We start from the raw sequence: 54,447 nt of genomic DNA, 5'->3' as shown, positions 1-54,447 counted from the left end.
ATGCTCATGTGTCAACAAAATGTGAAAACTTTGCAAACAACTGTGTGTGTGTGTGTGTGTGTGTATGTGTGTGTGTGTGTATATATATATATATATATATATATATATATATATATATATATACTATATAGATATATATATATATATATATATACCACTGAAAGTACGTATTATACTGCTAAACAGTTAATTATTCTACATCCTGGATTACACCTGAATCACAACTGAATTGTATGCAGTGTATGTGCCTTGGTTCAGTTCCAACACAGCACCTTGGTTCCATTTCAACAGGTCCACCCGCCTCCTCCTGTACTGTGGTGGATCAACCATCGGTGGCTCACATCACCTGGCCTTTCTAAAACTAACACAGAGGAATATAATAAACTTTAATAAATAATCACCTGGTAACCTCAGAAATAGTGTGACTATAATTTATTTCGGTTAATAGATCTATATATATATATATCATATATACAATATATATATATATATATATATATATAATATATATATATATATAATGATATATTACAAATAATTACTATAATACTAATATTATGTAACTCCCTTAAGTTTACAAAAAGTGTAAAGAGCAGTTATGTTCACATAATATAACTATGATTTCCTAATATTAAATAGTAATTGTAATTATACAACTATTGCCGGTGTCCAGATGACTGTCAATAAAAAACTTGATCAGGATACCAGCCTCTTGTACAATATTAGAAGTTTGTTTTAAATTGAACCTTTTATAATTTAGACCTATCTGTTGTATTCTTTTTTAAAATAGTTTTAAAACAAAAACATATTTTAATCATTTTTATATTTTAATTAATTAATTTTTTAAATATACAACAACATTTTCTGACCAAAGAATTTCACGATTACAAAAAAGCTAAGCTTCTTCTCACATGCAACTACACCTGTAATGAACAAGCACTGTCTACATATGCTGTGAAAAGATATATGTATTGACACTTATATGACACTTTTTATCCAACATAAATCCAAAGACTCTGTATGCAGTAGGCTTTAGGACCCTGTGTATAAAAGGCAAATGTTTTTGGGGTGGTTACCAGAAGAGAAGCAAGTCAAACCACATTCTTCACTAAGTGGTTAAACTCGCTGCCTGAAAGATATCTCCACTCCACTGAGGAGCCTGGGATGAGATTTTCCTAAGCTTTCCCTCAGTTACACATGAGTGCTCTTTGTCAGGGAATGGGCAAAGCAGAGAGCCAGCCAGCCCAGCAGTAAAATGAGAAGAGGACATTGCTTTTGACAGGTAACGCTTCCTCTTTTAATCTCTTCATTTTCCGTTTCTCTCTCTCTGGAAAATAGATTTTTAGTCTGCTGCTTTCCATCATGTGCTGAGTGAGCAACATTTCAGGGGCAGGAAATCGGGTGCCTTTAGAATGTGAGTGAAGGGGGTGGCACCCTCCTACTACACTCCACCCCAGGACTCTGAGTGGTTTGTGGTGATGTAACTAAGCCTAGACCACCAAACTAATTCATTTTATGACCATATTTATCTAACCTTTTTCCTATTACACTCAGTCCAGAGCACTGACAGTTGAAATGTCTAATTGAAACTAAAGGGATTACTAAGCTTTCTACAATTCTACATTTTTTTTTTATTATTATTTCTCAAAAACTTGTTACAAAATAATTAGTACACAACTTTACTGTAGTTGGAAGGTGTGTTGCAAAGAGTAAACTACCTCCCTGATGTTTGCAGTGAGCATTTCAGGCAGGTGCTGGGTGCTTTCTCATAACTACTGGCACCAAATGCTCAAAATTGTCACAGTGTAGCAGCTCTGACTGGGAGTGCATGGCAGTATCTGTGCAGGGTGGGGCAAACAAGTTCATCCAGTCTCCCAACTTCCAGCTGCCTGCTGGAGGAAGCTAGAATCATTGAGAAGGGATGTTCAACTATTCATAAAAATTTGACATATTATTTTGATAGCACTTTATGTTAAGTAATGTTCAGTAATAACCTGTAATTATAATGAATCGTGATACATTTCTATTATTTATTGTATTACCATAACCCCACCCTCAGCCCTAATCTTAACCTATTAAATACAGAAAGCATTTTGAAATTACATTAAAAAAAATATTTCCCTTTGGGATTATTCTGAGAGGTCCTGGATTCTGAAGCCCCAGTACTGAGTTCCATTCCACTCAAATCATACTACAATACAAGCTCAAATCAAGGTAATAATAACTTGATATTAGAGAAACAGAACCCAGAACCATTCAGAATGACCATCATGCAACATTAAGGGATATTTAAAAAATAATAAATAACTTTGAAGCTATTTACTCTTTAAAGTTTGATTTTTTTGTTATGTAAATGTCTGGTATGGCAGCTGATATTTGTTCTTCAAAAAACACCTTAACTTCATTTGAAACGCTTGTTTTTTTGTGGTGCAAGCAGTTTATTGAAGTCTTTTCTCCTCTGGTTACAGTTCAATGCTGTTTGGAGGAGCGGTTTTGTTAGTTACCATTTTCATGTCACAAGCATTATTTGATATTGACAGTTGGACAACAGCTGGAAATTCCTTCAGCCGCGTCTCCACCTATAAACGGATATGCAAGGAGGATGCTAACCACTCACTGTGCAATACTGTTTACTGGGATTTTGATAAGGAGAAAGTGACAAGTAGAAATAGAGCAGATTCACATTTTTATGTCTTGTTAATCTTTTTTTTGTTTAAAAGCTGTTCACATAAAAAAAAAGATTCATGTACACATTAATGGTTAAAGTTCTAAATCTGTGCATGAATTTGTTTTAAAACAAGCTGATTATGCCATTGCAGTTAAAACATCATACAATATAGAATTCAAACAGGCTGATAAAACTAGTCATATTGTCCTGTATTTATGGCGATCAATATAAAAGCATGCCCAAGCAAATAATGGCCGTTGCCTTTCAACATGCCCAGAAAATAATTTTAATATTCACTGATTTTCAGAACTTAGAACATTTAACCATCATTCTCCAGTGTTTTTTAAAAAAGTAAAATACAAGCACATGTCATTATGACATTTTTAGCTATATCTAATTGTAATGAAACTGAAAGTGTTCCTTACATAAATACTCAACAGCGTAAATTCATTTTTCATGAGTTCTTGCTTACATTCAGTGTTTAATTTGTTCAGGGACTTTAGCGCTTCATCAATTTTCTAATTAAATGAATCTGAAGAAGTCTTGTTTTAGCAGTGACCTATTATTATTATAAAGCTCTTTATGGTGGTCTTTACTGTGAGAGGTGCTATAGAAATGTATTGTTGTTGAAAGAAGAATCTCAAAATACATGTGTAGGAGAAAGCCCACCCACCCATCTGGGATAGACAAGACAAATTCAGACTAGCAATGCATTTACACACATGAGACTAAGTTTGTGGCAGTATCTCTCAAACTAGGGATTTGATGTTTCTTTTCAACAAACCAGTTGACTTGATGTTTGCAGCTCTCATTCAGACATGTTGTTCAGTATATCTTTGAGTGTTGAAAGTTTTAAACTCTTGTTTAGGTGTTTATTTGCCAAGATGCTGTTCCAGAGGGTCTCTAGGGGGGTCGTCACCATAGCTTCTGGCTCCTGGACCAAAGTGACCTGCAAGTGCTGCTTCACTGACAAAGTTCGGCCGCTGCTGGTGATTGAGCTGAACAAGGAAGTTCGGCTAGAGACCAAACAATGGATCATATCCAAGATAGAGGCTCCTGCTAATAAACAAGGTAAGAGGACTTTGCTCTTGCAGGTGTGCATCTTTTCAATTACAACTTTCAACCAACAAAGGGAGGGGGAGTGATTTTAACCACAATATCCAGGTGGATTTAGTATATTAAAAGTGTTACAGAAACCCCTGCAGTGTTTACAAGACACTGTAGACCAGCTTTTGGATGTTGCTGTTTTGTATTTCTAGTAGACTTTAAAATTAACCATGTTGTGGTCTCTTGAGTCAAGTGATTCCTTTATTTCTATTTTGTTCACCCTGTCTTGGTTGTATGAGGGTACGTACTCTCCCTGGCAGCTGCATTTACCAATTGTGCTAAGAAACAGTCATTTGATACCTGGGAAGATGAAGTTGAGTATTCATCTGTAGCTTGGGGTTAGCTTGCATTAATAAAAACTGTTCAGCTGTTTAAAAGAGTGTCCTAAAGAGTTGTGAATAGGGCTATATATTATATTACAGTATATTAAATATATTTAACTGGCATTCAACCTACTTTTATATCCTCTCAGAGGATTACTGTTGTATCCTCTCAGATTAAAGACCATGAAACATGGTGTAACTTTCAAGAAGCTAATTGAATGGGTTTTATCTGAAAAGTTCCCTGGTGATGGATTTACCTAAGGGGGTTTACAGTCTCCTATTTCTTTCATTTTTAGTTTTGCGGAGAACAGCAGTTGTTATAGTGTTTAAAGTGTGTTTCCTCTAGGAGCTCAGCTACTGGCTCACCCTGGCGAGGATGACGATGGTGACATGATCCTTGTTGCTGCTCCTTCCTGCACACTCCTGAGGAATGCTGAGGCCCTGGGGCTTTCCAAACCCTATCATGACGGGACCATGCTGGCTTTCTCGTACCCGGACAGAGCCAGCTTCAAAAACGCAGGTACCAGAACATTGTATACAATTCACACTCAAGATCTGTGAAACAAGTATTTTTATATTGGAGGCATGCTGTAATTCTAGGGGCGATGTTCAGTTAGCTGCGCTAACCTTATTGGTTAATCAGTTTTATATAGGCCAAACTTACCTTTCTCTAAATGTTGTAATTGTAATTTATTTTCTGTTTTCCATTTTAGACAATATTGAAGAGCTACTGACTCTAGCAGAACAGCAATACATTGCTAAAAACGAGCTGGATGATTTAAAAGCTGGCATTAATGAGTCGATCCCTGGCTGTTCCAAAGACAAAGGGTGTCTGTACCCTGGAGAGCCGATATGTAAGTAAGAAAAAATAAAAAATTAAGTCTACTCTCAGAACTGTTTAAAGTCATTGTAGCTGACAAAATAATTCCAATAAATCTTAGCCATTATGAACTTCCATTAGCTCCATAGGTCACACATGTACAGTTTAAAAACAAACGTATGTTGTGCATAGCACAGCTGTATGCTTTATTTTTCTGTTCTCTCTGTTTCCATTTGCGCTTCCTGGGTCATTTCAATGCAGTGTATTCTGGGTCAAAGCATATTACTGGCTGGAAGTATGTCAATCTATAGGGAAAACAGCCGACTGGTTATTAACAGGAAAGAAACCAGCGAAGGCTGGGGACAATTTCACCCTTCTGGTGAACTGACTCAGGAAGTACAAAACAGTCTAAAAACATGGCTTGCAAACATATTTTTTTTTACCTAGTGTAATACATGTTTTGAAAAGAAAGTACACGTTTGCTGTAAAGTGTTCTTTTTTCAGAACTGCACTTTCAATCTGTATAATAAATGGATGTGAATGGCAGACATTTATGGAACTATTTTGTTAATTTCTTTAAAAAAAGATAAAGCTCAATTTGAAGTATGGTATTCTGCAGTAATAAAGGATACAGGATCAAGTGTAAAAAAAATAAATAAAAATAAACAATCCCGTCAGTTTCATGTGATTTGCACTTTCTTGTTGCTTTAGTTCAGAAGCTGGAGAAGAGCGGAATAGTGAAGACAATGTACCCACTGCATGACAAAGAGAGACTGAGCTCCTTCTCAAAACAGTGGTACTCCCAGTTTAGTTCTTTGGAACTGCCGTTAGGTAAGGATAAAGACTACCTCTAAAGCACTAATTCACAGTGTGGGCTGGAGGTGGTAATTGCTCAGGGTTCCTCTGTTAATTATTCTTTTCTATTAGTCTGCTGTCCCTCAGCAGTCGTCTGGGCCCCGTGATGTGTACTGTGGTGTGTAACTATTCTGAAAATGCGTGGAAAGCACAGCTACCAAATTATTTAAAAGTTTGCATTACTAGCAAATCAAATGAGACCTGCAACAGTACAGATAATTATCCATTATTTTTCACATTTAGATTTAATTTCTGTATACCATCTGTTGACCAATGGAAAATGGTCCCTTGATAGTTCTGTCAAGCAGCTACATTACTCAACCCTGTGATTAGGAATGTGTTTATTGAAGGTTAAAGGATGGATACAAGAAAACAACTAACAAAATGAATGTCTGCAAAGTTAATTAAGTGTTAATTAAGCTCAGCTGGAGTGTTCTCTGTGCTCACAGTAAAATCTAGCACTAGCAGGGGAAGAACAGTGTCTCATACGCACAATTCCAAACACAAACATTATATATGAGAAACTGACAAATGACTTGAAGTATTCTATCCAGAGATACCAAGATATTCAGTGAGCAAGTAGTCTGAGGGAAAAATGTAGGTACAGTATAACACAGTAGACGAGCACCAAATGACAAATAAGCAATCTGAGGTTAAAAGTAAAATATTTCGCAAGATTTACATTCAAGCAGGTTAAAATACAGTTTCCAGTAGTCACAATATTAAAATGACAGTAACAACATTATAACTATAGGACATCACTACAGCTCAGCACAATGCAACTATATTGCTAATCTGTCTTGTCAAAACTGTGTATAGCATAACATCAAATATACGTCTTGTTTTCACATTCAGTCATATATACAGTGTCCTTCTTGGTTAATTATATTCCTTTTCTTTCCCCACACAGATTACATCCACTCGTATTTCGGTGGGCCTGTGGCTTTCTATTTCAGTTTCCTGGGCTTCTACACTGTCTCACTGCTGCTCCCTGCTGTTCTGGGTGCTGTACTGTACTTCCTGTCCTGGCACTCTCTGAATGGTCATGTCCTGTTGGCCATCTTCAATGTGGTTTGGTCCACAGTGGTCCTGGAGCTGTGGAAGAGGCGGAGTGCAGAGCTGGCTTACGGTTGGGGGACCCTGCTGCTTAACAGCACCTTCGAAGAGCCACGACCCAACTACCGGGGCACTATGGGACACAACCCAGTAACGAAACGCTGGGAGCCTTACTTCCCCAGTGCTGAGCGGAAGAAGAGGATCTGGTTCGTGTCCGCCCCTGTGGTGTGTGCCTTCTTGTGGCTCACAGTGATGGGGATGGTGGCCTACTTCTACTTAGAGTGGTGTGTGAAGGATTATTACAGCCGGGAGCCCTCGTGGCTCGCTATGTCCCTGCTATACCTTCCCTCAGTGCTGCACATACTGTATGTGGACTTCATGAACAATGTCTACAAGACAGTGGCACACATGCTGACAGAGTGGGGTAAGCTGCCTACCCCTACTGAAATAATACAATGGCTCATAGTCCAAACGTTTGTCGTTGAATTTATTATATTTCTTTTAGTATTTCTAAATGTACAAGAATAGGAACTAAAACTAATTGGAAACCCATGTTATATATAATACTCACTGACATGCTGGCAATGGTAGGTGACAATTTCAACTGCTTACACAGTGTAGTCCTGGCGGCCCATGTTGGCTATACACCCTGTGCACATTTCTAATGACAGGGTTTCTCATCTTTGTTGTCTAATTCATTTCTCTTTCTTTTCCCAGAGAATCACAGGGTGGAGTCAGACTTCCAGAAACACTATACTCTCAAGGTTTTGGTGGTAGGTGTGAGTTTTTGTCCCTCGTCACTGTCACTGTCAATCTGCACTTGGTGAGGCCTGGAAATTACTCACTTTGTGCTGTCCTTATCATTGCAGTTTAGCTTCATCAACTGTTTTGCTGTCTTGTTTTATATCGCCTTCTACAAGCAAGACCTGGAGCTGCTCAGAAAGGTAGGGATATTTAAAAAACATTAAAAAATGGAAATTAATTATTTTTTTTTTAATATATACATTCTAATATATTTTGGTAAATAGATTGTGATATGTGCTACATTTGCAGTTTTTTTCTATCTTCTATGCTTTTCTATTTTTAAAATGAACTTTCCTGAAGATATCTATAACGTGTATACCCTAGGAAAGAGTTGACTTTGCTTCCATTTTAACAGACCCAAGAGGGACGGTTCTTAACATTATCATCGCGTTATCATAAAGAGATGGGCCCGTCATTTTGTGTCTATGTATCTTTGCAAGTGTTACAGAACCTCCTGCAGTGTTTAAAAGAAACACATGACTTTACCCTTGCTGTATCCCATGTTATCCATATCACAGCATTTATCAACTTATTCCCAATAGTTTTTATATATACTGAGCATCAAAAGAAACTGATCACTTATATTTGAGCATCAAAAGAAAAGTATCACTTTTGAGCATCAAAAGAAACGTTTCACTTATATTTGGATAAAATTCACTAGATGTGACCGAAAAATGACAAACTCTCTTTTAGAGCAGGTGTAGTGACTTTTTATTGTGCTGATTAACAATTGACTTCACAAAGATGCTGCAAAATGATCTGTAGATCTTGGACAGCTGTTGTGACTCTTGGTCTCCCAGTTTGTGGCCTGTCATTAACAGAGTGTGTCTGGTTATAGCGTCTCGCCAGGTTTGAAATTTCTGGCTGTGAGCACGCAAGACGGCGAGCCACAGTACGCTGCCGTAGTCCAGCGTCCAACATGCTGACTGCATGAAGGTGCTGCAGAGTCTCTTGACAGACGTGGCATATTGTTTTTTTCTGTGATTTTCTTTATTACTTTTATTCAAGCTTGCAATTTAACAGCTGAAATCACTCCATATCCAGTGTCCAATCAACTGTCTCACTAATTAGGTGATTAAGTGCATATGCTTCAGTCATAGTCACTCAAGCGTGTCATGGTCAAAAATGAATGATCAAGTGATTAAAAAGAAACCAAAAACATTTCATCAATGTCCATCGTTTATATATCTTATTTTTTTTCGAAAAGAAATGTGCTATAATAGTGATAAGTTTCTTTTAATGCTCGTGTGTGTATATATATATATATATATATATATATATATATATATATATATATATATATATATATATATATATAATCTTCTGTGATATATCTTCTGTGATCTTCTTATGATGTGTGAATATTTTCTTCACACATCATAAGAAAATAAACTAGAGAATTACTTTTTTTAACCTTTACAGGGGAGTGCTCGCAATTTTTTCTGCTAAACACTGCAGTGCATCCAGTTCATAATCCCTCCTGCAACAATTCTGGTGCTTTGATTGAAATGAGTGGCATATGTGTGGGAACAGAAAACCAGCATTGTTGCAGGAGGGTGTGTGATCTGGATACACTGCAGTGTTTATAAGGTTTACAGTCAAATGCTCCCGAGAAAATTTTTTGAACTGTTTTGCCCAGTTGATTTGTTATACCCATGATGAGTGACTAAAAATGTTGAGTCACTAAAATAACGTAACAATACGGACCACAGGGGACACAGAAAAGGTTGTAGGGGGTGATGTAACACTTTGTATGTAAAATAAGGACACGATTCACACAAGGGTACTGTGTGAGGCAAAGCACTATCATTTCAGGGTGCTATTTTAAAATATGTTTAATGAAGCCAACAAGCTATGAAAGTCAATGATGTTTGGCAGGTGACTGCAAATGTGTAGAACCCTCACCATGCAGACTACCCTGTGGTCACCCTTTCCTAGCCTATTAATGAGTGCCTGTGTTTCTCCCCCTCTGAAGAGGCTGGCATCCCTGTTGATTGTCAGTCAGATAATAAACCAGGTTACAGAGGCGCTGGTGCCGTACCTGCTGGAGAGATTTTTCCCGAGCGAGGGGACGAAGCAGAGAGAAGCTGACCCAAACATTGACAAGCTTCGAGCCCAGGGCTGCCAGCCGGAATACCCTGTGAGTCTGCGTTGCACTCCAGTATAGTCCAACACATGAAAAGGAATTATTGTGTATCAAGGATATAGCACTGAAATACATCTGGGGAGTAGGTTGATCTTAGATTGAACAGTTTTCACACAATCAGTTCAAGTAAATGATTTCCAAAAATAGTGTTGCCCAAGCTGATGAATATGTCTACCTTTTTGGATTTCACTGTAGTAAAAGGCCTGCCTGATTTAAATAAAAATATAGTTTACATATGTATGCATATTCCTCCTTCACCAAAAAATACAAGACTAAATAATATTATTCATGAGAAACATTCAAGCTTTTTTAACAGGGTCCTTAAGCTGCTGTTTGTTTCAGTTGGTACGGCTCACCACTGGTAAAATCTAATTTTTGCTCTGCTTTTAGGGGCTGTTTGCCGAGTACATCGAGCTCTTTGTGCAGTTTGGCTACCTCAGTCTCTTCTCCTGTGTGTACCCGCTCACAGCAGCGCTGCTCTTTCTCAACAACGTGACTGAGATTCGCACTGACGCTCTGAAACTCTGCAAGCTCTTCAGAAAGCCCTTTGTGGCTCCTGCTGCCAACATTGGGATCTGGCAGGTAGAGTAAGAAACAAGTGGCTAGCAGTCGTAGAAGGTACAGTGCAGGCAGGAATAGCACAAGGCAATCACAGGATTCAGTTATGCATTGAACAATTAAAAAATGGGAATTTGTGTATACAGTTCATGTATTAGATTAGTTTACCAGTCTGCTGTTTACAGTGGAATTAGAGAGCTATCTATATTGTTTCCTAGATCTGTATACTGGTGTTGGATGAGTTAAGATGCATTAGATCAAAGAATCACATTTATCCCTAACTATGAACTGGTAGTATATAAAGTAATACTAAAAGAAACTCACAATAATTTGTCAAAAGTTTCAACTAGAAGTCTTCCTCACTGTCTTCAATGTTCACTATACCCAATCACGTTTACTTGCATACCAGAACTTCTGACTTGTCTTCCCTCTGGTTTTGCTATGCTTTGGGTTACACCAGAAATGCTCCAGTTGCATCAGAAAAGTGAGGTTCAGAAACAATTCAGAATTTTACTGCACAACAATTCCATCTGTACTGTATATAATGCACCTTCACTCCCTCTCTCCTTAGACAGCGTTTGAAGCTCTGGGGTTTGTATCAGTGATCTCCAACTGCTGGCTCATCCTCATCTCTCCTCAGGTCAAAGGTTACTGCCAAGCGAGTGGGGTTAGCTTTCGAAATGCCCTACTCTGTACCATTGTTTTGGAGGTAAGAGCACTCAATGTAGGCTAGGGTCCAGTGCTAAAGATGGTTGTTGAATCGTGTCCTCAAGCTGTCTAATTATGTTGAAAAAAATGCACTAAATTATTTCTGCTAAACCTGAGTCACAATGAAATAACTTGTTGGACCTTTATCTACCAGTATAGGTCTCCCTAGATAAGTTTTTGCTTGTGGAGACTAAAAACATGGGAATTTACTAACAGTTAGGCAAAGTCATCTCAGCCTCTGACTGGCAGTTTATTTCATTGTGAAGTAAATTATAATTAGATATCATAAATAAGCCTGTATGACACTGAGGTACCTCCAAACTTAAGCTATCAGAGTAGATTCTTTTGATCTATTTTTTTCCCCTGTGTTTGCCAGTTAGTTCCCCCCTCATGGGTTTCCTCTGTGTTGCAGCATGTACTCATCATTCTGAAGGCTGTTATAGCATTTGTGATTCCAGACCTACCCAAGTGGGTGAGGATAAAAGTTGCTCAACTTGAATTTCAGAGTCACCAAGCTCTCAAAACAGGTAAATACACAAAGCACCACCTCTTAATCCTTCATATATATTACAACCCCCAGAGCCAGTTAAAATATCTATGAAATATCTGTGTTACACTTTGTAATCCTCACCATGTATTTGTTTTAATTTCAGTTGCCTAAAGCCGTTGGTACACTTACATAAGGAGTTGATATATCCTCAATCCTGGATTAATATAAAATGGCACTAGAGCCAGTTCACTCAATGGGAAGACAGCCACTCATCTTGCTCTTTATTTGGGAGGCAATGGCAAAAGACTAGCCCACGATTCCTAGTCTGAAAAACATGTGTGCTATCCTGGAACAAGAACTTTACAATCAAGACCATTCCTGAAGTGATCTGTTCAAATCTAAAACCCAACACTGCCTAATGATGTCTCTCCTCTTATCAGTGGAAGCCGAGATCCAGCACTTCCAGTGCTTGATGTGCATTCAGCTGCAATGTCTATATTCACTCTGAGAGATTTAATGAGTTCCATGACAGCTTTTATGATTTTTTTTTTTTTTTTAATATAGCAATGTGTTAAGAAGATACATACAGTAAGTAAAATAACCGCTATCCACATTTTTGCCACAGCATTTGTTTTATTCACTATATTTCAGCCGCCTGTGTAATGGCTTACTTCACAAGAGCTGATATTGTTATTAATATCATATTTATATTCTACTGTGTATAAATTATATTTGATATTTCTGAAGAACAGGAACATGGGCCATGATGCATCTTGGGACACATGCTGTTTAGTTTGGAAAATGGTGGGAAAACAGTTAAGCGGCCTGTATTCTTTAGGAGTACATTGATGGCAAGTGAAAAAGATGCAATTATATGAAAAGTATATTTTTTTATATTATGTATTTTATATATTAATACATCTGCTACAAAACAGTGGATAGTACAATTTCTACAAGAACTATCAAAGCCTCTCTTTCTTTATTTTGCCACTAAACTACTAAAATAGTCCTCCATATAAACAGACACTCAGACACAAACCTATTAGCTGTTTTTTGTTTATGCAATAGCGTGAAATTATTTTGAGGCAGCAACAGGAAATCTTATGAACGTGTAATAGTTTTTGTGTGCTCTTGTTAACATGGTCTGGGACCAGCTATTCATTTGGAGTGTGGTGTTAATTCTCATTTATATGAAGTACTGCAGCCAATCTTCCAGCAATTTCAGTTGCTGGTACAGTCCCCAGAACTCAACAGAACCGAGTACCAGGGATGTGCTGGAAAATGTAATTAGTCAGTGCCTGCAGGTACAGTACCACCGTTCCTGGGTCAATTTTACATACCCTGACAGGCACAAGGAAGGACATTCCATGGGCTGTCCTCAGCAGATTGTGTTATCTCCACCTCTGTATGTTGTATCTGTAGTCCTTTGAAAAGGGCCACACCCCAGTCTGATACTGAAAGGTATTCCTGATAGTGTTAGGACACCAACAAGGTACTGTGCTTTTCAAGAACAAAGACAAAGCAATTTATTGTATTAACTATTAAGTTTCCATGTACTCACAAGGCTGCTCCTACTGAATTTTGCTCCCAATGTTATGTAAAAAAAATAAATGCTTGTTAACTGGACTGGTGTGAAAATGAAATATATATTTATTTACAATTTTTTTTTTTTTTTTTTTTTTTTTTTTTTACAGTTTTATAGTTCATGGTTACACTATACAGCAATGGAATAAATAAACAAAAAAGTTACAGTGAAGCGGTATTAGTTAATTTAACAGTCAGCAAATACTTTATTTTGGGTGGGGTAGGAAGGGGTTGCATATGATAATGGTTAAAACATCAGAACAGCTCTTACTGCTTGGGCACTGGGTTCAAAAACCCACATTTATAACAAGTACTCTCTTATTTATTCAGACCAAGGGCCCGAATAGCACAGAACATAATGGAATGGAAGTGCATACTGTAGTTGCTGACAGAGATGCAGTTGCTTTCTATTGTTTCAAGTCACTCGTGGTATTTTTAGTTTTTTTTTTTTTACTTCCTTCCTTCCTTTATAACCCATAGAGATGATTTTTTTAAAACAAAAAAACACGTTTAATTTTATTTACCTCACTAAGCTTTAAGACTCCAGGTTTCGAATTATCCTTGGCCAGACTATTAATTCTAAGAACCTTAATTCTACACCTAATATGAAAGGAGGGGTCCATGCCAAATGTATAGCCATATTTTATCTAGCAGGTCCACCAGGCATAAGCACACTTTCTTTAACCTGTTTTAAGTTGTTAGGTATTTATTAAAATTGAATAAAACCTCTGAAATTTGTTAAATGCACAATGCAAAACAAAGGTCTCGTTTACACAATTACTGAGTACCAATCAATAACAATTTGTGTTTTGATAAAGCACCAAATAAAACTACTCATATTATATCTGTGATTATTTTTCTTTTTTTTTTTTTTTTTTATCCGTTTGATATAAAATGATTCTAATTTCACGTTCTGATATTCCCTTTGCTTGATTCCACTGTAAACAGTATTGCTGCAGTGAATTGTGGGATTACAGTCCTGGGCAAGATTTAACTTCCAGTTAAACACGGCAAACAAAAACATCTTCCAGTAAACACCGTGCAGATAATTCAATCAGATTGATTAACCCTTAAATCACTCAATGCAGACTATTTGCCACTGGTTGATGCGCTATTGTACAGAGGAGGGCAAATGAGGTAAAGGCAGCTTTTCTTTTTGTGAAATTAACACATTTTTATCAGGTGTTTCAGTTTCATTTAATATTTCAAAAATATGTTAAAGGGAATTAGAAAAATCCGACTATGTGCACATCCCTGATAAGAAGTGTGATGAACAACTGAACATATGCATAGAATTGATCACTATCACTAACATGCTTTACAGTGTTTTAGTGCATGTGAAAGAAATGAAAATACAAAATATAAAAAAACTGTAATAGATCAACTGGAATGACTTCAAAACACCTTGAAAACACATTTCTAAATACTGGAAAACTTGCAACCATTTTTAAACAGCCACTATCTTCCCAGTGGAATGAGTTTGTCGACAAGAGGCGGTAAAGAAAAAAAAAAACACTACAGGGAATAAAAGCCAAGGGCTAAATAAAACAACCTTCTAAAGCATGTTAAAACTATATGCCCAGTTGACCCTAATTATTATGGTACAGCTGATCAGTCTGAATGCTGATATATGCTGAAGAGAAGACATGTAATGATAAAATTATGATAAATCATTAGTTAAAGTAGTGCTGGGACAAATCTTATTCAAATATTTGAACAAACATTTCTTGACATGTATTCAAAAGGCAAAAATCTGTGTCTGCCAGAAATTACATAATTTATAGATTTATTTTCATTGTACAATGCCTTTTTTCCCAAGTTTATTCTATTTGAAGTGTTATTCAAATTATATTTGACAGTTCTATTTGCTTGTTCAGATTTAAAGAAAAGGCAGAATTAAGCCTCTGTAATGATGTTATGACTGTGTGAAAATGCATTTATGGCCTCTGTTTATGTTTTTTTAACGGAAATTACTATTGGCATCCATTGTTCTGTAGTTAATTCACAAGGGTAATATAAAACCTTCACTTATTGTTACTTGTGGGATATAATTAACTTTAATACAGTGTTACATATAATGGCTTTGATTACGTTTTGCAAATCAACACATCAATACTCAAATACTTGTCTGAATTTTGAACGGCTATCCAAACCTGAAAATACCATGTTCCTGCCAACACTGGTTAAAAGGATATATATATATATATAAAGATCACTGCTAAAATATGTTGTTCTGGTGTGTGGTATTGAAGAAACTACACAGGGATGAGGGCATGTATCCGAATTGTCTGCTTCAGGGTAAGTGTATCTTTCTGGACGCTCATTAAAACAATACACTCATTTGATTGAGGCTTTTTCTGGTTAAATATTTTTTAATAAATAAATATAAAAAGAAATGAATCTCAAAAAGATGGAGAATTTAGCTAGGCTTTCCAATCTACCGTCTCTCTCTCTCTCTCTCTCTCTCTCTCTCTCTCTCTCACACACGTATTTAAAGCCAAGCTACACTCATGCAACAAACAGGAGGGAGGGAGGGATACCTACAGAGTTGATCTTTTAAAGATTGCCAAGTTACACAGAATTTCACTTCTGGGATAAACAGAAAATGTACCAAGTCTTTTTTTTTTTCATTCTTACACCTTACATCAGCCCCCTGTGTAACTCTACAGCATATATTAGATATATTATACTTGCATATTCAACACTTATCTCACAATATGTGAAGACTACCAAACCCTTGCAGGTTTGAGGCCCAATTCACAAAGCTTTAAGGATGAACTTATAACTTAGGGGCTTAAAAGTAGTTTACAATTTTTGATTATAACTAATTATAATTTAAATTACAAAAGTAATGTATAACTAATACTTTAAAAAATGCCCTTTGCACTTGCCCTAAACTTTTCAAATAGGTCCCAACGATTAATTTTCTGTGTTACAGGTACAGTAATAGTACACAGCTTAAGTGTTATTTGCAACTAGGTGGTCCTATTACCTGTAAGTCAACTAACATATTATGGGAAATAAAAGGGCTTTAAAAGAAGGAATTTGATATTGTTGGAAAGGCCTGAGTGTAGCACAAACACAACTTCATAACCATTTAAAAAAACAGAAAATATTCCCCAACAGCAAAACTTACTGATTAAATTAAAACAGTCCTTATAAAAACTGTCTTCAAATAAAAGTACAATAAAGTTTTGTGAAACTGTCCAATCGGGCCCTATTTGGAAAATAAGCAGCTGGTATTCTTTTAGATGGAGGTATAAACATGAACAGAGGGCACATTCACAAAGCTTTAAAGAATGCTGTTTCAGAATAGTTTATGAATAAAATACATTTGGAAGTGTTCTAGGCTGCTGGGTTTCTACAGTCAAGAAAATTTGACATTCTAAAAAACAGCTCGAAACGGTTTTGAACTCATAGTAAATGCATTTATTTCGTAATATATATATTATATTATATATATACTATATATATATATATATATATATATATATATATATATATAAAACCTGCTGCACCTCAGTTTTATCCCCGGATGGAAACAGCTTAGGAACTGGAACAACAAAGCAGGTTAACAGCAGCTAGGGTTATTTATTGCAATTTTCACTGTGGACAATAGCTAGTGGACTGAAGCAGTGAAAGAGGTTTATTTAAGACCAGCTGAAAACCTGGAGAACTAATGGTTAAAACCACTGTGGGTGGAAGTACTGGTTTATTCTGGTTTAAAAAAATCTGCTCTTTAAGAGGGTGCTTTCTGCCACCCTCAAGAAGCGTAGATTGTGGTTACATATCTCAAATCAACCTTAAAAACGACTGTCAAGATCTTCATTAGATCATGCATCTATCAGAATCAGGGCTAAAATGGGAACAAGCTAATTGCGGTTTATGGATGTTTTTAGCCCCAGTTTCTCCCCTTCTGAGCTCAACTGCACTGAAACTCACTTAAAGGAGTAGGGCTACTGCCTGCTTGCAGAACACTGGTGTGGGGCATCTCAGCTTCTGCTCTTCTTCGTGACTGAAGAATCGATCCCTTAAAGCCAGACCTGGAAACAAACTTCATGCAGGACTAGGGCTCTGATGAAGAATCCCCTCGAGCAAGGCAGATCAGTCAAGCATTCCTAGCATGCAGAGTTAAACTCCCTGGATATTTCACATCAGTACATATCATTCAGCCAGCTGATGTTTGGAAAGATAAAGCAGGGTTTTCTATAAATAAAATGAGCCTTACTGATTGAAATAGTTCACAAGTAGTTATCCTGATTTGAAAACTAATATATAACAGTATGGATTAAAATACAGTAATCAGAAACAGCTGCATATCAGTTAAGTCTGTCCAGTTTCTATAATAAGATTAGAACATCCTAGTCAGTCTGGGAAAACGATTGACAGAAGTTACTTTTAAAATAAAATAAAATACAATTTTAAATAGTCTCACATGGAGATAATTCCCATTTATTCAGTCTACAGTATGTAATAAAATAAAATCTAGAGGTCCTGTTCAATACTTGGCCACCTCAAGTTGCCAGTTACAGAATCAACCTGACCCTGTCTATAGTACATGGCAGCAATTAAACTGTCCAAATGGCATCAGACTTTCCTTCGAACTGGGCTTGATTTTAAATGAAAGGGCTTTCTCACACAAAGGGAACTGTAGAAGCCGGTCCCTCAGATTCACATTCTTGTTTTTGGCCGGATCTATCCTGATCATCGGCTCTGGACCCATTTCGTAGCTGGTTGCAAGACATACGCCCCCCTGACTGGAAAAAGTGGACTCTTTACCTCCAGCGACCCTCCTGGGGCTCTCGAATAAAGAACTCTCACCACCTTCCCTGTCCTGGGGACCCCATCGCTCCCTGTCCAGGGGCTGAATAGAGATGTTGTCTTTGGTAAGTGAACTTACTTGGAGTTCAAGGGCAGCTGGACCTGTGTTGACGCAATGGTTCTTGAAGGTCTTCGGTGATCCAGATGGTGCTGAGGTTTTCTGCTCCACCTTGGGTGTGTTGTTGTTGTGCTCTTTCATGGGTTCTTCTCCACTCTCTGGGCTTGCCTCCTTGAGCTTTCCTTGGCAGCACTGCGCTCTACTCCTAATGCAATTAGATAGGGTTTTCTCGTTCTGTACTTCTACAACTGTCTGTGAATCGCTGCAGCTGCTTTTGTCAAGACTGCTGTGTCCCATACTTGGATACTTTTGGTTCTCTGGATTCTGTGAGCTCTGACTCTGAACTGTAGTATATTTTAAAGGGTCTTCCTCATTAACACTATAGTGTCCCTTTGGAACTCCGTGATTGTCTAAAACATCTTGGCTCTCTAAATTTTGTTCTTCCTGCATTCTCATTTCCTCCAAACCTTGATCGTTCTCAACTTTCTGATGTCGTCTAACAGGGTCTTCTAAAACTTTCTGGCATTCTGCTGACATGCTTTGCCTTTTTAAACCATTCTTGCCTTCTAGTTGCTCCGCAGTACTTTCATGGTCATCTACTTTTGTAGGAATTTCTGGAAAATGTTCTTCTTGAACATTCTGCTTTTCTAGGCTTTTATCGCCCATATGCTTGTGTCCTTCAATAACTGTCTGCCACTCTAGACATGTGTAATCATGAAGGCATGGCTTGCTTCCTAGATCCACATTAACTTCCAGACCTGTGCAACCTTTAATTTCCTGAAATTCTAAACCTTTTTTGCCTTCAAGAATATTATGGTGTCTTAGTGCTTGGCAGCTTTCTACATCCAGATCACTTTGAACACTTTTTATAAGATGTCTGTCTTGCTCCAGTTCTTCCAGGCCTTCAAGAACTGCCTTGCCTTCTAGACCCTGGTTTCCTGCCATATCACCTTGCTTCTCAAAAGTATCTCCTAGCCCTTCAACAGAACTTGTATTTTTACTGCATTCTTTAGAGCGAGGACAGAGTCCTAAGAGTTCTGCACAAACTAAGCGTTTTGCTCCTTCTATTTGCTCCTGATTGTTCAGAGCAGCACAACCCAAATTTTGATTACAGGCCTTGCAGTTCAAATCTGGCAATGCAATCGATGTTGCTTCCTCCTCCTCCTCTTCCTCCTCCTCCTCTTCCTCACAGATCTGCTGCAGGGCACAAATGTTTCTCCCAGAAGGCAGCTCCCCTGACCCGCTTGACCTTAAGAACATTCCCACTTGCTGTCCGACTCCATGACCACTGAGAGGGTTGTCCTCTTCCCTGTTGATGGGGATTGTCAAGGACTTCCTGCTGTCAGTTTCAGTTTTCTCAGTGAAGTCCTTGTAGGGCCCAACAGCCGAGTGCAGGATCTCTGGAGACGATAACATCGACACTCCACCAGTCAGCTCCCGGGGTCTTCCCAAATCCAGGGGTTCAGAGAGAGGTCGTCTAAAATAGGAATAATAATAGTTATTTAATGCCAGGAAGAATCAGTGTGTATTTTTTGTGTGAAAAAGCTTTGTTACCAAGTGGTTTGAAAAAATGCCTTCACTTTAACTTTTAAATTCGCTTTTCCCAGGTTTTCTAATCAAGGACAGATGGGTTACAGTTCGAAGACTTGCAGATTCAACATTTCCTTTCAGATCCTTGAAATCAAACATTCTAAAAAGATAACCAGTACATTTATGAACACCATGGTGTTGTTCATAAATGTCCACATCTGTAATTAAACATCAGAGCCATCAGTATCATCAAAGAAAAAAAAAAAGCTCACCAGGAAGCATCCATGGTATGAACTTGTTAAAATGTATATAGACAGTTGGACAGATGCCTCCACATACCAATCCGAACTGTAACGTGTATGAAAAAGCATGACATGAAAGGAAAAGCTTCTACACTCAGTATCTGATCTGGTCCTTACCGGTTTTGACCTGGTTCTGCCCAGTTGCACTCTGCACTCGGGGTCTGACCCGGTCGATCCTGCTTTTCCCGGAGGATCCTCTCAGCCAGAAGAAAGTATGTGGCAGTTATGTGGTTATACCGATCTGCCTCCAGAGCTCTGAGGAAGGAAGACATGTGTTAACAGAAAACCAATACCATATTTTGGTTTCAGTTTATATAGCACATCATTGGTTCAAGTACAAAATGTTACCCTGCAAACAGTAAAAAGGAAATTAACTGTTCAATTTTTGTGGTTCAATTAATCTTGTTTCTTGAATAACACCAACTTAGAACACGTATTTATACTAAAATAATACAAAAATGACTACATAAGATTTAGACGTGAGTAGTTTTTTGAGATTTACGATTATACTGTAAATTTACAGTATAATCGTAAATCTCGAAAAACTACTCGCGTCTAAATCTTTTGTAGTCATTTTTGTATTACTTTAGTATAAATACATGTTAATTTGGATTCATATGTTGTTTTTTTCTGACTTTATGTGAACGAAAAGACACACATTTGTCAGTTTTGCCATTGGAAATAGTGATATTTTGAAATATCACTGTCTTAGTCACAAAAGAAAAGTTTGTGGGGAATAATAGCCATTTTCTATACTTTTGAGGCATAAGCAATTAGGAAATAACACTTACTACCCAGGAACAAAAACTGTGTTACATAGTGTAATGAGGTTGCCCTGGAATTTCGTGAAAAGTTAACTGTGATCAAACTGCATTCGAATTGTGTTCTGCTTGTATGATGATCATCAATTTCCAAAGTTTTTTCTGCTTCTAAAACACTATTAGGAGTGTCAAACGTGAAAGACTGGGTGAATGCTAAATCTGTACAGACTGTCTTCACTCAAGTCCCAACCTGTTAGACTCTAACCTCCTCTGTCCTGTACTAGCTATTTTTATAGAGGCAGGGCATTTCAGTCCTTCACCCCTCAATGGCCCGAAACCCTTTCGCTAATGAAGGGCTTGGGCTCAGAATGAAAGAGCGTCTCACTCCTGGATGGTGTCCCGGTCAGCGATATGGCCGGAGGTCATGGCTTGGATGATGATCTCGTGCTCCTCCTTGGAGATGCTCTTGTAGGAGGTGAGAGGGACGGTGGTGCAGCTAGTGGGCAAAGGATCCACCCCATTGAGCCACGGATGACTCTCTATCTCCTCCAGCGATGCCCGCTTCAGGGGATCCCGCTGAAGCATGCGTGAGATCAGACTGCAACGCAACAAACAGAACCACGTCAAACCCTTTAGAATGCAGCATCCTGCCACTTTCATTCAAGAAACCGCATAGGAGAGAAGGACAGATGCCTGAAAATCCCATTGATCAGGGGGCATATTACAGAATAATTTCCTAACTTGCTTTCTTATCTTATCTTTCATTGCTAGGATAGGATTTTTCCTAACCTGGTATTACAGAAGCACTTCCTAAGTCACAGGTACCTATAATTTCCTAAGTGCTCTATCCTACCTTAACTTTAGTTAGGAAATCCTATCTCACATTAAATCATTTTTAACTGATCAAGTCTGAATCCATGGACAACGGTCATAGCTTGCGCTAGATCTAGTTTTACATTGTCACCAAAGAGAAGAAAAATATATTTTAAGATTGGTTCCTCTTCTCTTGGCTACAGAAACAACTGCATTTCCTGCATAGCGAATGGAAGTTAATGACAAGTCAGAAGTTATTTAATGATGTTCTAATAATGATGTAAACAGCTTTGGTCTTTAACTCTTATTATATATTAACTGCCCTGGGTGATCTATTGGCAACTTTATTATCTGCAACTCTATATTCCATTGTTTATATCATAGAAATGTCCCCCAGGCAGTGTGCTATTTGGAAAGGCTCCATGGTACTAACCCGAAGGGTAATTACTACTTGAAATCACCACAAACTGAAACAGATTTACATGGAAAAACAAGTTATGCATTCAAACACTTATAGGAACCAGTCCTTAAATGATTGAAATAGTTTCAAAAGAGACTGAGAAAAGATTTAAAACGCATGTTTCAAAACGTAAGCAGGCGCTACAGTAAGCTTCCTTTGCCTTTTACCTCTAAAAGCCTGGGTTTGGCCACAAGTGAAATGAGTTAGGTGGTCTCACTCTATCTCCAAAACCAAAATTTCCACTTTACATAGGCCAAAGACTGAAGAGCAGGATATAGCCGAGGGGAAACTCAATGCGCTGGCTGGCACAATGCCTGACTGTAGACAGGATAATTAATGAGCACCAAATTTACCCTACATTTTAAAATAAAAAAAGACCTAGTAAAATAGGTATTTGTTGATAAAGCTTATCTACCCCTGCAGCTGGGCGAGCAGTATGTGGTAAAATTAACTAGCTTGCAAAGTACTGTTTTCCCCTCTCCCTCCACTTGAGTAAGATGACTCTTTTATATTCTTTAAAACCCACTAGGTGGCAGCGCTGCCACAGCAGTTGGGCTGCATAAGTGCCAGCCCGCCAACTAATGAGAACAGTTTGAGCTCTAATGTGCCACAGTGAGCTAGGAAAGCTTATTACTCATGCAGGGTTTGAAGTAGAAATGGCTCCTTTCACTTCAAAGCCCCAGAGAGCCAGAGGAGGCTGCTGGAGGGAGGGACAGAAGTGCTAATACACTGCTGTCAACTGATACACCTCAGAGACCGAGAGGGATGCCGTCACTCAGAGATATGCAGCATCCCCTGAGCATCTCGACAAGGTTCTGAGTGCAGTGAGCCAGGGACCAAGAGGTGAAACTCTGCAGATTACATTGCAAACAGCAGCCAGACCCTTAATAAATCCTGCATTAAAGCCGAGACAACAGATGTGCAGCAGCAAAGCATAAAAATAGCCACAGCCACTCTTCTGCAGATAACCTACCCATAAGCATCTGGTGAGAAAGGCTATTTTCCACAGAGACGTAAATTCTCCTATATTAATAACTTTGTTATTGGGACATTTGAGCTATGTAGATTGATGATATTTCACACCATAACACTGAACACAGCCTCTTTTATAAGGAAATATGTACAGTTGATCTTGTCTCTTAGGGTGAAAATGTGTCTTCTTCTGCATACTTGCCGTCAGTAGAGCACTTCAGTCCATCAAAGTACAAAACGAAAGGAAACTCTTATGCCATACATGGCAAACGTGGTCAACTATGACTATTAACATACTGTAGCAAATCTTTTTCAGCAGAAACAGAAACAAATATATTTAGTTAAAATGTAAATATTACAATCGAATATTACCCCTACTTCGAAAAGGGGCAGTCATATTATATTTGTCAGTTCACACAGAAAATGACACACATTTGCTTGGCTGAGAGGGGCGTTCTAGTGATTTATAATAAGAATGAACATGAATATCACTAAGTGTTGAAACCAAACTGGTAGCGTTGGATCTCACACCGACGGTGGAAGTTACCTAATTAGTGCCGAGCGGCAGAGATGTGGCAGGTTTTAAACACCGGACTGCAGAAGGAAAAAAAAAACATGTTGGCAGATCATGAAGGCTGTGAATATTTCATAACGTCAGGGAGTTATCTAAGGTTGGTTAATGAATTTATAAATAGCATTTCTACAAGAAGGTGACACATACAGGTGACCTCTAACTTCTGTGTAATGTTTGTTTGCAGACTGGGATTTACTGCTGATGGAACCAGCAGCAGCCCCTGTTTGATACTGAAACAAGATGACATTGCTCTTTACAGACTGGCTTCATGACGGAGGTGGTAATGTGGAATATTAAATAGCTTCCCAGTAGCAGGACAAAGGAGAATAATTTTATACACTCCAGTCAAAGGGCTATTTCAAAGGGCAATACAGTACTATATTTGTAATATTTTAAATAAATAAATAAATAAATGTATTCGTATTTATTTTAGTAGTCGACTCACTCCAGTCCCACCTCTCCACCCAACAAGGGCCTCCTCCAGACAGTAGTGTTCAATAAGACCACTGATTTTACTGTAAACAATAAAACTGTTTTAAAAAAAAAACTACAAATTGATGGATTAGTTTACACTAAGCAAAGGGCAGACGCAGCTATAAAGGTCACAGGCAGTCATTACTCACTGTCTATGACTTGTAGTTCTACTGCAGCTGTAATTCATTCAAAATGCACGTGTAAACTTTTCTTATTCATGGTAGTCCCAGAAGTTGACACAGCCTAGCCTTTAGGTTTTTACCTGTGTTTTTTTAAAAAGAAAACCTTTGGGGGATTTCAAGTAATGAAATGAGTAAATCAGCAATTGCTCAAGTTTGGTTGATAATAATACACTTTTTTCAGTTAATCAAAGTGTTAAATTTAAACTGAAAAACAAGTTACTCTCTCGTTGCTAGGTTAAAATAATGTAGCAATAAAATGGTTAATGTTTACTACACAATACCTGTAATGGAACTTATCTTACGAGAACCATATAACCCAGGTGGCCCAAAAAACACCAGCTTCGATCTAGAATGGTTCACATTGAAAAAGTGAATGCAGATTTGCTAAACAATATAAACCCCCTTACAGGTATGATAAAAAAAAAAGCATATTGGGAAAATATGGATACTAGGAGCAATTATTTATTTTTAATTGGCTACATAATTGATTAATAATAATAATAATAATAATAATAATAATAATAATAATAATAATAATAATAATAATAATAATAAAGGAACCATATTAATTTATTGCATACATTTTCACAGCTAACTGAGAGCCGAGTTTCAATATTGACACCTCCTTCAATCAAAATCTTCTGTATTAAGAGGAAGTTTGCAGGGGTACAAAATACATTAGCGACCTAATAATTCAGACCATCTGACACACAACCCCTATAAAATGGGTTTTAGTCCCGACTAGAAATCAGACACAGAGCAAACATGAAAGGATTCAAATGTTTAATGCCAGTCCATAAACAGTCATTCTTGAAAACACACATAGATTCCAGCCACAACACAGGCGTAGGCATCGCACTGTTTCTAATGAAGACGTTGAAACAGAGAGTTGTAAAGCACGATGCCAAAGCGCTGTGCCGCCCAGCCCCTGGGCCCAGCTCTCTCCCAGGATCCCATGAGGCAGCTCTCGTTTCAACTGCCTAATCCTCATTCTCTCAGATTATCCATGGGACTCCTCAGTTACTGGTGACCGACACCGGGCTCATTCTCTCAGGGGATTTCAAGCCTGATCAAGGACTAAGCAATGGCACAAACAGACTCTCATTCAAGGCAATAGGGCTCTTTTTTGTTTTTCCTTTAAACAATTTAACAAGGAGCTATGTATTGCTATTTTGGAGTTGTTATATTAATTATTAATAATGATACTAAAAATGCATGAATTTGAAAAGCAACATAACCTAGGATTAAATTGTAATAATGATGTCGCTATCCTTATAGCGCCTTTTAAAACATAGCAAATAACGATACAAAAAACTAATATGAACGTTATGCAGTGTTAACATTAAATAATTGCTTTGGTTATCTGGTACCTTTTAGAATCCACTATAAAAAGGTAGCTGTGCCATAATTCAAATGTAATCCATGGGAAAGTGATTCCAACATTTGATAGAATTCTACTAATCACATTTAGGGACATACTGTTGTTCTCCCTTGTCAGTGGTATTTTTTTTTGTTAAAATCTATTTTGAAAGCTCATAAAGAGTGATGCTTTCCCAGGATCATAAAGTGATTCAGTTCTCCCTTGTGCTCTTGCAGGAAATGCTCTATATTTGGAACGTGTCTTTCGATGTTTCCAGTCTCTGTACATGAGGCATAGAGGCGACTGAGTGTTTTACAATGAGATTATTCAGAGCCTGTAAAAATTCTGGTGATTTTGTGATCATGGAAGAATGTTGCTGCTAGACCTTCAACTTTAAAAATAGGATGGTCAAGTAATTTTGATCCGTTGGTTATAGCAATCCAATTCTACCGATTTGCATGCAATATTTTTCTTTCCATAATTGACCATCTGAGCCACCACGTGTGCTGCAGTCTACCTTGTGACTGAGGTTCTTTCCCTGAAGCACTGTAAACCCGGGCCTGTACCCTAGACAAGTGATAAAAACAAGGGAACAAGCACTTTTTATCCAGCTAAAATCACTCACAGTTTCATAATATTTTGTTTAAATGTGTTACGTGAAAAAAATATGTACCATAAAACATCAAATACTCGCCTGGTCTCTAATAAGCACCAGGGCTTCTGGGAAATATGGTAAATAGACGCCGGGTCTCTTAAACGCTGGGTTTTGAATAATATATAATGAACGATATACTGAATGTTCCAGCAAATACACACACACACGGCTGGACAGCGAGCTAACCAATTTGTTTTTCAACAGCGATGAAGAGTACCTGAGGCACAGGATGAATGACAAGAAAACTGAATTTAACATATTAAGGTACACGTAATGCACACAGTTTTTTTTCTTTTTTGTGATGTTATTCACTTTAAAACCAGTTGTGAAGCTTTTTTGAGAGTCTGAAAGTTAGTAAAATACAAACTTGTTTTCGGATATTAACACGGTTGCTTTTTAGTGTATTTGTACATGTTTTTTTTTTTTTATTACGTGCATTTGAGTCTTGCAATGAATATTCCTTTTTTTGCTCCTTTTCCGGCCTTCTTATTTATCAGTGTACACATTATAAAAACAAATTAGTCACTTTTGCTTTGATTTTGTGATAAAACTGGTACTTGAATTGATTTTATTGTTACTCTTTAAACAGTTTGAAGCATTTTTGAGTGTCTTGTGTGCCAACAGTATGAACTTATTTTTCATACTAACACAGTATTTCATGCAGTTGTTTTGCAATGAAGACTCGTTGCTGGTTAATTTTTCATCGATTCTCCACGCTTACCAATGTACACGTTTAGCGGCTGAACAATAAATATAATAAGTGTTAATAAAGACGATACTTATTGCTTTTATTAATGTTATTTTTTTTATTGTGCTGAACGCCTACCTTAATAAAGACAGGGCTGTCTTTAGTGGGTTTTACTGTTTTTATTATTATTACAGTACAAACTGTTATTACTCACTGACACAACCTTTAATGACGTTGCTGGAATGTTTTTACTTATGTCGTTTCTGTAAGATTGTGTGCAGGCAGCTTTTTTCATGATTGCATCTGAAGTATTCGCAGATGTTCGTGATCTTACCTAATAAACAGTCTCAAAAAGGCGTTGTGGCTACTGGCAAATACTGTAAATAAATGCTGGGACATTATATTCCCTCCTAACATTGCCACTGTACTATTATTTTTGTTTCTACAAAAGGTACATATTTTAATCTGGTAATAAAGTTTCTTGCAGTGGCTAGTACTTGTTTATGACAGTATTAGCAAACAGCTACCTGGGTATTTCACTGCTGCTGCAATAACATTTGTAAAGTACTAAACATTAAGATCTCAATCATGTGCTGACTTTGGCATTCTACTTTGAACAGGGCTGTCAGAGAAAAGCAATTACTTACCCTTCGTCAGCGAGTTGGAATGCTAGGCACCACATTTCAAATGATTTATTTTGGGCATGCAAGGCGCAGGCAAAGCAACAGATAGAGAAGAACCACAAGCAAACACTGTAGCATAAAAACCATAGCAATAGTAAAACATTGTTCTCACATTTCTAAAGGTTCCACTGCACTGTTAAAACAATGACTGCACCTGATACAAAGTGAAAGGAAACTCACTCTTTGCACTCTGGGGAGATGCGCGCAGGAACCGTGTACCGGCAGTCCATGATCATGATCAGAGTCTCGCTGTCATTGGCCTCCTGGAAAGGCGGCTGTCCGCACACCAGCATGTAGAGAATCACCCCCAGGCTCCAGACATCTGAAACACAGAAAAGACAACACAGGCTTCCCGTCAGGTTTGTACACAGGCCAGCTACACAAGTCCTCGTGGAATGTTACCACTGGAAAACTCAAGGGTGAGGGGTAGTCTAAATATCACCATCTTCTGGCCCCAGTAATTTCACCTTGGATATTTGAAAATAATTAATGTGTGTGTAGTTGAAGCCTTTCACCAATTGCTTTCTGTACACACTGAAATGTATAAATTAACTGACCAATTTTGCTGTTGATGAACAAATTAGTCAAGTTTTTGTTTCCATGTAGAAATATTTGATTGGCTTTGCTTGAACCCTCCTTGTCGGCAACAGCCACACTAACTGGAGATCTCTCCCTCCTCATCAGTGAGGGACATAGAATAGACCTCTTCTCCTCCTTGTCTGTGAGGGACACACAAAGGTTCCTCCCTCTAAGACAGAAACAGAGATAGACAACATGTCTCCACAGGTACAGTTCAAAGCATTTGTTGTAAATGTGTTTTGTCCTTTCTCAGTTCCGGTTGCTATTTTTGATGTGTCCCCTGACTCACTGCTCGTAAGGCATCAGTACAGTAATTAGAGCAAAGGGAGCTCTGCTTGGCTACAGGGAGACTGTGTCCGAGCATCCTGCCTGTGAGAACTGTGCTTCAGCCAAAATTAGTTCTTGAAGTCAATGTGTCACCAAAGCCACATCATAGGCGACCCACAGGCTTGACGCACAACAGACCTATTCTAGAACTGAGCAGATCGGGGCCAAGTACATTGTTTCGCACGCAATTGAAATGTTTTATTTTTTCCCCCCAGTTTTGGTTGGATTCCAATTATGCATAAAAGCATCACAGATTTGGCTCACATATTAACCATGTTCTTCACTTCACGTTTTTTTTGCCCTTTAGTGCAGCTATATTGTTTTACTAGTATATACTTGACAGGCTTGATCCAGTTATTTTTTGTCATTTAAATGTTTAAATAAAATAGGATTTATAGCGGCTAATTAACACTGTATTTGTTATCTATAAGCAAAATTTGCAATTTAATCAACGTGATGTGGGGGATTATCATGAAGCTAATGTTTAGGCTGTGGTAACCCTTAGCAGGACCTAGCCAGTGTTGTATCTCTGGAAGCTAATTTGTACCTTGTCTCATACAACTGGCACTAAAATAAAAATCTGCATTGAAATTGTCCCTGTTAATGGCTGGACGTGGGAGGTTGTAAGGGCATATTTGCTAAGGTTAATTGCATTTGCCCGCTGCAGAGCACCTTGTTCTGTCATTCAGATACTGGTACTCTGCAAAGCGGTTCTAGATGCTTCAGAGCCATGGTTAATGGAGGCTCAGAAAGGGGTGTGCCAGCTATACATTTAGGGGTTTACAAAATATAGTGTAGCATATGTTCTAAAATTAGGAGCAGGGAAACAGTGGATCCCAAAATGTGTCACTGGCAATGTCATTAAATAGCATGGCCTTTTGAAGTCATTGTTCCATGTAAGAAATGGTAACTTTCAAGGGCCTTTGTAGTGAAGTGGCACAAGGACTCAGGAAACAGGTTTCAGTCCAGACAAGGACAACCTTGGGACTGCAGAAGACTCTTGGTTACCCCATTCAACTTACATCTCAAGAGGCCAATGACTTGACTGAATGAGCTTCACACTTAGGTTTGGAGCTAAGGAAAACATGCTAGGTCATTTTTCAGTATGCACCTGCCATTCCTTTAAGCTTAAAGAAAATGTAAAAACAAATGTAAAAAATCAATCAATCAATCAACCAATCAAATCAGACATTCAATTTGTCCATTAAATATGTTTTTTGATGTGGCTCCAAAGTTAATCTACCCGTGTGTCTGGGAGAGCTTTAGGGCACTGTGCCACATATTGCCAATCTACAGTGGGCAAAGGGAATGACGATGTTAGAGCAAACCTGTGGCCTCAACAAAGCACTCAAGACTCAATATCTAACCACCAAGTACATCTGTTACACAAAAGTGCTACCATTAACACTGGTGGTTACTGTAAAAACAACATCAGTAAGAAATAACAGATAGTACAAATGTGAAATATCTTATTGCTAGATCGAAGGGGCGCTAAAAAATGTCTCTATGATGAGATGGCTTAAACAGATTCAAAGTGAATCTCAACAAGAATACATTAGTTCAGACTGACATTTTATAGCCATAACAAATTACTCTTTAAAGCTGGTACACTGTAAGCTTAAATTATCATACCTAACATATTTCAACCAGCTGCCTCTTGTTCCTCGTTTTATATAGCCGTTCCTTATCAGCTTGATTTCAATCAATATTATAGTCCTTGCCTGAGGCTGCAGTCATTTTGTCCTCTCAGCACTTCGTCTGACAGGAGCACAGATCAACACACAATGCAGCTCTTTTAAAAAATGTTTCATGAAGGTTAGTTTTGTAAAGAACAATTTGAAACAAGAGTGTTTATGTTAATAAGTCTAAAACATATTCATTTGTTTAGGCACACACACACACCACACACACACAAGAAATGATTGAAGTGTTTGTCTGTACTACTGGTATACGCCATGCTCTCACATGGTAGTGTGGCAGATACCAGAGAAACTGCAAAGCAAAAGCAGGCATTTTTCTTTCACTCTAAAACAACGCTTGAACTGGGACTAATCCAACTTGTCCAATCCAATTGAGTTCCTTTTCAAATTCTGCCAGTAGCAAGCAGCTCTTATTCATGGAAGCAGACCAGGACTCATTTAGGTGTGTGTGTGTGTAACACACACACACACGTTCACACAAACTGAAACCCAAGGGCTATACCAAGATAGAAAAACAGGTGATTAACCACGGGAGCAGAATACAGATAAGACAAATACGATCTGAATGAAACCACCCTTGTACTAAATGGTCTGAAAGTAACAGGAGGCAACCCTTCATTATCTTAAGTCTCCCCTTGATTAAACAGATACAAAAAGGCATTCCCCGTTAGACCTCCAGCGGTGGCTGTAAGCAAAAGTTTGCAAGCTCTTTCTCTGCTTCTGTGCATTTTTACACATGCTCCAGCTGGCAAGCTAACTTGGAGTTTGCAAACAAACAGGGGGGCTGTAGGTGGTCTAGATGATGTACTGAAGGTGGCTTATTCACTGGCCTTTCCCCTCTGGAGGCATGGGTTCACTTCACAAGTGAAACGAGTTTAGTGGTCTCAAGAGTAGAAATCACTAACCCACCACACAATTCAACACCAATGACAGCCTTTACCTGAGGGAGACTCAGGACGGAATGACAGGCTTTTTTTTTTGGCAGGATACAATGATTAAAACCCCCAACAAGAATTACAATGCAGACTCCCACATACAGTAATATACAAGTTCATGTGATCAGTTATTTTTGGATTAAAAAAAACTGAATGACCTTTATTATTTGTAGCAGTATACACAAAGCCATTAGCAGTGAGCAGAGTGAATAAAGACACTGAACTCCTAACCATACACAGCTGCTTCCTCTTGGAACAATTTGTCCCAAACTTAAGAAACGTGAACTGTTTTGGTAATATTAAAAAGGTCAGTTTTAACAATACTCTTTTAAAATTGACTTGCACAATACTTTCTGTAGTAGTTCTACAAGTATATTATGATACACTAGCAAAGTATTTTTCTAGTTAGCATGCTGATGCAATGCTATTACTGTACTGTATTTTTGATCCGAGGCTACCTGCCCCCTAAACACTTGCTTGCGTTTGCCAGTTCCTTTCTACCTATAATCCAAGCACCCTAAGCCTAATAAAAAGAGTACTTTGTTTTCGAATGATGTTTCTCCAGCTGGGGACCTAAGGTTTCTCTTCTAATTGACAAACCTGAAATTCAATATTTACTAACAGTGCTCTTGGCAGGTTCTCTATTTGCTGAGCAAATACATTCTCTCTGTGCTTGCTGGAGGAAACACACTTCAACTTCACAGCCAGCTCTTCAAGGGCTAATCTTCCCCAAGGTTACACAACAGGAAGCCTTACAAAATACATGCCATGGGCTACTGGCTGAAAACCACTCTTCTGCACAAAACAATTAGGACAGATTTATGAAGGTCTTTACACCAAAATGAAGTTATGCAAGTAAAATAAAACTGCTTCACAGCAAGAAACACCCCAGGCTTTATTTAAGGACTCAAGAGAAATGTATGCCTAAATTGTTGTTTGTTACTTGCAACATTAAAAGTTTTATTTTCTTCATAAAACGGGTGTAGATTGCATTTTAGAGCAAACACCTTGATGAAAAGTGGCCCTTTGTGTCTTTTCATTTGTTTTGTTTGAGGGTCCAGGATTCTCAACTAAAAAAATGGAATGTCCCAGAGAAAATTGTTGGGGTCCCAAATGTTTGGGGTCCCAATAAAGTACAAAGTCTTAATGTTATGGTACATAAATCATTTTATGTATTTATTTATTAAAAGTTTTGACACAGTTTTAACAATGGCAATAAGGAACAAGCACCAAACGTCACAAAAAGTATGTTTTTTTCTGTATAAAAGAAAAAAGAACAGAAGAGCACAGCAACAGAATCCACAAAAGCAAAATTCCATAAACATCAAAGGACAACCAACCATTCTACTCAACCAGATATCCCCCATTGCTCTCAACCATTCTACTCAACCAGATATCCCCCATTGCTCTCAACCATTCTATTCAACTCGCACTGTCCCTGTCAACACATGGGTCTTAAAAACAAATACAGTAACTATTACCAAATCTTGGTTAAAAACTTTTAGTCCAGTGTTTCATAATGTTTCCTTTTTCACATATTTTTCATTCCACTGTTTTAAGGACTCTATATGAAGAGCGTGTTCAGTTATTTAGAGTAGATGACAAATTGTACCAGCAATGAAACACAGGAACTGTGAGGATGCATGTTTTAAGGTAACCAGTTACTCAGCACTGCAGGTTCTAACTTGATAGATAGCTGATAATTCCCCTAGTATGCAAACACAACAGACCAAGTTTTCGTGAAAGTTGTGGTACAGTATTCTTCTGAGTTAGGCACAGATAACGGAATTAAAGACACTAAATGTATTTGTATACAGAAGGTTAGAGAGTGTGCCATACTGCTCCACCACACAGTGTCCCAGCAGGCTGGAAATCCCCGCCATAAACTCAAAAGTGGTTCTGCTGAGCAGATTAACTTTCTGCTTGACCAAATTCCATTGGAATCTATTAGAACGAAACAACGGAAGGAGGGTTGTACATATCTAGACCTCAGGCTACCTCCGAGTAAAGAGTTGCGTGCAAGGCTGGAGCATTGCCATGGGAACCTGAGCTGGGTCCACGGCAGGAATGGGCCAGGTTTCCTCTGCCCCATTTCCCCCAGCGCAGAGGGCAGGAAGGGAGGGTATACAGCAAGGGCGAGGGGATAAGCCGGTCAGGTCAAGAGAGAGTGAGAACCATTCGTTAGTTGTGTTCGTTGCGATTGTTTCTCTTGCAGTTCTGTAATCTTAACAACGTTTAATAGAAAAAAAAATGCCAAAAACACAAAAAAACAAACTGAATCTACTTAGAACCAGAGTGGAGAAAAAGCATGAATACTTGAAGATTACCATGGATAAAAAACGCAAATGTTTTCCCCAAAAAACGACATATAAAGATTATAAATTTACTTGAAATGCATTTGTTGTTTTTTCTTAGCAGATATAAAATCCAGGTTTAATCCAGGTAGTTAATATGTCTGATGCAAATGTAAGAGACTTGAGAGTATTTATTTGCAGGGTATAATTTGCCAATCCACCTACAACACATTTTTTTTTGCTTCTTTAAAATTTTTACCCTTTTTTTTTTAATATCATTTTGAGGTTTCTTGCAAGTGCTCCTCTCCTGTTACAACTGCAGAGTGGAGTGGAGGGTCCTGCCCCCTGCACAAGACTAGAGTGGGAGCAGCGAAATGGGAGGTCAGCCAGTGTTATGCACCAGTGCCTGGGGTCTTGTGGGGGTTGTAGTTCTCAGTTGTAGCAATTGAGGGTCAATAAGAGAGGTTAAATGGGAGGAATTTATGTTTTTGCTTTTAGTAAAATTGCATGTCTAAAATAAGGAGCCACAGAATATTTGCCATTTTGCCATCAAAGTTTGCAATATACTCTTAGTTTCAAATTTGTTACTTTATACTCTATAAAGCCTACAATAATTTTACTCACTTTCTAAACCTAAAGCGAAAAATCATACAGGCAATCCTACATTTGCAAATTACCCAAAAAAACACTGAAATAGGCTGCAATCTTTATTAATGAATTCCTGCACCAGTATAAAATGCCACACTGGATTCTTACAACAGAGCGCCAGTGGCTTATATAACGGTTGTCTCATTCAATTTTAACATCTTTCCAATCTGGATTATTCACAAGTACCCGTTTTTCATGAGTCAGTTCAGCTTTTTCTCCCCCCACAAATCTTACTACAGCATGAATCCATCTGGAAGCAGCAGTATCTCATTCTATCCTGGCAGGGCAGTGGTGCAAATACTGACAACACATTACAATGAAATCAAGAGAAACAAGAATCAATAATGTACATCCTCTAATGGTGTGATCAAATGTCACACAATCATCTGACTGAATGATATCATACTGATATCTGAAATGGATTACTTGTCATGCTAAGTAATACACTGTAGAGGCCTACACGTTGGTGTACAGTATTTTCAGAAGATGTTTTTAGTTGTAAACATTTAGTGTGCTTTTCTACAGTAAAATGGCATGCAAAAAAATAAAAAATCAGATGCTTTGTCTGGATGGACAGTAATGCTTGTGAATAACAGCAATTAGGGAAGTTGACTTTAGACAAAAGTGGTCTGTGACGGTACAATTAAAGTTACTGCCGTACCACAACATGGATCGTTATGGCTGTGTTACTTATTTGACAATCCTTACACTGTCAGTGCACTAGAGCAGACATTTTGAAAAGATCTTTGTAGCAGACTTTAAAGTTATAAGTGTAAAACATTGTCAGGAAGTTAACAATGAAAATAACATTTTCAAGTATGTTATTTAATCAGTTGTAGCAGCACGTGGGGATGTGTAACACTATCTTTTTCAAAACCTCGCTACTTACTCTTTAAAACTAGATTTGATGTTTTTAAATGTAGCACAAAACACTACTCCCACTTATAACACTGCAGTCAGGAGGCACCGTTAGGAGACTGTGGGTGAAACACACAGTAAAATGTAATTGCTTGGTTCTAGTTTTGTAAAATTAATAGGAGTTAAGTGAGGACTGGAGTAAACGCTTTAAATATGGTCTGGTATCCTTTGTGTTCTGTCAATTAATGAGAATGCTATTTCTAGTGGAAGGCATTATGGGTCAAATGACAGCCATGACCACAAAAGTCTTATCCTAAAGCCAGAAGGAAGAATCATTCATATGGCTAGATATTAAAACAAATGCTTCTGAACATTTTTAAATTTTTACTGAATCAGCTTCATAATCATATAATTCAGCCGGTTTTGGTGGGGGTTACGACTGGGAAGGGATGTGGGCTATCCGCTTGGCAGAAAGACATAGAAAGAACTGATGTTGACACAGCGCTCAAGCATGCAAGGTTACTTTCACACAAATGAAAGAAAGTCCGTGCGACGCTACCAACAATGGTAGGTAATGGGCAGGTAGACAAAAATGTACAGACCAAAACCGCAAAAACAAATCTGTATAGAAAAAGCAGCTAAAAATAAAAGGTTGCCCTGAACTTGCCAGTGCACTGCTCAAACTACAATGGAAGTCCTGCTGACACACCCTACCTATCTATACTTGTAGAAGTGGGATTTTTAAAAAGTTCTATACTAATCCCTGTTCTCGACAGGTGAATTACATGGCAAACCCAGATCCTGGTTTACATTCAGTAATTAGCTCTTTTTGGTTGCTCACCACACACGTTTTCCTCAAATCATTAACACAGACTTGTTTGGTCTCGCTTCTCAGCAGCCCTGACGTGTGTCAGCTGACCCCTTTTATCGTGAGACACTTTGCCAGGAATAACAGCCTGGTATAAGTAACTGACACAGACACAGCGGCTCTCCAATAACTATTTACAATTTGCCAGTGCCACAATGCTGGCATAAAACTGTAACCAGCCTGGTATAAGTAATTGACACAGACCGTTTTCATGCGCAAAGAGAAGCAAAACAGACTTAAAATGCTAATGCAGGTCCTGTTTGGAAACTTGATTTAACTCTCAAGGACTTATATCGCACACGTTTAAATCAACAGATACTGATAATGGAATAACTGATAATTGGTTCTCTAACACATCTCCAACAGAGAGTACTTACTGAGAAATGCAGGCATCAACTTGTGTGAGAAACTCGCTGAGTCCTCACTTACTGATCTGTATTCAGCACACATATATTGTAAGCATCAACTAGTGCCAAGCACTAGAAAAGCACTTCTAAGACAGTCAACCACTGCCATATTACCACTATGTCCACAGCAAGTGCATTCTCCCTTTTGCAGTTATGGGTACAGGATAACAATAAGAGCTTTCTGTGCTCATTTGCATTGTTACTAATGGACTGAAATGACTTAAAACTTGATATACAACTTTGTATTTCTCTCAGATTTACTTCCAGTTTCAGTATTGTTCAAAATCACCATGTATTGAGGGCAGCAACAAAAGGAGAACAAAACAAGAGACTTTCTTTTGATGAGAGAAATTACAGACTGAATACGATTTATTATAATGAGATGCCCGTTTGTAGTGCATTCCCCAGTAAAAGCTTTCACTAGAATGCTTTCTAGATTGAGAGTACCCTAGATCATGTTTCTTACAACTAAACTATTAACGTGTTTAGGAAATGTAATCTCATTTGGGAACCCCACAATATTTGTTTTCTTATTTTTAACAGGAGAAATAAGGCTATTTGTAAAATAAAACTAAATAAATAAATAATAGCGAGTAATGCAAGAAAACTATTACTGGTTCTAATACGTCAATCTCTGAAAAATTTAAAGAATTGCTATCTTGGCAATAGTTGTGCCAATTGAGTCTGTAGATTAAGAGCTATACTGTAAAAAACACAAAACTGAACTGTCAAGAAAAACGAGAGTAAAGATACACACCAGGAACATAACATACTGCCATGACAACTGATCATTATCACAATATCCTGGTCCAAAACACCTTACACAGTGGAAAATATGAACTTGGTCTCAGATTTAAGTTCCAGCAACAATCCCAAACACACTGCAACAACGAATACTCTACTTAGATAGGAAAGTCACAGCCGGACAACTGACAGTGCTTGAAGTCTCAGCTGAGAATCAGATGCTACATAAGAGGCCAAGATTCCTCCAGAAGTGGATCACCTCAATACGAAGAAAAAAAAAAACAAGTTACAGGACTGAAATACCAGTTATCTTAATATAGTCTTCTTGTTTAAATTTATTTTGTTTCAGTCAGCACATCCTTATGACATTTTAAAACTCCAAAGTTTGATGCAACCCATTGGCTCAATAGAGCTATCAGAATAACCTCCAAGTACATCTGGTATCCAAGAGTGTAACCACGAACCTGTTCCCCTGCAACCGTCTGGTATACAAGAGTGTAACCACGAACCTGTTCCCCTGCAACCGTCTGGAATACAAGAGTGTAACCATGAACCTGTTCCCCTGCTACCCTCTGCCTCTAGTGGGTGCAGACATACATCAGTAAGAAATACCACATACCTGTAGAACTAAATGTTATATTGAATGGTTACATCCATATGTTCCAGATGTGTTCCCCCTTTCATAATAGAATGTGCTATTTGTGTTCCACCTTATAACGATAATGAAAGTGCTAGTGGAATGGCATTATGGTACAAACGGGAACCACATCTTTAACTGGTTCCACTCAATGAAGGGCCGCACTGTATCCATAAACCACAGAGTTAAGAAACAACTTGACATTTGAAAAAAGTAATGGGTATTCTAGGCTGCACATAGATTCTCCACATGAAGCAACTTTCAGAGAAAGCATATGAACACATACGGCATATTACTGCTGTTAGATTATCTTTGCATTCCAGAATCAGAAACAAAGCAGTCAGATTCGGTTTAATGAGTAAAGGGTCATTCTGTGCCAACTCAGCAAGAGCTTCCCACCTCAAGATGTTGACTTTGCTTATATTTTGTGTAGTGGAAGACACAGGTCAATAATGAAGATTTGCTGAAATACATCCCCTTTTTTAAGGGGTTGGGGCAGGGGGTGGCGGTATTCACACTTGAAACATGTCTCATTTTGGAGTGACTTTGAGGATGTAAAAATGATATTTATAATGTCAGTAGCCCTATGGATGATTCTGTACATATAGCCAAGTAGGGCTTCTGTAGAATTCATGCAAAATAAGTACCACCACTTTAGTATTTCTGGGTTGCTGGGGGCCTTAAAATTGAAGAATGGTCCAATTGTCAAATTCCTGAGTGATTTTTACTGCATGTTTCTTCTAAAGTAGAAGAGAAATCACTTTCAAATTGCTTAGGTGTGCTCATAATTGAACTGCCTTTCTGTATGCAGCTCTGCTAAACCCCACAAAAAGGCTTCAGTACTGAAAATGGTCCCATCTTTGAAGGGCTGAAACCCCTTGTGGGACACAAGTTAACAAACTGACCTTTAGTGGGCTTATAGATGAGGATTGTGGTAAAATCATTGACTTGGTAATCTGTCTCCTTCACAGTTTAATAAAAATGTACAAACATGAACAACATGCGTTTATGTTGTTTTGGGTTATATTGTACAAAATTAGCAAATAGTTTGAATTTAAGCCAAGAGAAACCATAAAACATGTATAAATGAATAAATCCATAAAACTGGTTTGTCACAGGGCTACAGAGGTACTGTTCACCTCTTATTTCTTCTTTGTTCCCATCTTTAAAAATGGCTATAAAGTAATTGAAAGCTGAAATTGACACACTGCACTTTTTTGTTAAGACTTTCAGAATAAAAACTAAATGAGATCCTTTCATTCGGTTCCCATGGTTTCAATTAGTTTTTTATCATAGCTTTGTTTCATTGAATTCAAACACTGAAATGTGAAACTAGTATTACATTTCAGCTGAAAGAAAGAAAGAGAAAGGAATGCTTCCCACATTTTATAACATTTTTTTAGAAGGTTCTTTGCGTCAAGCTCTGTAGGGTTTATGAAGATTTAGGGTTAACCATTGCTCAGTGAAGAGGTATCCGTATGTTAGGCGATTTAAGTCTCAACTCTTTTGGTCATTATCACCCTTCCTGCTTGTCTTAAATGGTTTCTTCAAATAAAGAAGTTGCTCTAGATAAGTGCTCACCTACATATATCCTCCACTGCATCCCTGTTGCTAACTCACAGAAGCATTGACCAGAATAAAGTTAGGGAGAGGATTTTACTGAAAGTCTGTGGGAGGGCCCTGGATCAATTTTACCCAAGGAGATGGGAAAATAATTACAATGGAGATAAGAAGTATAAAATCTAACAGAAGGCATTAGTGAAAATATAAACTGCAGCCTGAAATCCAGATTTTCTTAAAACAAATTAAAGTCAGCAGGGTAGACTGAAGGAACAGCAAACAGGGTCACCAAGCTGGATTAGTGTGGTGCTGCTTAATGTGGGGCTAGAGAAGCTCAGTGATGAACACAGAGGGACACTAGGGGGCATATGCCCCTAGTAAGGCAGCAGAAACAAATGCTCAATAGAACCAAGTAGAAGCAACTGATAACAGGTTTCACAGGTCGCAGGAGAACACCTCCTACGTTAAACTGCTCAAATAGTGACAAAGTTTCAGAGAGAATAGAGGCCCACACTGATCCATAAATAACACTTCCTGAGGAAACCAAGTACTTTAACTTTTGAGATCTCATTAAACTGTAGCTCACAAAAAATTCCATAAATATAACCTGTTGTGCACTTCCATAAGCAGTTTCGAATGAAATGTTAGAAAAAACACATATTTTCTAAAACATGATTGCTGGTACCAGGTTAAAGAAATATGTGTTTACAGGTCAGGTTATCTTGCACTTCCTAGGTGATTTCACATTAACTTTCTGTTATTACCCAACCAGCTGCTTTCCTTTTTGACTGACTTGCTTTGCAGCCAGTAAAGTACTTTGAAAACTCTGAACTGATATAGACTCAAAACTTTGAGACCATTGTTGCAAACGGAAGTGCACAACAGGGAATATTTATGGAATAATTTTGTTAACTTCAATCATACGGTATTAAGCACAACCACTTTGAAGTTTGCCTGTCCAGCTGTCTTCATTTCCCCAGATTGGAGTAAGGGGACATCACTGTAAAGTGCTCCACAAAAGCCTGTGCACACTGCTTTCCAATCACATTCAAGAAATTGTGTGCTCAAGCCTGACGGCCACATTTGTCAGGCATATGAAAGCCAACAGAGAGCAGAATAGTAAAGATGAGGGATGAAGATCATTTACATCACAACAAACACTGCTCCAGGCTCATACTCAATCACGGCTCTGCAAACGCAAGCTGCAGAGGCTAGAGAGCTCTTCATTCCCAGAGAGGAGTGCATTCCCTATGTAGGATAGTCTGGCTGATATACAGCATCTCATGTCCTTGGGGAACCTGCTTCTATTATACACCCACCCCTCGTTATATCGCCCCTTGCTATACTCCAGATTCGGATATATCGTGGTCCTGGAGTTGGCTCCCCATTTTAACTAACTGCGTATGTCTTAGCTGCAAAATACATAGGCACTTAGAATTACTGTTCGTTTTATTTTGTACTGCACACCACAAACAAATATCCAAAACAATTACAATCAAAGCATTACTATAGTACTGTTATCATACACACACGCATTGCACAATAACACAAAGCAAATTAAATATCTACTTGCTGAAGTGATTTTTATTTTAGCCAGCAGTCACATGACAGTGACATCAGCTTGCTAGCAACAAGCCTGCTGGGAGTGGATTCTTTCAATGCAGAGGGTTTGGGCATTTGAGAAAGGAGAGGAAGACTCATGAAATTAATTAGAGACTTTAAGTTGATGAGAAGCAATTACCCTCTGCAGTACCAATTAAAACAGTGTGCTGGATATATATTGGACCCTAACACCCCCGATAAAACGAGGGAGTGGTTGTACAGTACTTGTTAGCCTATTTGTTATTCTATGGGTCTCTCGCTATATCGTGGCCCTCAATATATAGTAGATTTATACTGGACCCTGACAAACGTGATATATCGCAGTGTATTTAGGTGCCTCCTGTTAGTCTTGAGCCATTATAATCCACAGGCCATGTTCACTGAGTTGAAAGATTTTCGGTATAAGACACTGGAACTATTTAAATCAATTAGTAGTGCTTGTGTGAATGTAAGGGCTGTATGAAGTGCTTTACATGCCCACTAAAAAGAATGTCAAGCCTGTAGTTGGACCCCTCTTTCATATGCTGGTGCATGGAGAGGTCCTGTGTCCCATGTCTCTATTCCCTTTTGAAAGCCAGACCCTCTGACTCACAAAATGAACAAGCCAGCATTGACTTTAGTAAAGTACAGGGAAACCCTACAGTAGGTCCATCTTTTTCCTCATTTCAATCCCATCAACTCTACTTAAGTGAATGGGCAAGCTGCGTAAAACCATTGTGAATTGCAATTCTTTCTGAGCAGACCAATCTAGCTCTGATCCAAGTGACACTGAGTGATCCAAGTGACACTTAACACTTGGATCACTCTGGCAGGAACAGTTTTCAACAGCAGCCAGACCACTTCCTTCCCTTTCCGTGGCTCATTTTTAGTCCTTCGATCAACGGACCTCTAGAAGATAGGAATCGCACACAACTTGGTGAACATTTACTCGAATCACTGTAGTTCATTGATTTCTTTGAATGGTCGCATGAATTCAACAAGCCATGCTGGAATGTATTTGTCCTGCACTGGAATGTAGCCAGTACTGTAAAAGTAACATCTCTTCTTAAACTGTGCCAGGGACCTGGTTTAACAAAGCACTTCAAAGACAAGCCCCTCCAGCAGCACAGTGCCCTTATACCACCATGTCGCTACAACACCATGCTAGGGCTTTTCTGAAGTCCTGGCCTCGCTAAAAAAGAAGAGCGCTGCCCACTGAGCAGGAATTAACACAATCAGAAGTAGGTCTTCCACTGAATAACTAGGCTCATCTTAAATCCACTACAAATCTCCCAAACCCCACAATCTAGAGTTACCACGTTCAGGTTTTATTAGCAGTTGATCTACACATTCACCATCAGCTGTTTCAATAACACACATTAAAATGAGGGCTTGTTGGGTATTATGCTAAAGGCTTACAAAACACCCTCTTCTGTTTAGAAGAAACCCGCTGCTTTAGCTTTACTGTTTTGGCTGTAGAGCAGCAACAAAATGAAGACCTTTTTTTTTTTTTTGAGATCTTTTTTTTAATTAAACTTTTACTCGGGAGCTTTTGCCAAGAGAGAGAATATCACAGTGTGTACCGATTGATGTGTTGTATACTACACAATACGACAGTTTTACTGATTGTCCTTAATCACTACACTGTATAGAGCAATCTTTGAGCAATTCATGAATTACTTGGTTCCCTTTACTCCTGTCAGTTCAGCTGTTAGTGCAGCTGAAAGTATGCAGCTGCTCCCAGAGAGCTCAACCTGGCAGAGGAGCTTGTGATGAGCACTGCCCAGGGCACAGGGTACAAGTGACAAGGGTAATAAGGGACTTTTCCAAAGTCCATTATTAAATAAAGCTTAACTCTGCCTCATTGATTTCACAAGTGAATGCAGGTTTTAAATAATTAAGAGGACTACTCAGTACAAAGCATAAATGGAAGAATACATGAGAGGAGGACTCAATTGGTGGATATAAATAGATGAAAGAATACAAAAAAACTGACTGCATGAATAAATAAACAACTAGACAATTCACACATAATAAATGTACATCCATTTGCATTCTCAGGAGAATGTACAGCATGAATGTATGCTGGAAAAACGGACATTCATAGAATAGATTAGTAGCTTGATAAATGAAAAACAATTGGATACATTTTAAAAAGCATTACAATCAATGCATTAATAAACTACAGTCCTTATGCATTCCCCCAAAAACACTATCAAAGCTGGCACTGCCATCTAAACACTCTAAATAACAAAACCAATTAAATACATTGATCATTCAGCTCAAGTTCTCTTAGGTCAGCAAGTTCTGTTTGCTCAGCAAGCCCCAGTGTATTACTTTTTTGAACAGATCAATCAAAACCAATTAAAGAGATTCCATGAAAAAAAAAAGCAAAATGCTGGTCCTTACCCACAGCGGGCGCGTCGTACTCCTCTCCCAGCAGGATCTCGGGTGCAGAGTAGGCCAGAGAGCCACAGCTTGTCATCAACATGGTGCCAGGCTGGAAACGGTTACTGAAGCCAAAGTCAGTCAGCTTAACCGTGCCCTGCTGCCGAAAGAAGACCACGTTCTCTGGCTTGAGGTCCCGGTGAACCACGTGGAGCCGGTGGCAGTAGGAGATGGCGCGCACGATCTGAGCAAAGTGCACCTTGGCCAGGACTTCAGATACTCCCCCCTCGTGACGCATGATGTAATCGTACATGTCGCCACCGTCGCCCAGCTCCAGAATCAGGTAGAGCTTGGTCTGTGTGTCGATTACTTCGTACAGTCGAACCACATTGGGGTGTTGCACCAGCTTCATACAGCGCACCTCCTGGAGCAGGTGACCGGCCGCCATGCTGTCCAATTTGGTTTTATCGATGACCTTGACTGCCACCAGCTGACCTGTGAAGACATGGCGGGCTAGCTTGACCACGGCAAAGTGACCTTTACCCAACGTCCGGTCGAGGTCATACAGGCCAGCTATCTTCCCTTCATAACCACTTTTGGAGGCTGCCATGTTGGCGTTGTTTATAAATGTATTTTCCAGGATTGTCAATTTTTATATAGCCATGCTTAGCTCCTGGAAAAAGAGGAACAGAAGAGATTTGAGCACATTAAAAAGAGAGTGCGTGCACACAGAATATAAAGTACTGTACGAACAGAAAAGAACACATCTACTATAATAATGTTAAATAGGTTTACGTGTTCTTGGCAATCTTTTGCAGTGATCTCATTTTCATTGTTCTTTCATTAGTCTAATCTTCCTGTTTTTAGATCTAGAAAGAAACAAGTACACCGAATAAAATGTGTCAAACCTGCTCAATGCATCTCTATGGTGGGCCACTTCTCATATACGGTTTCCGTCACTGTAATCATGCCCAATACACTAATCTGAACATACAATGTCTCAGACCTTGGGCATACTCCAGTACACATTTCAGTAGTTCCTCCCACAGCTTAGGTGACAAAGAAATGAATGTACTTAATTAATTATGCATGCTACATTTAAACGTGGCCTCAAGCATGCTTGGCAAGAGGATAATGCCTGACCATTGGAGGCAATAGAGGCCCCTGTTTTGTTTTGGACTTTGGCTTTGGCAGAGATGGGGGAGGCGCTGGGTGCAAATGCACATGCATTAGCCCAAGGAAAGAAAGTTTCCAATCTCTTGGTAGACAAGAGGACACTGTGTAACAACAATAATAAAAAATGAGACCTCTGAGTTATTTAAATGATCAAACAGCTGTGGATCCCTCCCCCCTTCCCTTACCTCTTTATTAATTCTTCTGCCCCCCAGGGATGACTTCCTGATCCTCTAAAGCAGTTATAGCTAATGAAATAAATCCATGAAATGTTTCCTACCATCCCCTTACATTCACTGTATGTACAGCTATGGCTAGAGGTTTTGCATCATCTAGAATTTTAGGACTGAGACATCATTAAACTAAAATGATGTTAACATAATTTAGAGCTTTCATTTAACATCATGAATCAAAGAAACTACAACATTAGATCTCAAAAGTCTACCACAAGCCATAATAGTAGTATAGTATTTCATGTTAGATTTCGACATGTTACATTTTTCAATTTTAGTCAGTTTTTGGTTAAGTATATGGAAAACTACAATGTGGTGTGTAATTTTATATGTTAACAAAACATTCAACCACTTTCATTTGACTTGATGAAGCAAAATGAGTTAATTCTATAGGGTGATGCATAACCTTTTGCCATAGCTGTAGATCAGTTCTAAAAAATGTAAACATACCAGGTAAAGGTAAAGAAAGCTCTTATCTTGCATTCTTATTTAATGTGACAGGTCACTTCACCTCAGCAAGATGTTACACCCTTTTCTGTTTTGTTGTAATTCCTTCACTTCTCTCTTTTGTTCCTTTCTCTGTATATACTGCAGCTGCAAGAACCCAGCATCTCATGTGTGAGATTTAACACAAAGAGACAACTGGGAGGCGAAGCCTATTAAAAGGATTAAACGAGGAGGGGGGGGGCAAAATATGAGCTCCAAAGGACTACACACAGACAGAAACATAAAAACTAAAAACATACAGGAGTCAGTTGCCAGTGTTTTACTGTATTGTTCTGCTGTCTACAGAGCTGAGCCAGCACTGAATTCATCAGTATGTGTATCACATAAATGCAAGTATTTAGGGATACCCAGCATCATCTTGATTGTATTAGGGAGAGATGAAGAGCTGTAGTTGTGTAAGATAAGCCTTTCCTGGCTTGACCACACTGGCAATTAGTTATTTTGTCTCATGTGGACCGTTTCCTGGTAAAACATTTTGAGCAAAAAAAAAAAGCAGCATCCTTAAGGAACGTCCCTTAACCCTTGCTGCTCTTGAAAGATTGCAAAGAAGAGTGACCAGAATTATTCAGGGTTTAAAAGGTATGTCATATGTAGACAGGCTAAAAGAATTGAATCTATTCAGTCTTCAACAAAGAAGACTACGCAGCGACCTAATTCAAGCATTCAAAATTGTAAAAGGTATTGACAATGTCGACCCAAGGGACTTTTTTGACCTGAAAAAAGAAACAAGGACCAGGGGTCACAAATGGAGATTAGACAAAGGGGCATTCAGAACAGATAATAGCAGGCACTTTTTTACACAGAGAATCGTGAGGGTCTGGAATCAACTCCCCAGTAATGTTGTTGAAGCCGACACCCTGGGATCCTTCAAGAAGCTGCTTGATGAGATTCTGGGATCAATAAGCTACTAACAACCAAACAAGCAAGATGGGCCGAATGGCCTCCTCTCGTTTGTAAACTTTCTTATGTTCTTATGTTCTTATTCTTATTCTGGACCACACTGCTTCCAGAATGTGAACACTTTTGAGTATGAATATAGCTTGTCCCTTTATTGACAGATTCATTTATTATTTATTATACAAATCTTAGTATCGCAACTTCAATATAAAACTTCAGTGATTATTTTATTTTCCAGCTTTTCATGGTAGTGAACAAGCTTTACAAGAAGTTCAAAACAATAAAACATGAAATATTTAAAACTTAGTTTGCAGTTAAGGATGAGTGGTTATTTACTTACTGTATACAAACAGCAAAAAAAGAATGAGACTCTCAAAGTGTACAAAGTACAAAGTGAACCAATACACACTTAATTAATCTCAGTACCATGCTACCAAAATAGCACAAGTTAAGAATCATATCTGGATTGGTACAGTACCATATCAAAACCAGATCTAAATCCATTGTTTTGGATGGAATTTTTAGTCTTCTTATGTTCTCCCAGGATTTCTTCAGTGTGAAACACACATAATGGTTTTTCAATCGTAATTAAACATGGGCTTTTCATCTCTATGCCTATTTAACCTCTAATGAGTCTTCATTGAACTTACAGTAACACCAGGAATGACTCAAGCTGCTATTCAATGTGACTCTTCTTTCAATGCATGCAAAGGGCCAGACGATATCATCTTACTGATCTTCTGCTGCACAGATCATTCAAACAGACCCCTTAATCTGTTACAGGATCTGATTTATCTGGAATTGTCTAGATCTCATCTTAATTTTTTGTTCCTGGAATAAAATATTCACCCAATTGGTTAATTTAAAACAAATACGCTTCACATTTACTTGATTACAATAGCATAAACCATAAAAAGTGAATTGGGCCTTTAACATATTTACATGTACAATTTCAGAAAAGCTACAGCAAGTCATGAATACAAGGAATATAAAACAATACACAAGTATTGTATCAACGCAAAACAAAAATCAGATACTGCAGGATGAGAATCTATTAAATATTTCTAGAATTTAATTTATTCTAGCCCGTTGTGCTATCCATACCGTAGCAGAATGCGAAAACACTGACACAATATTTCACTTGTCACTAGTAATTTAGAATTTTAAAATATAGCATATGAAAATCAAAAAAAAAAATTTTTGCATCACCTAGATATTTTGATGATCACTACAGAACAAAATGAATCTAGAGCTATTGCCAAAACTCACCTAGAATTTTAGGATTGAGGCATGATTTATATATTTATATATATACTGTATATATGAGAACATAAAAACGCAGTGCTTCATGTTAGACGTAACTCAATATGTTAACATAACATTATTCAGCAGGTTTCATTTGACTTTATGAAACACAGTGTGTTAATACAATAGGTGGATGCAAAACTTGGCACAGCTGTATTTCCAAACCATAACAATCAATAAATACCCTTAATAACTGAATGCGGATTTGCAACTGCAGAGTCCAGCCACATCAAGGAAGGACAGAACGGCATATTTTGAATCACATGGCTTGGCCCAGGAGAACAATCGGGTGATGACAATCATCCCAGACACACTGCTGCTGATCTGCTACCCTATTTGAAACACAAGGCTTGCACAGATCATATTTTACTCAAGTCTTTCAAGTAAACAGTGCCAGAGTCAGTTTTTCTAGCAGATACATCCAAGAGTTACTGTGTGCACAAAAAAAAAAAAAAAAAAAAAAAAACGTTTAAATTCTCCTCAAGTAATTACACTCTCAACCAGCCTTTCAGAGCTGGGCCATTTAAATTCCATTCGTTTTAACCCTCTACATATCTGTACTGAAAAGCTTACAGTAAATTGCACCTATTTTTTACTTTCACAGCGATGAATCCTGCAGACAAACTAACACTGAAAGGAGAACACTTCAGGCTCCTCTCCTCCTGTGTCTGTGCCCTACCTAACTAGTGTTTACATTCCTCATTGGCTACCCTGCACTGTACACTGATAAACTGAATGGAAAAATCCAGCTCTGCAGCACTGTGTAAATTAAAAAGGAGAGGTGTTGCACTTTATTCCTATTTGCAGTAATAGGCATACTCTGTCCTATTCTGCCTGTCTGTCTTGATCTATTTGTGGCTGTGACAAGGAAGCTTCTCTTGTTATCGAACCCTTGGGAGATCCCAGCTTCTCACCTGGACACCCATATGAAGAGCAAACCTTTTTGCTGCACAGCACCCACTGTTGCTGGGTACAGACAAAGCGGAGGTCTCCACAGTGTAGGTTACTCCATCAAATGCAGATGTTCAACCTTCCCAATCAAGAACCTGAAGCTCAGCCCTCTCAGGACTGGGTCTGAGTGCCAGCTTCTAGACAATCCCATGTGATTTTGTGCAGCAGGCAGCCATTGTCAATACATGCTGCTGTTCTTTTGCAGATTTTGCAGAACCCTTTCAATACATTTCTGGAATGAATAATCCTCAACTGGGACCGGACACTTCACAACAATTCAGTCTCTGCATACACACACAGATTTCAGTTGAATTATTGGTAGGGTTTGTAACCATTGAAAGAATCTTCTATATTGTGGCTGTTGGTGGTCATATACCATACAGGTACAGTCAAGGGTTAACTGGATAATTTGGCAGTTTGCTGTCAATTCCATCTACATAGGCAAAAATGGGCATTACTGAAATATCCTCTAAATCCATAAGAGCGCGTCCCACCGTGGAAGGGGTTTGAGGGGTTGAAGCCACTCACTGCGGCTGTCTGTGCGGACTTGTTGTGTTGATGAGCAGACTGATTCTGTTTCCCAGCGCTGTCAATCCTTCAGTTTTCACACGAATTAATTTTTTTACTTTGACAGGCACGCGCTACACACAGGTGCAAAATTATGCACTGCATATTTGAAAGCTGATTAATATCCCACAACAACCTTGTCTCTCTAATATAGTAAACTTCATATCAGCCACTGCGGTACACGAATATGCAACCAGTACATTCCCAGGATTATAAAGTCGGGGCAGTAAATCATCAAAATAAAATAAATACAAATCCACAAAAATTAACACAACATAAACATACGCACACTGAAAATGCACAGTCAAAAACATACGCACACTGAAAATGCACAGTCAAAAACTTACCCAAAAAAGAAATGCGTGTATTCTTTTTCTAAACTAAAATATAAGCATAGCTTTTGTTCCGGGTTCTGAGTGTTGTTCTTTCTCCTTGTCAGTAACGTGTTCTCTATCAGTTAAACCCGATCATCCGTCTCTGCCTCGACTATGCTGGCTCTGAAGGTGCTCTAGGTAGCGGACGCGCGTCTGCCTGCGGTGTGCACTCCACTGCAGTGTTCTCACTTCTAAAATCTATTCAGCGTGTTTGCCCGTTGACGTCAATAGCAGCCTGACCACTGCAGCGCTCTTAAAGTGAAACTGTGGAGTTTAGGTCAGGGTTTTGACAAAACTGCGGCTTGCCGTCGTGTGTAATATTACTAGCAGATCTATGCAGTATTATCTTCTAAAAACACCGGAGAAGTATTGGGACACAGGGTGTATGTTCTCATCTTTGTCCTCTACAGGGTCTTCTACTCCTGCTCAACTTGACAGGTGGCTGGGACTAAGCTCTTTACAAAATACAAAGTACACATTCAATTTACACAGTACATACACATGGCCTATTTAAGTACTGGAAGAAAATAAATAAAACAGAATCACAATTTCACGTCAACACGGAAGACATTGAATAAAAACAAGTTTGCTTGTTTGAATGTAGTGTTTCATAGTTCTGGATCAAATATTAAAGGTAAACTAGCTAGGTTTATGTAACTATTTCTCTTTCTCTTTTCAGCTTAGTAAATGTCCCTGTTTATTTTAATGTAACACAAGAGAAAACATTTTACACTAAAAGCATCTCAAATACCCAATTATCAAGATGTATCTGTAGATGAAATGACTTTAATAGCTTATACAGTAAGTAGAAACCAGAATTTTAAAATCAATCCTGAATTTAACAGAAAGCCAGTGCAGTGATTTAAGAACTGAAAATATGGATAGCAATGAAATAGTGAAGGCTATATGTACATGTACATTTTGAAAATATGTATAAGATAAGCACTATGTTACTCATGTTCTAATAGTAATAACCCTTTGGTAGGCAGACTCAGCAGTCTGGTATTCAAGCACGCTAGCTATCCTCAACTTTCTGCCCCAGGCAGGCACTACCAAACATTTCTGCATAAATAGTATTGCTCTTGCATTCCACTTGCATTCCAAACCTCTTTCACATTTGGATCCCATCTTTCTCAGATACGTTCATTTGTGAACTATGGGGGTGTGGGGTGCCAGCGCTGAAAGAGTCCAACGAAGACTAACAAGGGCTTAAAGGAATTAGCTATGAAGACTGCCTGAAAGAACCAAATCTATTCAGTCTAGAACAAAGAAGAATTAAAGGAATCTTAAAAGTTGACAAAGTTAACCCTAACCAATACTGCGCAGCACAGAAACCAGAATCTGAGTTCACAGCTGGGACTTGCGTGGAGATAGACTTAGGACAGAAGGAAAGTGACAGAGTGGTGAGGTGGTGGAATAGGTTACCTAGCCATGTTGTCTATGCTGAATCACTTTGATCTTTTAAGACCAAACTTGACAAAGTTTTGAGATCAATTAGCTACTAGGAACTGGAAGCATAAATGGGTGAATTGGAATCCTCTCATTCTTATTCTATAATATTATGATTAATACTTTTTACACCACTGGTTTTAAGGCATAACATTATAAGACAAGAACATTGAAACTAATGGGGTCAGCTCTACAGCCTTTACAGCTACAGTCGTTCAGTGATTCGCTGGTATGTTTACAATATTGAAGCTTTTTCTTTCTGTCAATAAATCAACCTAGGGCTAATCAGCAGCCAAGGCCACAGCTTTACTTAAAAGTTAATGGTGTCAATGTGAAGAGCTCCCTCTAGAGGGATCTAGAAGAATTACAAGGACAAATTGAATAGTTGCAATTACCGGAAACCTATCTATCTATTATTAAATTATAATGTCTATTCCATGCATAAAATATATTTCGAAACTTTAAATATATACACAATAGCTTACCAGTGTCAGTCTAAAGAAGCCCTGAGGAAGTTAGACCGAGATCAAAAAAGTCAAGAAGGGGGTCCTTTTGACTGTTAGAGCTTGACACTACCGCTGAGCTCTTGTGAATACAGTGACATTGACGGTTTAAGTTACTTTTTGCAAGAAAGAAACATCATGCCTTTTTGTAGGGCATAATCAATTTCAGGCATTCATTTCTCCATTATTTTTACTAGGAATGTTGGGGAGTAACACGTTACATTTAATGCGTTTCTGCAATCCAATTCCAGTTACAACTAAAAGGACAAGAAAGGACTATGACTATTGCATAACATGAAAATCAGAAAGCATTTCAACGTGACAAACCTCACGTGTCACATGGATGAAAATGGCGTCCAAGGATGGAACGAGTGGGTTCAATAACTGGAATTTGTAACTGTAACGGATTACTTTTAAAAATGACTTTCCCAATACTGTGAATACATCCTTAAACAGGTTTTCACCATAGAGTAGATCTGTAACTACACTGCTTACACTACCAGTCAAAAGTTTTAGAACACCTCCATTTTTCCAGTTTTTATTGAAATTTACACAGTTTAATGTCTCAATGTACTCTGAAATTAAAGCATAGAACAAATAAACAACTGGAGATAAAAAAAGAAATCATGGAATTGTTTTGTTTAACAAAATTGAATCTAAATTTTTGACTCATCAAAGTAGCCACCTTTTGCAGATATAACAGTCGAACACACTCGTGGCATTCTTTCTACAATGGAAATCAAATATTGTTCGGAAAGTTCTTCCCAACACTGTTGCAGAAGTTCCCACAAATGTGTTGCACTTGTAGGTTGCTTTGCTTTCACCCTTCTGTCCAGTTCATCCCAAACCAGCTCGATGGGGTTTAAGTTTGGAGACTGTGCTGGCCATTCCATGATTTGAAGCCTACCGTCTTGTTCTTTTCTTCTAAGTTAGTTCTGACATAGCCTGGAGGTATGTTTTGGGTCATTATCTTGCTGTAAAATGAACCCCTGACCAACTAGGTGTATACCAGAGGGAATTGTATAGCGCTCCAAAATGCTGTGGTAGCCGTTTTGGTTCAGGGTGCCACTCACTCTGTGAAGGTTCCGACTCTGGATCCAGCAAAAGAGCTCCAGACCATCACGCTTTCTCCTCCATGTTTGACAGCTGGTGTCACACACCGAGGAACCATCCTTTCGCCTACTCAACAGCATACAAAAACCCTGCGGGATGAACTGAAGATTTCAGATTTTGATTCATCGGTCCATAAGACCTTCTTCCAGTCTTCAGTAGTCCAGTGGCGGTGCTTCATGGCCAAGGAAAGCCTCTTTCTCTTATTTTGCCATCTTAGCAATGGCTTTCTTACTGCCACTCGACCTGTCAAACCTGCAGCTCGAAGTCTTCTCTTCACAGTTAAAACTGAGACTTGCTTACTTCGACCAGTGTTAAGCAGTGCTTGTAGCTGTTGTCCTGTGAGCCGCCTATCATGCAAGCTGTTGACTCTCAGAAACTTGTCTTCTGATTCTGTTGCGCTTTGGGTCTGCCAGACCTCCTCCTGTCAGAGCTTCTTTCAGTTTCCAAGTGCCTTTTGATGGTGTAGGAAACTGTACTCACTGAAACCTTGGCTTTCTTTGCAATTTCTATGAAGGAAAGACCCACACTTTTAAGGGTTATAATGGTCTGTCTGTCTTCCTTTGTTAATTGCCTTTTTCTCACCATTATGATAGCAATATACTACTTCCTGCAGTACAATACTGTCCAAATAATGCTTACGAGGGTGTAGTAACACAGTCTGTTCCAACACTGCTTTTATACAGACAGAGGGTTTGTAAGTAATCAACAAAAGTTGGGACACCTGCAGGAATTGTTAGCATCAGCTTTCAAGGCTTAATTTACTTCCATTGCTGCAGAACTGTAAGTTGTTAAGCCATTACTTGTTCCCTGAAAAAGGCCTTTTTGTATAGCTCTGAAACGTACGTTATTTTTCAGTTTTTGGTAACCTAAACTTTTTTTTTTTTAACTTCTGGCAGTCTTCCGCTTACCTTTATACCATTTCAGGTTATTCACTGGACTTGAATTGCTTAAATTTCAATAAAAACTGGAAAAATGGGGGTGTTCTAAAACTTTTGACTGGTAGTGTACATTACTTAATATTTTGCATGGATTGAGACTAAATTACAAAAGACTGGGTGATTCTCAAAGGTCAAAACCTGATCTATGAATAGAAACCTGTTTGACCACATTAAAACAGAAAGGAAAGTAATGAAACAGTAAAGTAATGAAGTTGTTCGTGTGAGACTGGGTAGCAGTTTAATCACAGCTTACTGAGCTCTCAAACCACAGGCATTTCTCACTGACAGTTTAAGCTGCTGTCATCCTGCCTGTGGCTTCAGGTAACAAGCTGGTGGAAAGTTGGATAGACCTTTATTTGATCACTCATGTGAAACCAGCACTGCCAACAGCACAGCATGTCTGTCTTACACCCTATTCAGTTTGAACTGGGAAAGTACAGTAACTGGAACAAATACCAGCAACACATTAAGTTCTGCAATCAATTAGCTGCTAGGAACCAGACAAGAACTGATCTTTAAGGAGGCTGTTCATACTTTATATTTTCATGTCACATAGTTCCTTGGATGTCCCTACTAGGAAAAACAGACAAAAAGATTTGTGAAACAGAGTGTTCTAATTGTTCTGAATATATGAATAATGCAAGCAAAATTCAATTTAGGAAATGTAATAAATGTGTTCATGAAGCTCAACATGCCTATAATCAAAACATATTTTGCATTTTTATTGAGTGATTTTAAAATTAAACTGCAAAGATCGCTGAAACTTCTGAGTCAACACCCCCTGTGGCATCCCTGGTTATTTAATTAGAGCCAGAACAGCAAGGCAGCTTCAGCAAGGATGAATGGTGGTAAACTACAGAGAACATAGGGTACTGTGGCAGGCTGGCGAGTGGATAGAGGCCCAGAGACAGTCTGTAGTTCAAAAAAATAACTTTTATTATAAACAAACACAAAAATGAAAGGGCACAAGGGCCAGAACAAAACAATTTAAACACAAAAAGAAAGACAAAAAGCAAAACTTACAAAAATAACAATTTCCAGGCTGGGCAATGCCTTCACTGGAGTCAAACTTTCCAAACAACCAAAAAACCCAACCTGCTTCCTCAGCTCCCTCCTTCCAAATGAGAAGCAGAGGCCTCCTTTTATGTCAGGTGGCTGGGCGCTGATTGATCGTTAATTAAACTAATCATCTAATCAACCCCAGCCACCTGAACACAATGAACCCAGACAGGTAGGGGAATTTAACCCCATCCCTGCCAATTTCTAAAGAGCAGAGCTGTGCTCTGCCACAGGTACACACACCAAAGAAATCCTATTTTAGTATAACATTTTACATGATGGTTGGCCGTCATGCTGTAAAAGAGAAACACTTCCCCAAAAAGCACAGAGCTTTCACACCATGTTTATTCTGGTTGTTAAATGCTATTTTTAGCATTTTTCAGATAAGTTTGATAGGTTG

At 38.4% G+C, this 54,447-nt stretch overlaps 2 protein-coding genes across 4 annotated transcripts; one reads left to right on the top strand and one right to left on the bottom strand.

The window, feature by feature from the left end:
• The first annotated feature begins 895 nt into the window (after positions 1–895).
• On the top strand, positions 896–13,161 carry LOC121296298 (anoctamin-10-like). Of its 2 annotated transcripts, none has more exons than XM_041221682.1 (13): positions 896–1,282; positions 3,537–3,739; positions 4,445–4,618; positions 4,812–4,952; positions 5,630–5,749; positions 6,858–7,253; positions 7,547–7,602; positions 7,699–7,773; positions 9,609–9,773; positions 10,170–10,361; positions 10,909–11,046; positions 11,458–11,572; positions 11,699–13,161. In XM_041221682.1, the coding sequence occupies exons 2-13, from the start codon at positions 3,553–3,555 to the stop codon at positions 11,704–11,706; spliced, it is 1,767 nt and encodes a 588-aa protein (XP_041077616.1). In that variant the 5' UTR covers positions 896–1,282; positions 3,537–3,552; the 3' UTR covers positions 11,707–13,161. The 2 variants fall into 2 exon arrangements, with proteins under 2 accessions (XP_041077616.1, XP_041077615.1); XM_041221681.1 differs by having other exon boundaries at positions 898–1,282; positions 6,684–7,253.
• Positions 13,162–16,599: 3,438 nt separating this feature from the next.
• snrkb (SNF related kinase b) lies at positions 16,600–49,244 on the bottom strand. 2 transcript variants are annotated; one of them, XM_041221891.1, is made up of 6 exons: positions 48,959–49,244; positions 43,000–43,651; positions 27,633–27,774; positions 20,977–21,189; positions 19,948–20,085; positions 16,600–19,475 (listed from the first exon to the last, which is right to left on the bottom strand). In XM_041221891.1, exons 2-6 carry the CDS (start codon positions 43,586–43,588, stop codon positions 17,669–17,671), a joined length of 2,889 nt encoding a protein of 962 aa, XP_041077825.1. In that variant the 5' UTR covers positions 43,589–43,651; positions 48,959–49,244; the 3' UTR covers positions 16,600–17,668. The 2 variants fall into 2 exon arrangements, with proteins under 2 accessions (XP_041077825.1, XP_041077826.1); XM_041221892.1 differs by lacking the exons at positions 43,000–43,651; positions 48,959–49,244 and adding an exon at positions 28,010–28,204.
• Positions 49,245–54,447: the final 5,203 nt, after the last annotated feature.

This window comes from Polyodon spathula, chromosome 21, assembly GCF_017654505.1.
Source record: "Polyodon spathula isolate WHYD16114869_AA chromosome 21, ASM1765450v1, whole genome shotgun sequence".
Lineage (NCBI taxonomy): Eukaryota > Metazoa > Chordata > Actinopteri > Acipenseriformes > Polyodontidae > Polyodon > Polyodon spathula.
Note: the sequence above shows the minus strand (reverse complement) of the source record. Positions and strands in the feature narration are given on the sequence as shown.

What these genes read in the sequence shown, in the direction of transcription:
- snrkb (XM_041221891.1), bottom strand. Translation starts at nt 43,588, where the DNA reads ATGGCAGCCTCCAAAAGTGGTTATGAAGGGAAGATAGCTGGCCTGTAT. An exon ending in ATCTCCCCAGAGTGCAAAGA is followed by an intron (nt 21,190 to 27,632) that starts GTGAGTTTCCTT and finishes GTTGCGTTGCAG; the next exon opens with TCTGATCTCACGCATGCTTC. An exon ending in GCAGAACCAGGTCAAAACCG is followed by an intron (nt 19,476 to 19,947) that starts GTAAGGACCAGA and finishes TTCCTATTTTAG; the next exon opens with ACGACCTCTCTCTGAACCCC.
- LOC121296298 (XM_041221681.1), top strand. Translation starts at nt 3,553, where the DNA reads ATGCTGTTCCAGAGGGTCTCTAGGGGGGTCGTCACCATAGCTTCTGGC. An exon ending in TTCTTTGGAACTGCCGTTAG is followed by an intron (nt 5,750 to 6,683) that starts GTAAGGATAAAG and finishes TTCCCCACACAG; the next exon opens with ATTACATCCACTCGTATTTC. An exon ending in TCTGTACCATTGTTTTGGAG is followed by an intron (nt 11,047 to 11,457) that starts GTAAGAGCACTC and finishes TCTGTGTTGCAG; the next exon opens with CATGTACTCATCATTCTGAA.